Source organism: Neophocaena asiaeorientalis, unplaced genomic scaffold (genome assembly GCF_003031525.2).
Source record: "Neophocaena asiaeorientalis asiaeorientalis breed wild unplaced genomic scaffold, Neophocaena_asiaeorientalis_V1.1 scaffold126, whole genome shotgun sequence".
Taxonomy (NCBI): domain Eukaryota; kingdom Metazoa; phylum Chordata; class Mammalia; order Artiodactyla; family Phocoenidae; genus Neophocaena; species Neophocaena asiaeorientalis.
The window spans coordinates 930,561-993,743 of record NW_020174565.1 but is presented as its reverse complement, the minus strand read 5'-3'; the positions used below and the strand labels follow the sequence as shown (position 1 = coordinate 993,743).

Sequence of the window (63,183 nt, the reverse complement as noted above, 5' to 3'; positions counted from 1 at the left end):
CCAACAAACAAAAGCCCAGGACCAGATGGCTTCACAGGCAAATTCTATCAAACATTTAGAGAAGAGCTAACACCTATCCCTCTCAAACTCTTCCAAAAGATAGAAGAGGGAGGAACACTCCCAAAACTCATTTCACGAGGCCACCATCACCCTGATACCAAAACCAGACAAAGATGTCACAAAAAAGAAAACTACAAGCCAGTATCACTGATGAAAATAGATGCAAAGATGCTGAAGAGAATACTAGCAAACAGAATCCAACAGCACATTAAAAGGATCATACAGCATGATCATGTGGGGTTTATCCCAGAAATGCAAGGATTCAATATACACAAATCAATCAATGTGATACACCATATTAACAAACTGAAGGAGAAAAACCATATGATCATTGGAGAGATATGCTATGTTCTTGGATTGGAAGAATCAACATTGTGAAAATGACTATACTACCCAATGCAATCTAAAGATGCAATGCAATCCCTGTCAAACTACCACTGGCATTCTTCACAGAACTAGAACAAAAAATTCCACAATTTATATGGAAACACAAAACACCCTGAATAGCCAAAGCAGCCCTGAGAAAGAAAAACAGATCTGGAGGAATCAGGCTCCCTGACTTCAGACTGTACTACAAAGCTACAGTAATCAAGATAGTATGGTACTGGCACAAAAACAGAAATATAGATCAATGGAACAGGAAGAAAGTGCAGAGATAAATGCACGCACATATGGCCACCTTTTCTTTCATAAAGGAGGGAAGAATATACAATGGAGAAAAGACACCTTCTTCAATAAGTGGTGCTGGGAAAACTGCACAGCTACATGTAAAAGAATGAAATTAGAAAACTTCCTAACACCATACACAAAAATAAACTCAAAATGGATTAAAGACCTAAATGTAAGGCCAGACACTATAAAAGTCTTAGAGGGAAACACAGGCAGAACAATCTATGACATAATTCTCCAATGAAGATGTTTAAAAAAAAACAGACAGAGGATCTGAATATATATTTTTTCAAAGAAGACATCCAGACGGCCAAGGGACACATTAAAAGATGCTCAACATCACTATCAGGGAAATGAAAATGAAAAGACATATGAATTATCACCTCAAAACTGTTAGAATGGCTATGATCAAAAAGACAAGAAACAACAAGTGTTGGAGAGGATGTGGAGAAAAGGAAATACTTGTTCACTGTTGGTGGGAATTTTAAATTGGTGCAGCCAATCTGGAAGACAGTATGGAGGTTCCTCAAAAAATTAAGTATAACACTGCCAGACTTCCCTGGTGGCACAATGGTTAAGAATCCACCTGCCAATGCAGGGGACATGGGTTCGAGCCCTGGTCCGGGAAGATTCCACATATCGTGGAGCAACTAAGCCCGTGCGCCACAACTACTGAGCCTGTGCTTCTAGAGCCCGTGAGCCACAACTGCTGAAGGCCACGTGTCTTGAGCCCATGCTCAGCAACAAGTGAAACCACCGCAATGAGAAGCCCATGCACCGCAATGAAGAGTAGCCCCCACTCGCTGCAACTGGAGAAAGCCCACACGCAGTAACGAAGACCCAATGCAGCCAAAAAGAAAGAGAGAGAGAGAGAAAGAGAGGAAAGAAAGAAAGAAGGAAAGAAAAAAAGAAAGGAAGGAAGGAAGGAAGAAAGAAAGACACTGTCATATGATCCAGCTATTCAACTTCTGGGTATTTATCTGAAGAATATGAAAACAAATTAAAAAGATACATGCAACCCTAGCTGCAAATTCTCTTTCTCACAATTATATTAGCAGTTTGTTTCACCATCATATCCCACTCGCTGCAACTGGAGAAAGCCCACACGCAGTAACGAAGACCCAATGAAGCCAAAAAGAAAGAGAGAGAGAGAGAGAGAGAGAGAGAGAGAGAGAGAGAAAGGGAGAGGGAGAGGGAGAGGGAGTGAGGGAGGGACGGAGGGAGGGGGAGAGAGAGAGAGAAAGAGAGGAAAGAAAGAAAGAAGGAAAGAAAAAAAGAAAGGAAGGAAGGAAGGAAGAAAGAAAGACACTGTCATATGATCCAGCTATTCAACTTCTGGGTATTTATCTGAAGAATATGAAAACAAATTAAAAAGATACATGCAACCCTAGCTGCAAATTCTCTTTCTCACAATTATATTAGCAGTTTGTTTCACCATCATAATATTCATTTGTGTTATAGCTATTTAAATACATATTTTATTTTCCTTAAGAGGTTCTAGTTCCTTGAATAAAGTGACATGCCTTATTCAAAAAAAAAAAGATATATGCACCTCTATGTTCATTTCCGTAAATAATATTCAGCATTATTTACTATAGCCAAGATATCAAAACAACCCAAGTGTCCATCAATAAGTGAACAGATGAAGAAGATGTGTTACATACATGCAATGGAATACTGGCCATAAAAGACATGGCATCTAAGACATGGATGGACCTTGAGGGTATTTTGTTAAGTGAAAGTCAAATACCATGTGTTTTCACTTATATGTGGAATCTAAAAAACAAAACAAGCAAAACAAAAACTCATAGATACAGAGAACAGATTGGTGCTTAACAGAAGACAACGGGATTGGGGGGGAGGGCAAAATGGGTTAAAGGGGATCAACTGTATGGTGATGAATGGTAATTAGACTTATGGTGGTGATTACTTTTGTAGCGTATACAAATATCAATTTACAACGTTGTACACCTGAGATTTATATGGTGTTATATACCAATCTTACCTCAATAAATAAAAAAGTACCATACTTTTTGCAGAAGCTGATGAATAAATCCTAAAATCTACATGGAAATGCAAAAGACCTGTAACAACCAAAACAGTTTTGACAAAGAACAAAGTTGAAGGACTTTCTTATGGATTCCAATACTCACCATAAAGTTACAATTATCAAGACAGTGTAGTATTGGCACAAGGACAGATAGAGATGAATAGAACAGAATTCAGAGTCCTAAAATAAATCCTTTTACTATGGTCAACAGATTGTTATCAAAGGTGCCAATGCAATTCTTTGGGGAAAGGCAAGCCAGGTGCTGGATATCTACATGCAACCACTACACTTCATACCATACACAAATTAAACTTAAGCAGATCATAGACTTAAATGGAAGAGAAAAAACGATAAAACGTAAAATGTAGAAAATACAACACCTTAGGTTAGGCAAAGATTTCTTAGATAAGACACCAAAAGCACAGTCCCATGAAAGGAAAAAAAAAAAAGATAAAATGGACCTCATCAAAATTCAAAACTTTTGTACTTTACACGACACCATTAAGAAAATACTAAGAATGTGCTAAAACAAAACATATTCTGTACCAAAAGGATGGTATATGATCCCTGGGGAAGGGGAAATGGTTTCTGAATGTGAACACCTCCAACGGTCTGTGAGGTCAAAAATATTTTCATAAAAATACTAAGACATTTTTACTTACCCTTACCATGTTATTTGCAGTGTTGGTGTCTTCGCATGAATCAAGGCAGTGAGTGGCACCAAACATACCAGTATTTATATCATGCACTCAAGTGCCAGAGGGGAGAAAACAGCTTTACCCGTTGATCAGTGAAATCTTTAATTGTATTAAAATTTAATCCTTAAGTACAAGTCTTTTTGATATTCTGTATAATGATATGAGAAATAACACACAAAGCACTTATAAGGTGCAACGGTTGTCTCAAGGAAATATACTTGTGCAACTCTAAGTTTTGAGCTCAATCAGCTGTTTGCTTTTTATTGCACTGCCATTTTTGCTTGAAAGAACAACTGATGAACCATGTTTATTCAGACTTACTTCAAGGAAACAACCAACTATTTGTTGCAATAATAAAATCTGAGGTCTTAAGCAAAAATTAGAATTTTGAGAAAGCTGTGATCTTCTCAATCAACGGTCATATTAACAAATATGATTGATATATTTTTTAAATGTGTCAACATTTGGAACATCTACATAACTCATGCTACCATTTTCCAAATGACCATTAAACAATGTTACAAAATCGTGCATGGGTAAAAGATCCATTCAAAGTGGAAGACAGACAAATGGGATTTTATAGTTACAGTGCATGAAAAGTCTGACATGGTTTCAGACGGCAGATTACCATTTGCCGAGTTTGGTGTATTATCAAAGAATATCCACAAATATCTTTTTTTTTTTGAGGTTACTAATATTCCCTTTTCCAACTACACTATGTGAAACTAGATTGCCTTCATATCCTTTAACCAAAACAACCTATCACAACAGATTGAAGGCAGATGCAGTTCTAAGAACCCAGCGGTCAACCATTAAGCCAGTATTAAAGAGATCTGTAAGGATGCCAAACAGTGCCACTAACCTCGCTGAAACATTTATTTTCCACTAAAATTATTATTAATGTAATGAGTTTAATATTCTATCTGGAAACATAAAAAGTTGGTATAGAGTAATACTAAACAAACATTCATCAACTTTTCAAAAAGGTCAGAAAAACGATTTAAAACCTTAAAGGTCTGAAAGACTACCCAATAACCTAGGTAATCATATACAAGTTACTCAAGTGATTTACGAATATTACAAATATTGTAAGTTCTCTTCTAAACAGAAGGATGATCATCAGCTGATTATTCTTTGTAAGCATTATTTTAAAAGGTACTCTTTATTTAGAATTTCTCATTGTCTGTAGTATTTGTACTTCTTGGAGACAATGTCTTAGATGTTCCTACAAAACTTGAGGCTAGCGAAGACATAATAACCCTTTAGGTTCTAAATTCTAAAAGGAGGAGAAAAAAATTATTCCAGATTTTCCCAACAAAATTTTATACAGACTGAAGAGACCTGCCAGATGTAAACATAATTGGTACGTTTGTACTGAATACACAGTAATAGTAAAGGTAACAGGCTCTGTCCCCAGAACTTTGTGTATTAATGCTTAATCTTCACAATCCATAGATGAGAGGCTACATAATTTGTCCAAAACCATGTAAGTATTAAATGGCAGAATCATCAAAACCAGGCTACCTAGCCAAAGAAACTAGGCTTGGTTGTTTTAAATGCTTTTAGTATCCTAGGGAAGATGCATTTACCCCCTTCTTCTGTATCCACTGCAGGAGCCCTTTAAGCTTCCACTGGTAGCATTACACAATACTGCCAGAAAATATAGTCCTTACATACTTATTAAAATCTTGTTCCTAATGGTAAGACAGGAATAAAGACACAGACCTACTAGAGAATGGACTTGAGGATATGGGGAGGGGGAAGGGTAAGCTGTGACAAAGCGAGAGAGGCATGGACATATATACACTACCAAACGTAAAATAGATAGCTAGTGGGAAGCAGCCGCATAGCACAGGGAGATCAGCTTGGTGCTTTGTGACCGCCTGGAGGAGAGGGATAGGGAGGGTGGGAGGGAGGGAGACGCAAGAGGGAAGAGATATGGGAACATATGTATATATATAACTGATTCATTTTGTTGTAAAGCAGAAACTAACACACCATTGTAAAGCAATTATACTCCAATAAAGATGTTAAAAAATAAAATAAAATAAAATAAAATCTTGTTCCTACAAAATGCCCTGAAAACAGAACATCCTATATCTAGTTTATTAGAAAGGTCAGATTCTTACCTGGTTTCAGTGGAAAACCATTTGGTTACACTCTTCACCTGTTTTTCCTCAGTTATTACGAGGGGAAGACCAGTCAGTTTTCAGGTTTTATCTAGACATGGAACCACTAGGTGTCAACACGCATGGAGAAAGAACCATTTGCAATACACTTAACTTCCACATACAGATATTTAAAAGTAGCTTTAGAAGCTACTTTTTAGCTTTTCTGTTCTGGACAGAAAAGACAATTTACAAAACTGACCTAGATATTTCAAAACAATACTGAGCAAAAGTAGCCAGATATAATTTTTACTGAGTGCTTCCATTTGTAAGAGTATAAAAACAGACAATACAATCTGTGGTATTAGAAGTTGGTGGTGGGACTTCCCTGGTGGTCAGTGGTTAAGACTTTATGCTTCCAATGCAGGGGGCACAGGTTCAATCCCTGGTGGGGGAACTAAGATCCCACATGCTGCGCAGCATGGCCAGAAAAAAAAAAAAAAAAAAAGTTGGTAGTAGTGGCAAGTAGGAACAAGGGGACTTACGGGATTCTAGCAACTTTTCTTGATCTGTGCTCTGATTATTGTTCACAATTTCAGTGTCATGTACCGTTATTTTGCCCATTTAGACAGACATGCCATTTCCTCCCTCACATCTTGTGTATTTTCTTCCTCTCCATAACCTCCTTAGAATGGCTATAATTCATTAATGTCTCTCCTCCGTATTCACTCCCCTGCCTGTTCATCTTACATTCTGCAATGGTATATCCTTCACCAATCTATTAAGAATTCTTATTACACAGGAAATTGCATGGTATAGTGTAATGCAAGTTTGTCAGTCAAGTACCTAATAAAATACACACATTTATCTTCCTCATTTCGGGGTGAGAGTGCAGTCACTCCCATTTCTCAGCCTCAGGATTGGACAATCGCTGTTGGGGTGATGCAGGCTGTAACACACATTTTCAGGTCTCTGTATCTTCTTTTAATCTCTTGATATAATTCATTTCCATTCCCCATCTTTTTTCAGAACTGTACTGCCTAATTAGAAAATTATATTCCATATTAAGTGGTAATGTGGAATGAGTACTTTATTCATATTTCTATTAGTTTTACAGTACATGTATTCTGGGCCACACCTTTTCTACAAACATCACAACCTCCATAGAGGGTTTATTCTTTGAGTAGCAGCCCTAAAGGGTTCCTATAAAGTTATGATTCACTGAAGATTGTAATTAATACTTGCTAAACATGCAAAAAGTATGTGACATGGTATTTGGCAATATATTCTTAGAACCCTGATACCTTATTTAAGGGTAACTTTTCCATTTAAAAATGTCTGTTAACCAGTTAACTAGCTTTCTGTCTGGTTGCTAGCATGGTCTGAAAATCCTGCTGTGTGAACACTTGATAAAATAGCTTTATAAGTTGATTAACATTTGAAAATAAAGATAAAATAGGTTTGTAAAGTTAAACCCAAAATATAGTATCAGCATGTGGTATCTTTCTCCTATCCACTTTTTTAAGTGCAAAATAATGGGTCATCTCCTACATGTCTTCCAGGGTGAGTTATGAGAGTTAAATGTTATCATGTTTGCCTCTAGACAAAAATTTAATTAGACACACAAGTAGGAGAAAACCACGTTTAATTGAAAAATAAAGCAATACATCTCAAATAAGACTGTTTAACAACATAAACTGTAATTTGTTGAGGCCTGTAAGTGGTATTCTGAAATTTAGGTAGAGTATCAATACAGTTTCCTCCCTTATTCTGACTCAGCTATATGCACATTAAAAACAAGGACTGTCTCATGAATTTAAACTGTGTATCTGTAAAGCCAATCCCTATTCCTAATCCACTGACAAAAGGATGGGAGGTTTTAAACAAACATTTCCATACTGAGGAGCTCCCAGATAAAAGCAAATAAAGTCAATATTTTCCTTACGAAAAAAACTTATGTGAAAGACACACCAGACTATAAATGATATTTAACTAACCCACAAACTTCAAAACACAATTTCATCAAGATGATCTCTACAATTTTCCTTTACAGAAGTTCTCAAATCTCAGAATGGTTTAACTTGACATACTGGAAGTACTAAATTTTGAAAGAAAGTACTAAAGTTATTGCTTAAACTGGAAAAACCCATGGTCAAAAGTCTTTTTAAAAAAGAGTTTGTTAAACAGCTATTCTTACAATTACACTCATGTAACCGCAGAGAAATGTTCAAGCACATAGTAAACATCACTCTTTAGAATGACACAACCAAGGCATATGTTAACATGTATGGCTTTTTTGGTGATTGTTATTATTACCCATAAATTACTGTTTGACTGAAAAAGGTTTTTACAAAACTCCACTTCCAAAATTAACATTTTTATTAAATCAAGTTAAAAAAATGTTCACTGTAGAAAAGTCAACAAGGATTTTAACAAAATCAAAATATACCTTTTTATACAATATATGTATATATTAGCAGCAAACTACTTCTGAGACTTTCTTTTATGTTCTTTTGAGTTATTTATTTTAAAGAAAGCATCAACAATGTATTAGTATGGAATGTCAGCTAATCCACTCTTCATCTTTTATTCTGTGATTTGGGCCCTCTAGTACAAGTTATTTTATGATTCTCATTAATGAATACTAAGAACAAACCCAGTTTTTGACTAAAATGTAGGGAAACAGAGTGGCTGGTAGAATCCACCTCACTACTATAGTCCCACATTACCTTAAGATAACAAATGAGCACCATATAAACAGGTAATTGTGTAGGTGTGTAAACTCATTTTTAAGGTGTAATAGTAGCCAAGTAGATAACTTACCATTTGACTGTTACTTTAAAAATTTGGTGACATATAAAATTTTAATCAAATCAGATAAATACTTTGATCCCATATTGCTTGTGCATTTTAAAAATCTTAATAGAAATTCTGTATATAACCTGACAAACTGTATGCATATATGTGTATATACACATACAAAAGTGTATGTATATATGCATATACATCTTTAGATTTGAACAAATTTCTAAACTGAGATGAAGTCAAACCTCTCATTTAAATATATATATAGAATGTAATATCACCAACTGAAAGTTTCTAATAAAAGTTTCATCTTAGCTAATCAGCAATTCTGCTATTGAAAATTCTGAGGCCAAAGAGCTGTAATTCAGCTTACTGTACTTTAGGCTTACAAATTAGTCAACCAAACAAACAAGATATGAAATTACCAACTGCCCACCAAAGAAATAAAATTTTCTCTTGATATTTCCTTCTAACAGCAAAAAGGAAATATCTATACAATGAGCTTTCACTTTTTAAAGAGTCAAAATTAGTAAAGAAATCTCACTAGTCTTCAAAAATACTAAACGTTATATAAATACAATTTTCTTATAATAGTTGAATTCCTCTGCTAGAATCTGTATTTAAAAAAGTTTCCTTTGGATTGTTTCATTTAGCACTTCAAGTCTCCATTCTGCAACTCAAATAACTGGCTCAGATTTGTTAGGTTTATATCAATCTCATCTTTCACAATATGGTACTCTGTTACCTGTGTACAATAATGTCAATGGGAGGAACTGCACCAAATTTCAAAAGCAAGGAAAAATTAAATATGTAATATAAAAAGATAAGTACAACAGGGATTCCCTTTTCACCATTACATTAATGAAATATAATCATTTTAATGCTTTTAAAGATAATGTCCTAACTTTTATCTTTTAACTTATCAAGAGAATGAAGTTTTTAGATGGCCCACCTTTATTTTTCAATTAAAAACTAAATCAATAGACTGAATTACTTTTATTAATATGCACATCAAGTTATTGAAACGGTGACTTCGTGTAGTTTTCTCCTTAAAGATGGCACTTGCAGGTACAAAGATGCAGAGATGTCTACAGCCTTCAGATGTTTACCTGAAAAGATTCTTCAACAGCAGTTTGATATTGGGTTTCCTCATCTAGCTGAAGATTCTAAAAACAGTAACATTAACATGTCAATAGGAAAAACATACTCAATACTTAGTCCAATACATTACACATCTTGATACACATACATACTTGAAACAGTTTGTTACACCATATACTTCTTTAAAATATAAGCACTAAATACCTAAACTTTTAATTTAAAAAATTCAGTTATAATTATTTAGGAATAATTGATAAATAACAGATGATCAGCAGACAATGAAATTTGTGAATTACAGTGTTTTATGATAAGTTATTAATTGAAAGTAGTATAGTTAAGGGTAACCCACAATCATAAATTTTCTGTCATCTCTAGAAGAGAATGCCAATGTTGGAACGTATATTCATTTTAAAGAAAATAAGCACTTATTACATTAAGATAGTTGAATTAACATCATCTTAATCATAACATAAAGGTAAAAACTACAGTTCACTCAAACTGATTATACTACTACTCCTTAACTTGAAAAATTCTATTTCCTTTCAATTATGGTCCATGGATTTGCTTTAAAATAGGCCTCCATTCGACAATCTCAAATCATTAAAATTACATGTTCTTCTGTGGCAAGGGAAAACAGTCTGACAATTAGATCAAAAGCAGTTCACAAAATAAATTTTTGTTTTTCCAAACACATAGCTCTCCAGATGCAGTAACCTTTCTTACACTGAGAATTTAAGAATAACCCATAATTACTTCATAAAACTACTAAAATTATCAGAGTACACTTGAATTTTACATATATTTAAAATATTATTACATACATATTTTTATACAGTATGACTAAAAAATGCAAATTACACAAAATAAAAAATATATATATCAAGAATGACATAATTTCAACACTGGAAGGCAGAAGAAATGGAAATTCTGTTCATGCCATTCTCAGAATTGCACATGTCTGTGCTTATTACATAAACTGGAAAACAAGTATGAACCATTCTTTGTCAGGCTGAATCTTGAATGAGATAAGGTTTTAATTCATTGAAGATGAATAAAATGCAATTTCACAATTAATAAAATGAAAGTCATCTAATTTTTTTTTGTAACTATCAAGACACATTTGGGAAGTAGAAATTAACCTCATGCTTTGCTCTGGGGATCCATTTTTATATTATATAACTTCCCTCATGCACTCTGTTAAAGCAGTGAACTAAGGCCAGAATCTGCCATTCAACCTGGCTTTACATAAATAAGCTCCCTCATTTTTAAAAAGAATGTGTCTCACGTGCAGATAAAAGAAATCTATTATGAGTTTAACAAGCTACTTACACTACATGAGAAATACATCCTCCATCTGTCATACCAATTTTACTTTTCTAGCAAGTATAATTTTCCTTAAATCTAGACAGTTTTCATATATATCATTATTTTGTTAATCTGGGGGTTTGCTCTTCCTCTATTAATTATCTCTCTAATATAGAAGGTGGACAGTAAATTCAACTTTCACCACTTCTACAAACCAAAATTCACCTATATTATCATAAAAACAACAGAACTTGCTCTATAACCATCCAGTATGATACATCTTGCCTCAAAACTCAAGTCTAGATTGAAGAAGTTAATTTAACTTCAATATTTAAATGGTATTTTCTTAATCTTGAAAAACTCACTTACCACAAATTCTCCATAATCAAACTGATGTCTTTGATTTAGATGACTAACGAAATTTCTAGTAATCTGGCTAGGATCTCCCCAAGGAAGAGACACACAAATAGGACATGTCTATAAGAAACACAGTATTTCAAATTTAAAAAAATGAAAATAACCAAACATCATTATTGAAAGTATTAAAACATGTTACAAAAAATTCTACATGAAAAGCATTTCTAAGGGCCAAATTTCATAACTAGATTATTTCTAGACCAAATTACCTTAGATAAATTACACTAATCCAACACAACACAATAAAAAGAGAGATCTAACATATTCTATTACTTAAATCTGATTATTCTGTTTTAACAGAAACACCATATCCAGCCTTAACCAATTGTAATAATAATTACCAGTAACCAGTATGTAATCTCATTAGAGCCACACAATAACTGTGACATAATTATTATTATTAGTTTAATTTCATTTATAAGATGAAAGCAAAGGAAGCCTTAAATTGTATCCTTAAGGTTTCAAATGAAGTAAGTACATCTTAAAAAGTGAATGGATTACAGACTGAAATGAAACAAAACAGAACTTTAGTAACTGGACTATAGCCAAAGTTTGTGCTATGTTGAATATAAGCAGAAACAAAAATTCACTAATGCAATATAAAACAAATGAAATCTCTTAAATATGAGATTTTCCCCAAGAGATGTCTTTGGCACTGTATCTGTTTACTTAACAGTAACAGACCCTCTCCTAATGAGCAAAGTAGGGGGGGTATCTCCCTTAGAACTACCCGAGACTTTAAGGGCATACTGGGGCATACTCTTCCACAACTTTTTGTAAAACTGCTAAGATGTATCCACAATCCTTATTTTACCTTTTGATACATTTTCCTTCTAATTTCTGAAGAAAATATTTACATATCAAAATGGGAAGTAGCTCTTCCAGCTCAGTTTCTCCTGTTTGACATACAGTTGAAATTGAAACTCATGCTCCAAATGTGGAGTTGTAGAACCACTAACACAATGTTGGAATCCTGCACTCTGCTCTATTCTCCTTCACTCATCAAAAAAGGTCTCACCACTCTCATACACACCCTCAAAATGGCATTGGCATCAAAAAGATATGTATGCATCACATGGAGGCTAAACAATACACTACTTAATAACAAAGTGATCACTGAAGAAATCAAAGAGGAAATAAAAAAATACCTAGAAACAAATGATAATGGAGACATGACGACCCAAAACATATGGAAGGCAGCAAAAGCAGTTCTAAGAGGGAAGTTTATAGAAGACAAACATTTCTGTCATACAGAGTGAAGTAAGTCAGAAAGAGAAAGACAAATACCGTATGCTAACACATATATATGGAATTTAAGAAAAAAAAATGTCATGAAGAACCTAGGGGTAAGACAGGAATAAAGACACAGACCTACTAGAGAATGGACTTGAGGATATGGGGAGGGGGAAGGGTAAGCTGTGACAAAGCGAGAGAGAGGCATGGACATATATACACTACCAATCGTAAAATAGATAGCTAGTGGGAAGCAGCCACATAGCACAGGGAGATCAGCTCGGTGCTTTGTGACCGCCTGGAGGGGAGGGATAGGGAGGGTGGGAGGGAGGGAGACACAAGAGGAAAGAGATATGGGAAAATATGTATATGTATAACTGATTCAGTTTGTTATAAAGCAGAAGTTAACACACCACTGTAAAGCAATTATACTCCAATAAAGATGTAAAAAAAAAAAAGATATGTATGCATCAGAAAGAAAGTATGATTCTTTTCCTTTCTTGCTTTATGCACTCATATACTACATTCTGCAAGGATACAATTTACAATGCTACTGCTTGGTAATGAGTCCTCAGTTCACCTTTCCTTATTTCACTCTTTTCCAGGCTATTTTTGTACTTTACCCTCACAATTAAGCATACATCTTTTTATAAGTTAGTTACTGGGATTTTAAATATCTCATTTTGCTTCACAGTCATCAATCCTTTGTTGACAAAATATACCTTACTGACAATGCCCCGCAAAATTTAAAGTAACCACTTTCCCTTGTACAAATGAAGTGAAATAAATGGGACAGCATACCTTAAACAGAAGACTGTCTTAAACATACATACTTACCACAGGAACTATCTGAAATAGGTGATTACTATTACAGTGATCCAGTAAACGCTGTCTGGTAAAATTTGATTCTTGACACAAGGGACACTTAAAGGTGGGATGCCCAGAAGAACTATAAAACAATTTTAAATGCAGCATACTGAATTTGAAATCGTAACGTAAAAATGATGAGCTCCTATTTTTTGACCAATTATTATTTCTTTAAAAGTTATAAGTATAGACTAATCAAAGATTGTCTCACTTTTAAAAAACTATGTTTTCAATAAATAATCTACAATAGATATTCCTAAACAATCTCAGTTTACAGTACACTTAGTGTCTAGGAAATTTTTTCATGGTGCCTCTACAAGAGGCCTAAACAAAATTAATAACAAACCTAGCTGTCTCATTTATTAAAGTAGTTAGATTCAAACAACTTAATTTAGTCATTCCTGTAACTAATAGATGTCACTGTATGTCCCCTGAAAATTCTAAATATCCCATGGTGTCCCAGTATGGAAACACCATATCTAGGAAATTAAAACTTTTAAAAGACTTACATCCATATGGTGTATCTTTAATTTATCCTAGTTCTAAGACTCTAACATACAAAATTCATAGGAAAAGAGAAAAACAAAAGCATCAGCCATGAGAATGATCAACATTTCAAAATATTTTGAGGATCAGGCATCACTGGGTTTTAATATCTCAATTTCAGCAAGGGACAGTTCAGTATTGACAACTCTGCCTAAATTATGCATGGAAGAAATCTGACCACAGTGAAAGAGGAGAGCTACACGCTTCTAATTTAATGTGACCTGTAAAAGCAACTGCATCATTTATTTCTAAACTGCTAACTTATGCATTATGTCTGATGATTTAACTGAATTTAAATTTTTTTAATTTAAAAATCCATTATTACAAAGTGATAGGTATTATTTACTAAAATAATAGAAATTCAAAAGCTTACCTTGTATTCTCTTGATACGTTTCTGTGTTATCAGATGTGGATGTTTCACTCCTATTACTTAAGAGGCATGGGGAGGAGGGGGAGAAGTTAATACTTCGAGTAATAAAGCACAACACAGATTCATTAACTGCTAATGAAGACAACCAGTCTGAATTTGTTTGAAAAGCCTGAACTTCAAATAGTTCTGAACTATGACATAATTATGGCATTAATTACTTTTCAAATAAATTCTGATAAGAAGACTGCTTATGAGGTCCTTTAAAAATTAATTTAGGCATAGTTACAAAAGTATAGAGAATATAGTATTTTGCAGAATTGTCTTAAATCCATAGCATGAACATTTCCCCAGGTCCTTTAGACTTTCAAATTAAGAGACACCCCTACCTCTACCTGGACTAGTTAGTTTTTGAATGCTGGGGTAGAATCAAGAATTTGTGAACTTCTTGACTTGTAACTAGGATATAGTTTAAGGCTGTAGCATCCAAAATGATGCTACAACTCCTAAATGGAGTAGGTTAAGAAAAAATATTTGAATGTTCATTATGTTTATATTTTCCAAAAAGGAACTAGGCTTTCCAACATTTAATATACAGAATAACTTGATGTCCTCACTGGGACCCCATGCCAGAGTCATGTGTCTTATGCAGTATCAGAGAAATCCTGAGAGAAAAGTGGGCATTCCATATGAGGATTGTCAGTCATGCATTACAGAATTTCATCAATGTAGTCAATTTTATAAAAACAAGGCCTTTCAATAGCAGAAACATTAAAATAAAAATGAGATAGGTAGTGGACAAAAAAACTGTTGTGAAACTTAGAAAACTGACTTTTCATTTTTCTTTTACAAAAGGACAAGCAATACTGTATCATCTACCTAACAGATGTTCTCCAATGACAGTCATTTCCCTTCTGTGAAAATACTGTTGTGTCTCCACACACATTCTCTGCAAGAAAGCTTCCCTGCCCAAATAGGAGACTATTAAACCACTATTTTGCATCTTTTTAGCAGTTATTAATCTGTCTCTGCAGATTCTAACAATGTGGAGACTAAAAACTGCTTTTCAAAATAAATTCAAACTACGGAGAGTGCATGTGTTAAAGGGATGTTATGACTTTACCAAAAACAGTATGTCACCTATTTTTTTAAAATCTCATAACTATACATTTAAACTTGGTAACAGATTTTTCTAAACTGTTTTTAAATCTTCCAAATAAAGATAATCATTGGGTTTTGAACATGCCCTAATAAAATAAAAAAACTTCCGATTCGTTTGTAAGAACAACTATAACATAATCAGAGACTATGGAAAATTTCAACAAAAGCCCTTTTAATATTTACCAAATGGGACGGAAAAATATAGGAGTCTCAACCTATGACATACTCTTCCATTTGGATCTGTATTGTGTGTTGTAGGTATCTTTTCAGCCATGATAGTCATCAAGACCAAGTATCAAAGTAAAGTGAATTTAATCGAAATCTTTAAATTACTGTCACTGTATTAAACCAAGATTATAAGAAATTTTAGAAATCATAGTCAACCATATTGTTTTCAATAAAAACAGTAATAAAACTTTAAGAATGAAAATATTTTATACCATTAAATAAAGCAAACTTATTTTTAAAGTAACTTTTTCATCTTTATCTCACTTAAATTTTGCATGTGTTATGCATAAAGTATCAGTACTATAAAACACATGCATAGTTTTAAAATAAACACACACATACTCAGAGTACATGCTCAATTTTTTTCACTGGTGGGGTATGCAATCACAAAACTCCTGATTTAAAGCATTTTAATATCAAAGTTAATGCCCTTTTTAAATGTTTTCTACTTTCCACCTACTTTTACAATTCTCTATTTTCCATTATTATTGTTATCATCATTCTAGTCCTTCCTGATCATCCTGTATCATGCCCAGGGCTATTACTGGGAGCCTACTCATTTATTCTAGAAATGTATGAATGAGTTCAACAATAGAAAATCTATTACTGACAACCATACTATCAATTTAAAAAACATATGATCATTTATTTCATCTGATGTAGAAATCATTCACTAAAATTCAACCTCCAGAATGGAAACAAAAACAAAAAAACCTCTGATCACCCACAATGCTTGTAAAAGTACAAATCCCTAAACTCTAGATAGCAGAGTATCTGGGAATGAAGTCAGATGTATACATTTTTTTAACTGCATACAAGATTCTGATTTGAGTAAGAACCATTCAACGGAGAAATCTTAAATTCAGGATGATAGCATTATAGAACAGATAAAGAATATGTTAAAAAACTGTAGTGAACACCATCCATAATAATAAAATTTTAGATGCATTCCCACTAAAATCAAGGAAAAACAGGTGCCTTCTATTTAATACTGGATAGAGGCCCTAGTTGATGCAATAAATCAAGTACAAAATGAAGCAGTAAGAGACAAAATTGCATTGACAAACCAAATAATTTTCTACGTAATAAATCCAAAAGAATCTACAGGTAAATTATTTAGAACTATTAGAACTAATAAATCAGCAAAGCTGCTAAATCAAAGATTAACATAAAAATCCTTAATATTCCTACTCACTAGTAATAACCACTTAGATTATAAAACAGGAAAAAAGATCCATTTGTACAGCAACAAAAACTGTAAGGTTTTAGGGGCTTCCCTGGTGGCACAGTAGTTGAGAGTCTGCCTGTCGCTGCTGGGGACACGGGTTCGTGCCCCGGTCCGGGAAGAACCCACATGCTGCGGAGCAGCTGGGCCCGTGAGCCATGGCCGCTGGGCCTGCACGTCCGGAGCCTGTGCTCCGCAACGGGAGAGGCCACAACAGTGTGAGGCCCACGTACCGAAAAAAAAAAAAAACTGTAAGGTTTTACTAGGAAAAGATATACTAGAACATATTTATGTGTGCTCTAAATGGACTTCTTTTACTGCATTTTTTTTTTAAATGGAAGAGATAAACAGGTGGGAAACTGGGTGGGAAAAATGAGTATCATATGATGTCAATTCTCTCCAAATTAATCTATGATTTCAATAAATTCAACCTTTATAATGCTTCCGATCAAAATCTCTACAGGAATTTTTAGAAAACTCAAGTCTGATCCTAAAATTCATATGGAATAGCAAAGGACCAAGAATAACAGAAACAATTTTCTAGGTAAAACAAAAGGGAGAACTTTCCCTACATGATCTTAAGACCTATTGTTAAAGCCACAGTAATTAAGATAGCATGGTATTAGAGGAATAAACAAAGCAACAGAACAGAATAGAGATGTGTAGGACCAAAATGGCATTATAAATCAGTGGGGAAAGAATGGACTCCTCAATGAATGGTACTAGGACAAATGGTTATCACTTGGGGAAAATTTTTCCTACCTCATGTTATACATCCAAAATAAATGTGAAAAGCACAGCTTTAAAATGTTAAAGAAGAAAATATCTTCTATAACTTTATGATGTGGGAAAGGATTTCTCAAGCATGACACAAAAAGCAAAAAACATAAAGAAAATAAATATAATATATATAAAAGTATAAATATAATACTTATGTATGTCAAAAGACACAATAAGACTAGCCAAAGACTGATCAAAAATATTTGCAAGCCATAACAGACAAGTGGGACTGCATTAAACTAAAAAGCTTCTGCACAGCAAAGGAAACAACAGAGTGAAAGGCAACATATGTAATGGGAGAAAGTATCTCGAAACCACGTATCTGACAGAGGGTTAATCTCCAAAATACATAAGGAACTCCTACAACTCAACAGCAAAGAAACTAATGACCCAATTACAGAATGGGCTAAAAATACGAATAGATATTTCTCCAAAGATGACATACAAATGGCCAAAACGTATATGAAAAGATTCTCAATGCCACTAATCATAAGGGAAATACAAATCAAAACCACAATGAAATATTACCTCATAGCTGTTATGATAGCTATTATCAAAAAGACAACAAGTGTTGGTGAGGATGTGGAGAAACTGGAACCTTTGTACACTGTTGGTGAGAATGCAAAATGGTGCAGCTGCTATGGAAAACAGTTACAGTGAAGTTCCTCAAAAAAATAAAAAGTAGAACTACCATATGATCCAGCAATCCCACTTCAGGGTATTTATCAAAAAGAACTGGAATCAGAATCTTGAAGAAACAGCACTCCCAAGTTCACTGCAGCGCTATTCACAATAGCCAAGATATAGAAACAATCTTGTGAATGGATAAAGAAAAAAAGATATGAATGGATAAAGAAAATGCGGCATATACATGCAACGGAATATTATTCAATTTTAAAAGAAAAGAAAGTCCTGCAACTGTGACAACATAAATAAACCTTGAGACCATTATGCTAAGTTAAACAAGCCAGTCACAGGACAAATACTGCATGATTCCACTTATATGAGGTATCTAAAATACTCAAACTCAAAGAAGCCAAGAATAGAATGGTGGCTAACAGGAGCTACAGGACGGGGATATGAGAGTTTCTAATCAACATGTACAAATTTCAGTTATGCAAGGTAAGTTCTAGAGATCTGCTGTACAACACTGTGCCTATACTGTATATAACAATACTATACTGTACACTTAAAAATCTGTTAAGAGAGTAGACCTCATGTAAAATATTCTTATCATAATAAAAAAAGGGGTGAGAAAAAAACCCAAAAAAACCTATGCATGACTATGCCATTTTATGCTAAATTAAATTGTGTTATTACCTAAGGCAGTTTTCAAAATACTAGAGTACCTCATTTCCAGTCTTTAAAATGTGAAGAAAAATCTCCAGTTCTATGCTTACACGTTTCAGAAAACAGCAAAAAAAATTTTTTTAATTCTTTGGAAAAAATGTAAATATATTTGTATTGCATGTAATAAAGAATTATTATCCAGAATATATCATGAATGCCTATAAATAAGGAAAAGGAAATTTTATCTCATACTTGTACCAGATTCCTTAATAGTTACTTAGCTACTGAAAATGTTCAACACCTTGGAGAGAAATCTGTTATAAACATAAAATTGTTTGCAAATTTCATTCTTTCAGTCTTTGTGAAGTGTGGTATTTGGACTAAACTGTTATAGGTTTACTGACATCCAGTTATTAATGTTTACAAAGAGTTAAGATTAGTTGGAAAAACCTGCAAACAGACCAAATAAATCCAAGGAAGATAAAACAGAAATGTGTGCTGGCATCTAATGATTACATGCATCCTCCCTCTCTCCTTTCTAGTAGCTAAAGAAAACAGAAAGATACAGTCCTACATGTTAAAAACAGAATTTTATGTTATGAACTAGAAATGGCGTTAGTAAAATAACTAGCACTGCTACATAATTATAAGAAACTACCCCATACGAATGCAATAATTTTGTTAAACATTCACCAACATTTATTACTTTATGGTAAATAGTTTTACCCTGACTGATCTGGCTGAAACGTGTGTTGGTTTATTTTGGATGACTCGACTGGAAGTTATACTGCTTACACAGATGGAAAGGCAGATTATGTCTGTTTTATCCATCCCTGCATATTCAATAACATGTAGTGTGCCCAGTAGTTCAGAAGGTACAATAAATGTATGCTGAATTGATTAAATGATCTAAGGGTTTATTTTGAATATTTTTTAAACTATGTTAGTTTCTTCTTTTGAGGACCTATGGGCAAAGCACTTCAGTATAATCTCTTTTATTATCAGGAAAAGCTGTCTTTCTCATTAAGAACTATTTGGTTTACAATATCATAGACATTTTTTTATGAAACCTTTATTTTTTTATTTATTTTTTATACAGCAGTTCTTATTAGTCATCCATTTTATACACATCAGTGTACACATGTCAATCCCAATCACCCAATTCATCACACCCCCACCCCCACCCCCCTGCCGCTTTCAGCCCTTGGTGTCGATACATTTGTTCTCTATATCTGTGTCTCAATTTCTGTGATATCAGTGATGTCGGTCTGTAATTTTCTTTGTAGTATCTTTGTCTGGTTTTGGTATCAGGGTGATGGTGGTCTCATACAATGAGTTTGGGAGTGTTCCTTCCTCTGTAATTTTTTGGAAGAGCTTGAGAAGGATGCGTGTTAGCTCTTCTCTAAATGTTTGATAGAATTCACCTGTGAAGCCATCTGGTCCTGGCCTTTTGTTTGTTGGAAGATTTTTAATCACAGTTTCAATTTCGTTACTTGTGATTGGTCTGTTCATATTTTCTATTTCATCCTGGTTCAGTCTTGGAAGGTTATACCTCTCAAAGAATTTGTCCATTTCTTCCAGGTTGTCCATTTTATTGGCATAGAGTTGCTTGTAGTAGTCTCTTAGGATGCATTGCATTTCTGTCGTGTCTGTTGTAACTTCTCCTTTTTCATTTCTAATTTTGAGTCCTCTCCCTCTTTTTCTTGATGAGTCTGGCTAATGCTTATCAATTTTGTTTATCTTCTCAAAGAACCAGCTTTTAGCTTTATTGATCTTTGCTACTGTTTTGTTTCTATTTCATTCATTTCTGATCTGATCTTTATGGTTTCTTTCCTTCTGCTAACTTTGGGTTTTGGTTGTTCTTCTTTCTCTAGTTCCTTTAGGTGTAAGGTTAGATTATTTATTTGAGATTTTTATTGTTTATTGAGGTAGGCTTGTATTGGATCGTCGTCTTTTCACTGTCATTTGTCTCTAGGTATTTTTTGATTTCCTCTTTCATTTCTTTAGTGATCTCTTGGTTATTTAGTAACGTATCGTTTAGCCTCCATGTGTTTGTGTTTTTTACGTTTTTTTCCCTGTAATTGATTTCTAATCTCATGGCGTTGTTGTCGGAAAAGATGTTTGATATGATTTCAATCTTCTTAAATTTACTGAGGCTTAAATTTACTGACCCAAGATGTGATCTATCCTGCAGAATGTTCCGTGAGCACTTGAGAAGTGTAATCTGCTATTTTTGGATGGAATGTCCTATAAATATCAATTAAATCTATCTGGTCGATTGTGTCCTTTAAAGCTTGTGTTTCCTTATTAATTTTCTCTTTGGATGATCTGTCCATTGGTGTAAGTGAGGTGTTAAAGTCCCCCACTATTATTGTCTTACTGTCGATTTCCTCTTTTAGAGCTGTTAGCAGTTCCCTTATGTATCGAGGTGCTCCTATGTTGGGTGCATATATAATTGTTATACCTTCTTCTTGGATTGATCCCTTGATCATTATGTAGTGTCCTTCCTTGTCTCTTGTAACATTCTTTATTTTAGTCTATTTTAGCTTATATGAGTATTGCTACTCCAGCTTTCTTTTGATTTCCCTTTGCATGGAATATCTTTTTCCATCCCCTCACTCTCAGTCTGTATGTGTCCCTAGGTCTGAAGTGGGTCTCTTGAAGACAGCATATACATGGGTCTTGTTTTTGTATCCATTCAGCAAGCCTGTGTCTTTTGGTTGGAGCATTTAATCCATTCACGTTTAAGGTAATTATTGATATGTATGTTCCTATTACCATTTTTCTTAATTGCTTTGGGTTCGTTTTTGTAGGTCCTTTTCTTCTCTTGTGTTTCCCACTTAGAGAAGTTCCTTTAGCATTTGTTGTAGAGCTGGTTTGGTTGTGCTGAATTCTCTTAGCTTCTGCTTGTCTGTAGAGCTTCTGATTTCTCCATCGAATCTGAATGAGATCCTTGCTGGGTAGAGTAATCTTGGTTGTAGGTTCTTCCCTTTCATTACTTTAAGTATATCATGCCACTCCCTTCTGGCTTGTACAGTTTTTGCTGAGAAATCAGCTGTCAACCTTATGGGAGTTCCCTTGTATGTTATTTGTCATTTTTCCCTTACTGCTTTCAATAATTTTTCTTTGCCTTTAATTTTTGCCAATTTGATTACTATGTGTCTTGGCGTGTTTCTCCTTGGGTTTATCCTGTATGGGACTCTCTGCGCGTCCTGGTCTTGGGTGGCTATTTCCTTTCCCATGTTAGGGAAGTTTTTGACTATAATCTCTTCAAATATTTTCTCAGGTCCTTTCTCTCTCTCTTCTCCTTCTGGGACCCCTATAATGTGAATGTTGTTGCGTATAATGTTGTCCCAGAGGTCTCAGGATGTCTTCATTTCTTTTCATTCTTTTTTCTTTATTCTGTTCTGCAGCAGTGAATTCCACCATTCTGTCCTCCAGGCCACTTACCTGTTCTTCTGCCTCAGTTATTCTGCTGTTGATTCCTTCTAGTGTATTTTTCATTTCAGTTATTGTACTGTTCATCTCTGTTTGTTCTTTAGTTCTTCTAGATCTTTGTTAAACATTTCTTTCATCTTCTCGATCTTTGCCTCCGTTGTTTATCCGAGGTCCTGGATCATCTTCACTATCATTATTCTGAATTCTTTTTCTGGAAGGTTGCCTATCTCCACTTCATTTAGTTGTTTTTCTGGGGCTTTACCTTGTTCCTTCATCTGGTACATAGCCCTCTGCCTTTGCATCTTGTCTATCTTTCTGTGAATGTCTCCAATATCATAGACACTATTAATAACATAGTGGATGTTTTCCTCTTTGTACTACTTGGAAGCTGTGAAGCACAGTGTACAGAGTATTACAATATGTTCGGCTAATAACTGAAATCCTATGTGCTGGGTATATTTTTTGCCCCTCTAGATCTTCTCTCCTCCATTTTTCACCATGCTCTTTGTACTGAGAAACTAACCTGCATTAACAGGTTCCCTTCTCTGCTTCCCAAATGGGTTCAGCCCAGCAGGAGATTTGGAGGAAGAACAAGAGGAAGGTTAGGATACCTATTTCCCAGACTCCTTCCCAGCAAAACTGCCTTGACTGGTTGCATCCCTCTCCAACTGCCCTCTCCACATAGCTTTCTTTCTCCAATTCTGGTGTCTACTTTCTCCCCTCCCCTGCTTTCAGTAGACCCAGAGTACATGACTATTCCTTGTGACTTCCTATACCCTGCTTACATAGTGCACCCAATACTCTACTCCTTACAAATAGTCCCTTCACACACAAAAATAAAAAATTAAAGAATAGTCCTTCACTAAATTCCCCTCAAATTATCTAATTTGAGTATAATTATCTGTTTCATCCCAGGACCCTGACTATACATTCTGGCTTCTTATATTTCCTACCATTTTTTAAAAAATCTTTTCCTTCCTTCAACAATTTCCTTACTAGAAATTCATATACAAACTGAATTTTTCCATTGCAACTAGAATTTTGCATAGGATATTAACATGAATAAGACTAGGAAGCCCATCTACTAGATAAAAAAAAAGACAAGTAAACAGGAAAAACTTCAGAGTATCTAACACTCGGTCTAAGTCTTCAAAGAGAAGAAAAAGTCCACTGGCTGGCAAAGTGTGGGTTAGAATGGTGGGGAAAGTATGGAGGTGAGGGAGTGATGGTGATGATGATGATAATTAAAAACTAACATTTAGGAAATTCCCTGGCGGTCCAGCGGTTAGGACTCTGTGCTTTCACTGCCGAGGGCATGGGTTCAGTCCCTGGTCAGGAAACTAAGATTCCGCAAGATGCGCTGCACAGCCGGAAAAAAAAAAAAAAAACCAACAAAGCAAACAAAAAATCCCCAAACATTCACCAAGTAAGGTGCTATTCGATATGTTTTACTTCTATTAACCTACTTATTGACTCCCACCAATGAGGTGTTTAATAGTATCACCATTACCTTTTTAAACAGATGAGAAAACTGAGGTACAGTTTCTTGCCAAAGTCATACAATTAGTAAATGACAGAGCCTCGTACGCAGCAGTCTGGTTCCAAGCCTTCATGTTTAATGACTAAGTTATATTGCTTCTCAAGGATGGCCAGGATACAGTGGGAATAATTCAACATGGCTAAGGCATATTATGCAATACGGGTAGCCAAGAAAGACAAAGGCTAAACGGAAAGTTAAGTGCCAGATCAGAAAGGGCTTTAGAATAGGGATTTTGTCTTATTAAGCTAGTTGTTGAATTAGATCATGGAACCCCTTGAGAATCTTGACATTCTCTCTCCAGAAAAATGCACACATAGTACACACAAAAAATTGGCAGTTTAAGCAGTTCACAGAGCCCTGACTGGCCCATGGAACCCAGGAGAAGAAACACAGCTATGGGACCACAGGAAGTCACTGACAAGGTACAGAAGTGTAGGTACAAGGACAAGGAGAAAGAGGTCAGAGTTGCACTTCTGAAATATCACTTTGGCAATCGTATACAGGACAGATTAAAGGAGGACCACCAACTAAAAGAATACTACAACAGTTCAAGTGAGAGATGATGGGGACTTGAGCTATGGAAGTGACAACAGGGGCAGAAGAAAAGCACAGATGAGGAATACTGCTATTAGAAATCAATAGTACCTATGACCAATTAGATCTGGGGGGTAAGAGGGAAGAAGGCATGTCTCATGAGAAGAAAACTGAGTCATTTAACAAGCAGTGACTGTGCAAATCATATATACTAGGAACTTTGCTAAGAACTAGAGACACATTGTTGAACAAGACAAACACCATCCCTGCACTTAAGAATAATCTACTGGGTTAATAACAAATTGTTGAGTAATTTCAATACAGCAGAAGTACAGAAATAAAAAAACCAAAAAGGATGAACCGAAGGGGATTTTTTTAAAAATCACAAAATAAGAGTGACCAATTTCATCCAATGACACTGAGTCAAATAAAACGAGAACCTAAAAGAGCAGGAAATAAGAAAATTACTAAAGACCTTTACCTGAACAGTTTCAACTAAGGAGTTGAGAAGAAGCCTTACTACAGTATAAGTGCTTCTAAGAGTGGTTAAATTACTGAAAATTAGCAACATGTGAAATGAAATGCTACTAAAATAAAATCTTAAAGACTCTGCTTAACATATCGCCTCCTGGGAGCCTTTCTATAATGCTGCCAATACTGCCTTTCTTTACAGAATGGTGTGTGCTTGCTACTGAGCTTTTAAAAATTAAGCACTTCATTGTTTAGAGATACATGCGTGGGTGGTAATACTATAAAGAAAAGCAAAAGAATGAACAACCCAAAAAAGAGGATAGTGGTTACCTCTGGGAGTATGGGGTTCAAATTGGCATGGGCTCACAAGGAGATTCTAAGGTCTAGAGCTTCCCTAGTGGCACAGTGGTTGAGAATCCGCCTGACAATGCAGGGGACATGGGTTCGATCCCTGGTCTGGGAAGATTCCATAGGCCACAGAGCAACCAAGTCCATGCACCACAACTACTGAGCCTGTGCTCTAGAGCCTGTGAGCCACAACTACTGAGCCTGCGTGCCGCAACTACTGAAGCCCACGCGCCTAGAGCCCGTGCTCCACAACGAAAGAAGCCACCACAATGAGAAGCCTACGCACTGCAACAAACAGCAGCCCCCACTCACAGCAACTAGAGAAAGCCCGCGTGCAGCAACGAACACAGCCAAAAATAAATAAATTAAATAAACTTATTTAAAAAAAAATAAGGTCCTGAAAAATGTTATAATTTTTGACCCGGCTTAGGTATTTGTTTTGTCACTATTTTTTAAACCACACGTGTGCATTCTGGCCATTCTTATTCATAAAATACATTTCATAAAAATGTTTAATGTACATAAACCTGAGACAATAAGATATAAATCAAGCCAAAACCTAGCTTTAAAAGAATTGAGACTAAAATAGAACTACAAATTTAATCGTACCAAATCTCACTTTTACATGACATTTTATCAAAATAAAAAATTCAAACAATTCTATTCTTAGAGAGTAAAAGGATTCTAGTTTGCAAATACATTACTGAAAGGGATTTTCTCTAGCTTTCAAGTAATTTCAGTTGCAAAAGAAAACATTCAATTCACAGATGTACTTTTTATTCAGACATGTAAAGTTTCTTAGAATGATTTTTACATAACATAAGCTTAAGTCTAGCATAAAGTCAATCTCCCAGATGTCATTTTACATGCATCAGACAAACTTATGAGGACAAAGGCAATTTACTTTAAAAACACAAACACCCACACATACACAAAAACACTTTATACAGTCTCTGCAAAATTTCCATTTTAACTATAAAAATAAAAACTTTAAGAATAAATATTGCTTACCTGTTCCCTACTGAATCTTGAGAGATCTGAAAGTTTGGAATGACAGAAGAAACACCATATTCATCTTGGTACTTCTTACAAGATTTGTAATGATGTCTCATGCGATAGAATTTAATCTGTAAATTATTGATTAAATGTAATGTAACTTTCAAAAGAACAAATATAACGTGATTCCATTTATATGAGGTAGAACAGAATTCAGAGATAAAGTAGAATACAGGTTAGTAGAGGGGTCGGGGTGGGGGTGGGGGAACGGCAAGTTACAATTTAACAGGTACAGAGCTTCTGTTTGGGATGATGAAAAAATTCTGGAAATAGATAGTGGTGATTGCTATACAATGTTATGAATGTACTTAATACCACTGTATTGTACACTTAAAAATGGTACGTTTTCTACCTTACCATTCTTGATACTGCACTCTAATTGCTCATTTGATGCCTCATACAGATTGTGTGTATGTATATACATATCATGTTTTCTTACCAAATGGACATTTATTGTATAAAAAAAGTTTACCACAATCTTTCACTTATAAAAAAAAATAAAATAAAACTAAAAAAACGGTACGGGGCTTCCCTGGTGGCGCAGTGGTTGAGAGTCCGCCTGCTGATGCAGAGGACACGGGTTCGTGCCCCGGTCCGGGAAGATCCCACATGCTGCGGAGCGGCTGGGCCCGTGAGCCATGGCCGCTGAGCCTGCGTGTCCGGAGCCTGTGCTCCGCAACGGGAGAGGCCACAACAGTGAGAGGCCCGTGTACCGCAAAAAAAAAAAAGGTACGTTTTACATTATATATTTTACCATAATAAAACATTTAAAAAATGTTTAATGTAATGTGACTTTCAATATAAAAAGGAACTCATAAGACTTGAGATATTGCCAACAAGAAGGAAAAAAACAAGGCAGAAATAGATAACAAAATATTCCATTTAAACAAGAGGTCTTTGTTTTTTTTTTAAGTAAATGATTTAATTCTTAAGTAGGAGCTGAAAATAAGCAGTAAGTTTCTCTCCATTAGATTCAGAGACAATGGAGATGAGTCCAACTGTCTGTAAACTCAACCATAAAAATTAACAAATAATTTTACACCTGAAAAAAAATACCACTAATAGACAAAAAATAATATTAAAAGTATTAAGAGGTTGCCTCATAGTACTGGACATCTTTTTATTTCTTTAACTACTGCAACCTGGCAGAGTTAGAAAGTGCTTTAAAAAACTAAGTTCCCAAGTTAACACTTGGAACATTTTTCAGTTTCTCTCTGAGTAGAGCCAGAAATCTCTCAAGTGTATTTTCCAGCTTCACTTCATTGCCCTGTCAGTTAACACCTCCCTCAAAGACATGGGAAAGCAGGTATGTCTTGTGTGAATGCATGAAACAGCAACTGGTTTTTTTGCTCACTGACTTTATTAGCTGTTTGAAAAAGTGGTTGTGATAAATCCATAATAAACGAATATACTAAAAGCCTAACCACCTCTCACCATTTCAATCCCTCTCCCAACGGTAGAAAAAAATCCAGACTGGAGAATTAATGCCAGTTATTCGCCAATACCTGATGTTTTACACCTGTTCCTTAAAAGGCAAAGTCTTCTGCCAAGTATTTTGTGATTTCTTAGATAAACACATAAACATCCAAGTACAGTGGGCAGCTAGAGAGTTCCCCCTTGACTACATAAATCCATTTGGCCCATTTCTACCTGCAAAATTGCAATAATGATACTACCACCAGAAAAACTATTCAAGGGCTGAATCTGTACCAGAATGAGGCTTCAATGAGTTAAATGCCAGTCTGTTCATTCAGTTCATTTAGCAGGTAATCAACGAGTGTTTATTTTGAAAAAATAAAATTACTAAAAATTACGGCTAAAAATTACGGCAAATTCAGAGACCGTATCTATCTTTCGGTCTCCGTTCTCAGTAAGTTTATAATCTAGTAAGATCTACACCCACAGCTTTTCTGGCCTTTTCTACCCAATTCTCAACCTAAATAATTTCTCTTCAAAACAGTACCCACCAAGACAAGTCAAACAGAAATTTCAGAGTAGAAACTTGACTTTCAAAGAACTATGTCACATTTACTCTACCTGTTTTGCACAGCATCTGCAGCTACCAGAAAACCTCCTCATGATATTTTCAAGGTCTAAGGCCCGTTCAGGACATGCTCTTTCTCTTCTAGTCACATTTCCACGACACAGGGGACAATGTATTCCGCTTTCTCTCATTGCAGTCAGGAAACATTTTCTACAGAAACTAAACCAAACATTTGTGACAGGTTAACTACAGAAAAAAGTACTCTTTCCATTTCGATAATTAAACACAGCAGTTATGGGTATGTAATCATGCTAGGCTATTTGTATGTACATAAATCTAGAATTTTTTAAAACGGTATATGAATTTCTCAGTGTAAGACTAATGTCTGGACTAGATGGGAATACTAAAGAAACTACTTTTAACATAATACAGGAAAAATAAATATTATATAACATTATCAGGGGAAGCATGGTACAAAGGAAAACTGCATCTTATCCTGTGTTGTTTAGCAGCTGTGTGATTTTCAGGCAACACACTTAACCACAATGGATCTCCATTTCCTCCCCTTACAAAATGAGAGAATGGGCCACACATCAGCTTTGTCTCAAACTGATGTACTTCAAGATGTTGTTCTACAAGATATGAATAGGTCTCCTACAGAAACCGATTTCGGAAATTCAAGGATTATTCAAAGTTATTAAGGTTTCTCTGCTAAGGAAACCAAGTGTTGCCCAAACTTCTGTGGTCAGGATATATGAAAATTCCCACAACAGTGTGCAATGGAACATAATTTGAGAAATACTTAAGAATCCTGGGCTTCCCTGGTGGCGCAGTGGCTGCGAGTCCGCCTGCCGATGCAGGGGACACGGGTTCGTGCCCCGGTCCGGGAAGATGCCGCGGAGCAGCTGGGCCCATAAGCCATGGCTGCTGAGCCTGCGCATCCGGAGCCTGTGCTCCGCAACGGGAGAGGCCACAACAGTGAGAGGCCCACGTACCGCAAAAAAATCGAAAAAAAAAAAAAAAAAAAAAAATCACAGCCATCTGTACCTGGGCTCTAGAATAATTATACATTTAATTCAACCCCCTATAAATACAAATATACTAATCTTCCACATCTATACTAACAAAAAAGTTGCAAGGTTATAGTGTGATAACAGATCACACTGAGTTTACTAACCATGCGCTGAGCAAGTCACTCTTCTTTAAAATCAGTTTCCTCACACATACAGTAAGCATCTACATTTGATAGGGTTGTTCACAGGATTAAGATAGGTAATGTAATAAAATGCTCAAGACAGTTATTTTTGAGTCAGCAAAGTGCTTGATAAATAGTAGCTAATATCACTAAGGTAGCATTAGAAGTGATCACCAATACCTTAAAACATGGAAAATATTCATCATAACCAGGAGTCAAAGAAATGCAAAGTAAACAAGACAAAAATACATTTTTCAGTTGTCAAAACACTAGTTTAAAAAAATAATAATATCCAGTGTTAAAGGAGACATAAAGAAATGAGTGCTCCACATTTCTTTTTTTTTTTTAATTAATTTATTTATTTTGGGCAGTGCTGGGTCTTCATTTCTGTGCGAGGGCCTTCTCCAGTTGTGGCAAGCGGGGGCCACTCTTCATTGCGGTGCGTGGGCCTCTCACTATAGCAGCCTCTCTTGTTGTGGAGCACAGGCTCCAGATGCGCAGGCTCAGTAGTTGTGGTCCACGGGCCCCGCCACTCTGTGGCATGTGGGCTCCTCCCAGACCAGGGCTCGAACCCGCGTTCCCTGCATTAGCAGGCAGACTCTCAACCACTGCACCACCAGGGAAGCCCCGTGCTCTACATTTCTGAATAGCAATTTGTCAATACTTAACAAAATCCTTAGTGAGGGTGTCCCAAAACTCTGAATGCCATTTTGAGCTTTAATAACTTCACAAGTATAAATAGCACAAAGTTACAAAGACCATCATTTTTAAGTTTAATTGTTTAAATTAAAAACTGAAATTCTGTTTATATGTTTTGTAAATTTTGTGTAATACATTTTTAATTTAAATTATTTGTTTCACTCAGTGTTTGCATTCTTTAATCAGGGGGACTGTAAAAAGGAAAAAAAGAAGAAAGGAGAGTCAGACAACAAAACCCACAAGACTAACTGGAACAATAGTCTAGATCATGATACGGTCTACATTCAGGCAGGAGTAGGAAGGAGGGACAGAGGGTCTCTATTTTAGAGACATAGTTCTCAATGTCTATGACTGTGTATGAAGGGGGCATCCTAGGTTAAAAAATAAAATATAATTTTTTGACAATTACTTGTGAGAGAATGAGAAAGAAAAGCATTGCTAATTTAGAAGACTGAGTAAAAGGTGACTGTATTAACCAAACTGAAAAATACTAGAAGAGTTGGTTTGACAGAAAAACGCAAGTTTAAAGTACCTACAGGGCTTCCGTTCTGGCGCAGTGGTTAAGAATCTGCCTGCCAATGCAGGGGACACAGGTTCAAGCCCTGGTCTGGGAGGATCCCACATGCCGAGGAGCAGCTAGGCACATGTGCCACAACTACTGAAGCCTGTGCGCCTGGAGCCTGTGCTCCGCAACGGGAGAAGCCTGCGCACCACAACAAGGACTGGCCCCCGCTCGCCACAACTAGGGAAAGCCCAAGCGCAGCAACAATGACCCAACACAGCCATCAATCAATCAATCAATCAATCAATCAATAAATGTATTAAAAAAATAAAGTACCTACAAAAAGCTCAATGCGTGTTATCCAGCAAACAAGTGGAAAAATGGATCTGAAAATTGGGGGGAAGAATATGGAGAGCAGATAAGGTAAGAAGAACACTAAAGAAACAATCTAGAGAGATATAAACATTAAAGGAAGGTTCAAAGAAACAGAAGAACCAAGAGTAAATAATGTTATAGAAGCCAAATCTAATAAACTACCAAAGAGAAAACAGTAATTAAAGAGATAAAGGTAAAACTATCACCAAACTATTAAGCTAAACCTTCCTCTTTAAATAAAAATTGAAACTGTCAACAAAGTTCACACCAACAAAATTCATTACACAGAGATAACCATGCATAAAATTGATGGAGCTTGAGTGAACGAAATGAAGCAGGTTAGTAACTATTAGCAGGTAAATTAGTCAATATGCTGGCTAATTTAACAATTACAAGTAAAATATAAACACAGAATATTAAAAGATTTTTTGAAACCTGGGTGTACAAACATAAGCTGTATTTACGGGGGGTGGATAAAATAAACCAAAATTTCAAAGCCCACTTATTCAATACCTAAAATAGTATATGATAACACTACATACCCACCAGAATGACCAAAATGAAAAAGGTGGAAAATACCAAGTGTTGAGGAGGATGTGAAACCAACCTAAACTTGCATTCAATGCTATAAAAGTGTAAACTGATACAACCATTTTGAAAATTAATACAACCATCTGGCAGTAGCTAATATAGCCCAGTAATTCCACTCCAAAGTATATACCCAACTGACTTGCATATCTCATCAGAAGAAATTTCCTAGAAAGTTCACTGCCACACTATTTGTAATAGCTGAAAGCTGAAAACCATACAAATGTCCATCAACAGAAAAATGCATAAACAATGACAGCATATCCACAAAATTAAAACTATAGTATACCGTAATAAGAATGAATTTGGATATATAATGTTAAGCTTTGGAAGCCAAACGCAAAAGACTACAAGCTGCGTGATTCTTTTTTTTTTTACATCTTTATTGGAGTATAATTGCCCTACAATGGTGTATGATTCTATTTTTATAAAGATCAAAGAGCAGGTAAAACTATATTGTTAAAAGTCAAAATAGTGGTGTCCTGGAAGAAGTAGGATACACTCCTTGGAGAATTGAGAGGTTTCTGAAATGCTGGTAATGGAGTTCTGGAGTTCTATTGCTTGGTATGGGTGTTGAACACATAGGTGTGCTCAGTTTGAAAAAAATTCACTGAGCTGACTTTTATGATGGGGCACTTTTCTGTTAGGAATACTACACTTAATTTTTTTCAATTAGGAGTAAAAACAAGGGTAAATATGTTTAAACTGTTATAAAAATAGCTAAATTAATCTTCTAACTGGGCTTAAAAACAAACCAGAAAAAAAAAACCGCTAGGAAATTTCCAGAGCTAAAAAAATACGTCTGCAAAATAAGAGACAACCAAATGACCAGTACAATGAACTTCTGAAAGATTTTCATCCGGATCACTAGAAAATCTTAAATAATTATTTTTTCAACTTCTAATAGAGAGAGGGAATAAAAAACAGATCATGTACTAAGGAAAGAGAATCAGATTAGCTTCAAACTCATCAGCAATAACAAACAGATGACAAAACAATAGAATGATGTGTTCAAAGTTCTGAGGGAAAGTGACTTATAACCTAGAATTTCATCTTCTGGCTACTAAACTATTTGCTTTTTGAACCCTAGGCATTTCTGATAATGCAATAAATACAATACTGAGAAACGACACATTCTGCAAAACTGCACACTAAAACTTACAGGGCTTGTAGGGGAAAAATGGTTGGGGTAGACTAACTACCCGTAGAACACTGTCACCAGAGAACTAACAAAAACCCAAACAGGGCTTCCCTGGTGGCGCAGTGGTTGAGAGTACGCCTGCTGATGCAGGGGACACGGGTTCGTGCCCCGGTCCGGGAAGATCCCACATGCCACAGAGCAGCTAGACCCGTGATGGCCGCTGAGCCTGCGCGTCCTGAGCCTGTGGTCCGCAGCGGGAGAGGCCACGACAAGTGAGAGGCCCGCTTACCACAAAAAAAAAAAAAAAACCAAACAACCCTAATAAAAATACTAACACATTTTAAAAGACATTTAAGTTCTTAATAAACATTTTACTCTAAAGCTTAAAAAAAAGAGGTGAGGGGTTAGAAAGGAGTGATTAAAGCTGATAAATTCCAGAGAGATCTCATGGCCAAACCGAACCAAGAAAAAAATGTAGGTTGTGCGTTTCGTACAGTAGTGTACAATTCTGTGGCTTGTTATATTCAACTGAGTTTTAGTGTACTTCTCTTCAGCTAATGTAACCATTTGCTAATGGCTCAAAACATCAATGTGCAGGGGAAAAAAATACATATAAACCAATCCGTTCTGAAATAATCTTGTATAACAACAGAATGTTATCACTGTTGAGTCTGTTATCACTTGTTTCTAACCTTGTTTGTGGTCTTTTGATATGGAAAATTTTTAATTTTTAATATAGTCTAAATTCATCACCTTTTCCTAAAATTACGGTTTGTGCTCATAGTCTTAAGCCTTCCCCTTCTCAAGATCAGGGATATTTCCCTACATTGCCTTCTAAGAAGTTTAAGTTTTGCTTATCACATTTAAGTTTTTAATTCACCTAAAAATACCTCTATGTACAGTAAACAATAGAGATTTCATATGCAAAGCCATTATCCAAATACCATTCTACTGAATAAGCCATCTTTTCCCCATTGATTTGCCATGTCATATCTATCAGAGTTCTAATACATGTATGGAACTATTTCTGGGCTCTCTAGTATATGTCCTACTGATCATTTATCTACTGCTGAATTAATACCATACCATTTTAATTACTATAACTTCATAATACTACGTCACGGTATCTAGCAGGGTTGGTTCTATCTCTACGTTCTACTTTTTCCAAATTTTCTCAGTTATTCATGGTCATTAACACATCATTATGACTTTTTAATCAGTTTTTCAAGTTCTACCAAAACAATGATGTTGAGACTTTATTGGAATTGCATTAGCTTTTTTAGAATCATCTGAGGGAGAACTGGCATCTTAATTTTATTGAATGGTTCTACCCATAAACATGTCATGTCTCTCCACCTATTCAGATTTCTTATGCTTTTCAGTAGTTTTTCAACTTTCCCTACAGAAGTCTTGACATTTTTACTAGATTATAATAAATAGTCTAATTATTTATAAACTATTTATAGTTTTTGTTGCATTATAAATAGGATTCTTTCTATTACTTTTTTATCTGATTACTGTTGGTATAAAAAAATGTTACTGACTTTTGTCTGTTGTTCTTATATCCAGAAACCTCTCTGTGCATTCTTATTAGTTCTAATCATTTGTTAGTTGTTTCTCTTAGGTTTTAGATGTAGTTTTATCATCTACAAATTATGACAATTTTATCTCTTTTTCCATCTTTGTATACCTTATTTCTTCTTTTCTCACTGAATTGCCTAAAGCCTGAAATACAATGTTAAATGGTAGGGAGGATATAAATACCCTTGTCTAGTTCTTGACTAGAAAAGCACATAGGGTCTACTATTCAGTACATTTACTATAGATTTTAGAGAAGCTACCCTTAATTAGAATAAAAGTAAGTTCCATCCTATTCCTAATTTGCTATGACATTTTATAATGAAAGGCTGAACTCTATTAAATGCTTTTAGCATCTATTGAAATGATCATGTGCTTTCAACATCCAAATTCTCTTCCTATTTTAAAGGTGTTCTTCATTATGTGATTTTCAGTGAAAATCAGTTCCTCCTGAAAGGACAAAAAACTGTGGGTCTGTCAATTCCTCCCGACAATTCTGTCAGTTTTCATCTAAAGTTATGCTGGTAGCTGCAAAAAAGTTCATGATTATTCCTTTTATCCACATGAAATGACTTTCTTTTTTGTAATGCTATCTGAATTAAATGGTCTGATATTAATATTTCTATACCAGCTTTCTTTTAGCTGACATAGAAATATAAGGACTCAGAAAAGCTCTCTGAAAGACTCAGTTCTGCTGTAAAGTGTCACACACATTCCTAGAAGTCACTGCACTATGCAAAATCATCCAATAAAAACCACAGAGCTCATGGGAAAAACAGGGTTGGGGCACAACACTCAAATGTACACATCCCAAAGAATACTCTATATAGATTACAGACGCATTCACGTTTAAAAGTTTTAACTTAGCCTGAAAAAAATACACACTACTCATTACAATAATTGTTAAAAATATTTTAGCTTTATTTATGTTTTATATTCCCTAAGGGAAATACTTTAAGCAAATATGAATACAATTTATATATATACTATGCTACCATTTCTGTTAAAAAAAAAAAAGGCAGAGGGGGCTTCCCTGGTGGCGCAGTGGATGAGAGTCCGCCTGCCAATGCAGGGGACACAGGTTCGTGCCCCGGTCCAGGAAGATCCCACATGCCACAGAGCAGCTAGGCCCGTGAGCCATGGCCGCTGAGCCTGCGCGTCCGGAGCCTGTGCTCCGCAACAGGAGAGGCCACAGCAGTGAGAGGCCCACGTACCGTAAAAAAAAAAAAAAAAATTAACTCAAAACAGATCAGACTATAGTAAACTGGGTAATGGCCATCCAAAGATACATTCACTTCCTAATTCCCAGAACAAGTTAATATCACCTCATATTGTAACAGATCTGATTATTGTTAAAGATTTGGGGATGAGGAAATTAGCTGGAATTATCCAGGTGGGTCCTAAATGTCACCACAAGTGTCTTTATAAGAGAGGCAAAGGGAGATCTGACAAAAACACACAGGAGAAGCCATATTGAGATGGAGGCAAAGACTGGAGTGATGTGCCCCCAGCTCCTCGAGGCCCTGCCAACACCTTGATTTTGGTCCACTGAAATTGATTTCAAACTTCTAGCCTCTAGAACTGTGAAAAGATTAATTTATGTTGTTTTAAGCCACCAAGTTTGTGGTAATTTGTTACAGTGGCCCTAGGAAACCAATATGCAGAGTTAAATGTGAAACATTAAACTATAAGCTTTGAGAAAAAAATAGAAAATATTCACAATACAGAGCTACACAGAGTTCTTAGACTTAATGTTAAAAACACATTCCATAAAAGGAAAAACTGACAAAGTGGACTTCATAAAAATTTTTAAATGTTTGCTGGGCAAAAAAGATTGTTAAGTAGATAAAAAGACAATCCAAAGACTGGAAAAAAGAGCTTCCCTGGTGGCGAAGTGGTTGGGAGTCCGCCTGCCGATGCAGGGGACACGGGTTCGTGCCCCGGTCCGGGAAGATCCCACATGCCGCAGAGCGGCTGGGCCTGCACGTCCAGAGCCTGTGCTCCGCAACGGGAGAGGCCAGAACAGTGAGAGGCCCGCATACCGCAAAAAATCAAAACAAAACAAAACAAAGACCCGAAAAAAATATTTGTAAATCATATACCTAACAAAGGAGTAGTATCTAGAATGCATAAAGAAGTCTCAAAGCTCAAAAGTTAGAAAGCAAATGATCCAATTAAAACATAGGCAAAAGACACTGAAGAGACATGATTTTAACCTAAGATATACAGGTAGTAGACATGCACATGAAAAGATGTTCAACATCATTAGCCATTAGTAAAATACAAATTAAAATCATGAGGTATCACCACACAGATTGAAATGGCTTAAAATTTAAAACAATGACAGGGACTTCCCTGGTGGCACAGTGGTTAAGAATGTGCCTGCCAGTGCAGGGGACATGGGTTCGAGCCCTGGTCTGGGAAGATCCCACATGCTGTGGATCAACTAGTGCCACAGCTACTGAGCCTGTGCTCTAGAGCCCGTGGGCCACAACTACTGAGCCCACACATCACAATTACTGAAGCCCATGAGCCTAGAGCCCATGCTCCGCAACAAGAAAAGCCACCGCAATGAGAACCCCATGTGCCCCAACGAACAGTAGCCCCCGCTCGCCGCAACTAGAGAAAGCCCACGCACAGCAATGAAAACCCAACGCAGCCAAAAATAAATAAATAAATTTATTAAAAAAATAATAAAAAATAAAACAATGACAACATGAAACACTGGCGAGGATGCAAAGAAACCGGATCACTCATACACTGCTGGTGGGAATATAAAATGGTATAGATACTGTGGAAAATAGCTTGGCATTTTCTTAAAAGACAAAACATGCAACCACCATATGACCCAATAATTGCATTCATTGCATTCTTGGGCATTTATCCTAGAGGAATGAAGGCTTATGTTCACACAAAAACCTGTACATGAATATTTATAGCAGCTGTATCTGTAATAGTCAAAAACTGGCTATTCCAGATTTCCTTCAGTGAATGAATGTTTAACCAAAATGTGGTACATCCATACCACGTATGGATGCATATTCACCAATAAAAGGAACTAATGAAAACACACAACAACCTGAATCTCCAGAGAATTATGCTGAGTGAAAAAAGAAATTCCAAAAAGTTACATATTGTTTGATGCCATTTATATAACATTACTTAACATTCTTTTTTTGCTAACAGCTCTATTGAGATTTAAGTCACATACCATACCCCATACCCCATTCACCCATTTAAAGTGGGTTTTTTACTGTTATTTACAGAATTGTGCAATATTTAAGATTCTTGAAATGTCAAAATTATGGAAATAGGTAACATGGGACTTCCTCGGCGGTCCAGTGGTAACAAATTTGCCTTCCAATGCAGGGGACACAGGTTTGATCCCTGGTCGGGGAACTAAGATCCCACTTGTTGTGGGGCAACTAAGCCCATGCAACACAACTACTGAGCCCACGCACCTCAACCAGAGAGCCCTCATGCCGCAAACTACAAAGCCCACACCCCACAAGTAGAGAGAGAAAACCCACACGCCTCAATGGGCGATCCTGCATGCCGCAACGAAGATCCTATGTGTTGCAGCAAAGACCCAACGCAACCAAAAATAAAAAATAAAAAGTAAATAAAATTAAAATAAAAAAAAAACGAATATAGAACATGTGAACATTAGTGCTTGCCAAGGGTTAAGGAGGCACAGGGTGGGATCAAGAGGAAAGTGGGTGTGGCTATAAATGAGCTATGTGAAGGATCTTTGTGGTGATGGACACTTTCTTTACCTTTACTCTATTAAGAAGGAAGATATCCTGGTTTTATTTACAAAACATTACCATTAGGAGAAATTGGGCCAGGGTACACAATTTCTGTATTATTTTACAACTACATGTGAATCTACAGTGGTCTCAAAATAAACAGTTTAACTTATCCGTATATTATAATGCATATTCACTTAATAAATACGTATTAAATACTTACTACATAACAGAACTAGGGACATATCAGGGGACAAAAGTGATGAAAATCCCTACCCTGATGGGACTTACAGCATTGTGTGCATGCAGGTACTTGTGGCAAGTTTGTGTATATATACTACTATATCCAAAAACATTTTAACAAGTCATATTATACTGTGCTAAAAATAGTAAAAGTAATTAATGAAAGTGAAGAATCCCAAAGAATCACATTATTTTAAGAATTCAAATATACTAAAAAGATTTTTAAAAGAATGGAAAAGGAATGCCCTCTAAGAAATACTGATGTCAACTAAATAAGACAGGCAAATTAATAAAGATTCAAAAGCACACATCATGTATCTTAGTAGATTCCAGGTAAGTCCAAAAATGGACAATTTTTTAAAAAGATTCAAGAAACAGAAAAAATGGAATAGCATTATAACTTTAGATAAAGAGAATCAAGTATCTCAAATCTGAATGTATAAGAAAATGTAATAATATACCAAAAACAAAGCAACTGACAGGAAAATAATGTAAAATAAGTAATAAATTACAATAGATTATTATTAAATCATAGTCACAGAAATGATCACAAATGTACCTACACACTCTGAACAGTAAAATTATAAATTAGTATATAAAAATTTAATATGGAAAAATGCACATAGCCATATGTTGCTAGCAACTAAAGAAACAAATTTTAAAACGACTTCTAGACACCATTATGAACTGCATCAAACTAACAAAATATTGCTTAAAAAAAAAATGCTCAACGTAGCGAATATCCTGCTCGGGCTGCGCTCTGGGCCACGGCGCAAGCACCAGAAGATGGGGCCGCCCGCCCATCCGCCCAGTGCCCCGGGTCCCCGCCCGCCGGCCACCCCGGCGTCCCCCGCGAGGCCCCAGAGTTGAGGGCCAAGCGGCCGCGGACGGCAGCGTAGAAGGCGAGAGGTAGAGATGATCTTCAAAATGAAGTCTCTTGAAAATGTTCAGTTCTCTGCAGGAACTACAAAAATGGAAGGAAAGAACATTTTCAAAACGAAATTGTTGCCACCGCAATGAAGAGTAGCCCCCTCTCGCCGCAACTAGAGAAAGCCCGGGCACAGCAGCGAGCCCGTGCCCAGCAACGACGACCCAACGCAGCCAAAATAAATAAAATAAATTTTTTTAAAAAAAATTTCTTTCTAAAAAAAAAAACGGAATTGTTGTGAAAGTGTGTTTACAACGAACTGATACTATTGACAGGTTTTTTTTTTTCTTTTTAGCTAATAAAACACTTTAACAAGATTGTATTTATGGTCAAAGGAAACTGGACTAACCATGCGGCCGAAGACTTTTCCTGCCACGACCTACTCTGGGAACAGCCCGCAGCGGCTGCAGGAGATCTGTGAGGGGCTTGAAGCAGCCGCCCAAGACCCCCGCCCCAGGGCCGCCAGCAGGGCCGAGCAGTGACGCCCCGCTGGACGCCAAGGCCCTGGGGGGCCAGGCAGCAGCAGCAGCAGCAGACGAGGACAGACACGAAGTTCGCCTTACCAGAAAGCCCTGAGAGAAATCAGATACTCCTTGCTGCCCTTTGCTAATGAATTGGGCCCTTCAGCCGCCGCAGAAGTAAACCAACAAATGCTGCAGTAACTGGTGGACGTGGGCTGTGACCAGATGGGTGGACGCTCCCAGGAGGCTGCCCATCTGGGGTGCAAAGGAGACCAGCAGAGGTCCCTGCAGAGGGGTTTCTAGGCTACAAACCCAAGGCCCTTTCTGTGTCCCATTGCACTGTTTTCCACCTCCTCTCCAAAACCATCTTGTTAGCTGCTTTCCTTTTCAGGCAAGATCCAGAGATTTCTCAGCTCTCCTGAAATTGTGTCACATGCACTTTCTGTCCTGTCCCTGTGATGATGGGAAGGCTTTCCCACGTAGCGTTTTCCTTGGGGTTTATTGGCTTATTCTGAGCTGTCATGGGGAAGAGACTGGCTTCCTTTGACCTGTGTTTGGTTTGTGCATTTTTTAACTCAGCTAAGGGTAAGGTTGGTTAACGTGAGTTGGCTCTTTGCCTCTTTTTTCTCCTGTTTTAAAAGATAGCCATCTATGCTGTTAGAGGAGACGTAACTACATTAAGGGAATGAGAAAGACTAGAAAATAAAAAGCTTGAGAAATTAAAAAAAAAATGCTGGCAAAGATGATGGAATACAGATATACTTTAATAGTCTTAATGGCACTGCGTAAATTAGCCCAATTTTGTGGAAAGCAACATGACACCTATACAAACAGCAGTAACTATTGAGTGAGCACTTAGGCAGGGCTCCAGAAACTTTACATAATCTTGAATTCTTAAGAATAAATAAATGTTTTAAAAGTTCCTTTATTTTACAAACAAGGAAACTAAGACTTTCAAAATAAATAAACCTATATGAGACTGAAGGCAAGATGCTACTTCATTGAAAACAAGGCCCTGCACGTTCCTTCTACCTCAGGGTCTTTGCCCAGAATGTTCCCTCACCCCAAAATACTCTATACACAAACACAGCCCTCCACAAATTAACACCTACACATCACAAATCTCAGCAACAATTTCACTTCCTCAAGAAAGGTCTTTATTACGTACCCATCCACCCACCAACCCACCTAGATCTGGTCCCCTTCTTATACTCTCTAAACCTATGAGTTTGTAACTGCACATGTATCTGAGTGTTTATTTCAATTAAAATGTGTCTCACCAATGCCAGTTCTGAAGGCAGGGATCATATCTAACCGTATACCACTGTAGGTATAACACAGAGCTGGGCACCTAGTAGGAATTCATTAATATTTGTTAAAGCAATGAATGCTAATTTACCTTAATCTAATCCAAAATTTTACTTAACCCAAGATATAATCCACAGTCCTCAAATCAAAACCATAAGCACTTTCCATGTACAAAACACTTCAACAGAACTATAATCATCCTTGTGTGACACAGCTGACAAATTCCCTTGTATTTACCCTCTGACCCAGCAATTCCACTTGAGAAAATTTATCTTACAGGAAAAACTCTCATATGTGAAATTGTATTCATACAAGTTTAATCAATGTGCCATTATTTGTAACAGCAAAAGATTGCAAACAACCTAAGTGTCCATAGATAAGAGATTGGATAAATAAATAAATAATTTAATAATTAAAAAAATAATCAAACATGGGGCTTCCCTGGTGGCGCAGTGGTTGAGAGTCCGCCTGCCGATGCAGGGGACAAAGGTTCGTGCCCCGGGTCCGGGAGGATCCCACATGCCGTGGAGCGGCTGGGCCCGTGAGCCACGGCCGCTTGAAACCCGCGTACCGAAAAAAAAAAAAAAAAAAAAAAAAGTCAAACAATGGAACACTAGAACACTAAATATGTTCCATGGGGTCAGGAATTTTTGTCTGGCTTGTTGAACCCTAGAATCTACATTAGTATTGTTGGCACATAATGGACACTCAGTGTTGGCTTACTGAATGAATGAAAACTCTACAATCTCCCCCCCCCCACCAAAAAAAAAGAGTAAGAAGGCCCTTTACCTACTGATATAGAATGACCTCCAATGCAGTAACATGAAAACAGCAAGGTACAAAAGAATGCATACAGTATGCTGTTCTCTGAAGAATAGATAAGGTAACAGTGATCGTGAGAGACAATCATATTATTTCCTTTTGTACCTTTAAAGCTGTGAATTACAATATTCTCCATTCACAATAATACCTTCGATATTAAATATCTGGACCAAAAAACTTGAAACAGCCTCCTTTCTGTTTACAATAATAATCTAGCTTTTTGTGTTAGATGCTATAGTTATTAAACTAAACATAATTTTATATTTTTATGGGTTTTGAAAACTATAAAACACACATATTATCATTCGCAAACATTATCTCATTTGGCCCTTGCAACAACCCTGTGAAACAGGTTGTTTCTACCCCTGTTTTATGGAGAAGAAAACAGGCTGAAAGGAGTTAAATGACTTGACCAAGTGATACAGCTAGTAAGCTGTGGTCTCCCAACACAAACCCACCATTCATACATTTATTCAATACCAAATACATACAGTAGGCTCAGGTAAGTACAAGTAGACCTGGGTTGCTGCCTTTTAAGAGCTTACAGTCTAGAAGGAGTGTGCTTTCCAATGCAGGGGATGTGGGTTCGATCTCCCTGATCGGGGAACTAAGATCCCACATGCCACAGGGCAACTAAGCCTGTGCGCTGCAACTACTAAGCCCGTGCCACAACTAGAGAGAAGCCCGCGTGTCGCAATGTAGAGCCCGTGTGCTGCAACGAAAGATCCCATGTGCCGCAGCTAAGACCCGATGCAGCCAAAAATAAATAGATAAATATTTTTAAAACTTGTTAAAAAGAGCTTCCAGTCTAACTGGTGAGAATGGCATCAGTCAAATCGTCTGATCCCAAAAATATTATGATTATGAACTGTGATAAGAAATAAAAAGAGGGATTTCCCTAGTGGCGCAGAGGTTAAGAATCCGCCTGCCAATGCAGGGGACATGGGTTCGAGCCCTGGTCCAGGAAGATCCCACATGCCTCAGAGCAACTAAGCCCGTGAGCCACAACTACTGAGCCTGCACTCTAGAGCCCACGAGCCACAACTGCTGAGCCTGTGTGCCACAACGACTGAAGCCCACATGCCTAGAGTCTGTGCTTCACAACAAGAAAAGCCACCGCAATGAGAAGCCCGCGCACCGCAAGGAAGAGTAGCCCCCATTCACCACAACTCCCACGCGCAGCAACGAAGACCCAACACAGCCAAAAATAAATAAATAAATTTATTTTTAAAAAAAGATGGCCTAGAGCAGCAATTATTATATCAGCAAGAAACCATATAAGCCTGGCTTTCAGATTTATAACAAGTACGTAGGAAAGAAGATATTTTGAAAATATGTATTTAGAGCATGACTGTCCAAACAGGATACCAATAAAGGTGTTCAAATTGTAAGAATATTAAGTGAAAATTCAGGGACTGGATAATCCAAAGCAGGTCAATAAAGAATCATACAAATCTGTGCTTAATGAGAAGTGGAGGCTGATTTATATTAGCTCATTTTCAAAGATGCTTCCTGGGACTTCCCTGGTGGTCCAGTGGATAAGACCCTGGGCTCCCAATGCAGGGAGCACAGGTTCCATCCCTGGTTGGGGAACTAAGATCCCGAACACTACCTGGAGTGGCCAAAAAACAAAATAAAAATAAAATAGGCCCCGAAGCAAACAGATTAGATTTCCATTTTTAAGAATCTGGCAAGGCATCAACTTGTTATTATATGTAATTTTCATTGTGATAGAGCTTACTTCTAACTGTACAGAGTTATTTCTTTAACCATTCAAAACAGAGAAGGGAGGTTTGGTTCAAAGAGTCTTTGAAGATTACAAAGGGAAAAAAAAACAAGAGATAAATACCTTACCACTATGCCAGTCTGTACCTTCTGAAACATACCTGCTCAACTTTCATATTCTTAATTCATCTTTACATGTTTTTCAAAACATCTGACCACTCTAAGGCATCTGACACTGCTGACTACCTTTCCTTAAAATTCTTCTCGGTTTCCTGTCACACTCTATCTTGGTTTTCTTCCTATTCTTGTCCATTCCTTCTCAGGCTGTTCTTTTCTCCACTCTACATTTAAATATATATTCTCCAGCACTTTGTTCTATCTAGATCTCTGTTATCTTTCAATTTATACTCCTCCTCCAGGGGCTACATCCATACTCACAGCTTTAGTTCCATGTATTCCAGATCTACGTACATACACTTAACTACTGGACATACAATCATCAAATCTTACACAATCTCCTTAAAATGTCAGGAATCTCTTCTCTCCATTCCCTCTATCATTACCTTGGTTCAGGTTCTAATTGTTTCTCTCTGACAGCAATGAATGACCTCTTCACTAGTCTCACCAGTACCAAGCTAGACAAGGCTAGTAATTAGTAAGCATTCTAAAATTTAAATGTGATCATGCTGCTCCCCTGCCAGAATTATTCAGTAGGTCCCTATGGCTTTCAGGAAGAAGTTCAAATTGGCTTACACAGTAAATTCCTGCCAATGTCACTAAGCTCTATCTCTACCACACTCAATCTTTTGGCCAAACTTTGTAATCGGGATACAGTTTGTATCTGTAACCCCTCCTCACCTCTGCATATGCTGTAAACCTAATCAGGGTATTCCCCAACAATCGCTGAATACCAATTCTGACCTAAAGTATAACTTCATCCAGGAAATCTCTCCTAAACTCATAGGCTAATTTAGATACCTGCTCTCAAGGCTCACATAAATTCTCCTCCTCAGTTTCTTCCATACCAATCACATTCATGTATAGGTCTTCTCCATTAGACTATTACCATTCTCCAGAGAAAGAGCACTTTGTTTTTTGTTTTGGCCTCACGACATGTGCGACCTTAGTTCCCCAACCAGGGATCGGACCAGGGATCAGACCAGGGATCGAACCAGTGCGGAGTCTTAACCACTGGACAGCCAGGGAAGTCCCACAGAAAGAGCACTTTGTATTCCCTGTACCTGACACACAGAAGGCATCTGACAATTGCTGTTTGAAGGAATGAATGAGGATTAAATGAGAATTTCTATTTTGGTAAAGTTATTCTAGTGATAATGAACTTGCTCCTTTTACTAGAATGGGCAAATCCTTCACTGCAGTTGAAATGGCACAGGGGCTGAAAGCTCTTATCACCTCATCTCTCACTATTCATGAACAAAAAATTAATTTTGTAGCTAAATATAAATTTGTTTAAAGGCACAGGTTTGTCCTCTGTGAAAAGGGAAAAGCAAATGACATTCTAAACTAGGTTATTTAAAACAGAATTCTATTTCCCCACCAAACTCCTCCCAATCAATACCCTGTTCCACCATTACCACCCTTTCCAAAGAAAACTTTTTCTTCCTCCACCTTAATTAACTGTTTAGCCAGAACCTTAGAGCAACTGTGTGTTCATTTGAGAGGGGACAATGCTGGTAAAGGAGGGGATGAAGGAGGGTGAGTAGTAAGTGTCCAGTTCTCTTAAGAAAACTTACTCCATGTTTTCTTTTCACATCCCAGCCCAGGGAGGTGATTTAAGAAAAGCCCTCAATAATCATCTTCACTCTCTCTTCCACAGCCTTGAGGTCAAGCCAAAACTACAGTTTGATTTAATAAAATGTCTCACAAGGGAAGTGAACTAGAGCGAACTGCATGGAATTTTGAGGGGGACTAGAGATTACAATGAGTTCTATGAGGTCAATCACCCAACAGGTAATTGAAATGATTCTGTCCAGAAAAGACCTACTGCCTCACTGTACCCTCCCTTCCCTCCCTTTCTTCCACCCACTGCCAGCCCAAGCACAGAAAAGGCATCAAGTCATAATAAACACTAACCGATTAAAGACTAAAAGTATACACTGCTCCCTAAACATCTCAAGATATTTTTCTAACAATCTGCATTTGTTGCACCAAATGATAAAGGAATAAGATTGTCATTCATCTCCCGCAAGCGGCAAAAATATAACTGGCATAACTGCTAGGTGAAAGTCACATACTCTTGGGCTCACACAACCACTACCATTAGGAATAAGGTAGACAACAGTGCAGGGAAGACTGGGGATCGGAGTGAAAAGAGTGGGTCTCAAGAAACTGTAAGGAAGTTTGTGATTAAGAGCCCCAAATCCGAGCTTCCCTGATGGCGCAGTGGATTAGAGTCCGCCTACTGATGCAGGGGACACGGGTTCGTGCCCCGGTCCGGGAAGATCCTACATGCCGCGGAGCGGCTGGGCCCATGAGCCATGGCCGCTGAGCCTGCGCATCCGGAGCCTGTGCTCCGCAACGGGAGAGGCCACGGCAGTGAGAGGCCCGCGTACCGCAAAAAAAAAAAAAAAAGAACCCCAAATTCAACAATCCATTCTTTACAAAATTATAGAACACCCCCCCAAAAAAAAGGTCGAAGGAGAAATCGATTTAGAAACTTGTTCGACTCTTTTCAGCTATTTGTAAGCACACAGAACTTTCAAGCCTGGGTGTACTTTTTCAAATAAAGATTTCCAAGCCTCACCTGCCAGAAATTCTTTATAAGTTTGTAATGGAGCCTGGGAATTGGCATGTTTACTTAAAAAGCTCCCCAGGGACTCTGATCAACAGCTAGGTGTGTCAGAAATGCTATACACCTTTACCAGAAGGGCTCCTTCTAACCCTTACGGACACCCTACGAGTCTATATTAATTATCGAAGTTCTTCCTAACAGCTCCAGGCCACCTCATCGAATCCCTCTGTGTTCTCCATCACCCCTAGGATTACTGCCTTAATTTCAGTTCATTCCTCACAACAGCGGTCTATCTTTCTCATCTCCACCCTTGTAGTAATCAAGTAATAAGCAGAAGAGTAAAACAAAGGGAAACTATCACTTCAATACCCGGAAATCCTGTCAGTTCTAACATACGAGGGAAGCAAACCCATTCTAGGCATTCCAACCTGCACTGAATTTTGAACGCATCGAAACACTTTCAAAGGTGGTCTGTGAAGCGGGTCTGAAAGGTTAAGTTAGAAGAGAGCTCCTCGATCTGTAAAGGATGGGCCAAGATTCTGAAAGGAAAAGGGAGACCTGAAAGCGGGGCGGGTCGGGGAGCCGGGCGAGCGGGCCGTGCGGGCACCTCCGGCCGGTTCTGACACTCGACACCCCAGCCTTCACTCAGGTTGCTAGGAAACAAAAAGGCTCCACGTTCCCGGCAATTCCTCCCGGGCCTGCAGGAGAAGACAGGGCCCTCGGGGCCCGAGGACGCCACGGGGACAGGCCTTGGCACTGCCCCGGGCACTGCCCCGGGGGCGCGGCAACGAGGCAGCTCCGGGGCCCGGGAGCTCCGGCTGAGGGGCCAGGCGCAGGGAGCGGGCCGGGAGTTAGCGGGGAGGGCGGGCTGGCCTCCGACCGGCCGCGAACGGGCCCTCGGCGCCGAGCGGCGCCCGGGGAGGCCGTGGCGGGCTCGGCTCCCGTCAGGCCGCAGCCCAGGGTCCGGGGCGGGGTGAGGGCCCTAAACGACCCCCCGGCTCCGCGCGGGGGAGGGGGCGTCTACTCACACGTGCTGACTCGGGGTGGGATGGGGAGGCGGCGCTGGGCGGGAGGCAGCGGCCGAAAGAGCGACCCCGCCCGAGGCCACTCCCTTACCTGGCTTCGCAAGGCAGACTCCACTCAGCCCTCTTCTGCGCCGCCGGCGTCATTTTCCCCGGCCTTTCGGCTCCTTTTCCCCACCCCCTCCTCGAGCCCCCCGCCCGCGCAGCCGGCTTTCGGCCGCAACCTACGGTTTCCCGCGGCTCCCCGCCCCGCCCCTACACTCCGCTTGCGTAGACGCTCACTTAGGTGAGCCAGCTTCACGGGCTAGCGTTGGTAGAGAAGCCGGGAGCCGTCCTCGGGCTTCTTGTCCAGCCGCTGCCGTCTTCGCCGCCGAGGCCGGGAGCGGAGTGGCCGGCGGAGTGTGCTGGGCTCACCGACCTTGAACAGGGCCGGGACCGAGGCTCATGGTGCACGTGGATCCCACAGCCCCCTCCAACTGCTGTCTCGTGGCATCGCGCTGCCTGCAGCCTGCCCCGCAGGTCACCGAACATAAGGCGGCGAGCGCGGGGCCGATGAGGGGGTGGAGGGCGGCCTCCATGGCAAACGGCCTGTGATGTATGCAGCAGCTTGTCACGTCAACAGCTGGGTGTTCACTGTACCCCCGGCTTCCCTACAGCAGGGCTCCCCTTTCGAGCCACTCCTATCAGATACATTGGGGTTTTCAGGAATTTTTCCTCAAAAAATAGCATTACATGATATTAAGTATTTGATCCTTATTGTTGCCCTTGTCAGAATATTTGATTCATGTCAAGGTGTGTTATGTAATAATCCGTTATGGGATTTTAATCCTTCGGAGAGGAAAAATTAAAGCCCCCTTGAAAGGGTTTCAGCTTTAGACCTTAACACAGTGTGAGTGACAAGTTACAGTCGCAGATGCGGTTTTTCACCAACACCTTTGTTTTGTTGACAGCTTTGAAGAAGAATGAGGTGGAAGCGTGAACCTAGGCATTTCACCGTTATTCAATAATTTAAATGCTTTTTTGTTTGTTTGTTTTGGTTTGGTTTTGGCCATGGTGCATGTGGGAATCTTAGTTCCGGACCAGGGATTGAACCTGTGCCCCCTGCAGTGGAAGTGTGGAGTCTTAATCACTGGACTGCCAGGGAAGTCCCAAATGTTTCTTTTTTTTTTTTCTAATGGGCCCTTAATTCCGAGATATATCCACACAACTGATAGATCTATAAGGTGAGGTCACAACCACATGAATGGAGCTAAAGAAATCTAGAACATTATAAAGCATCCTCAATTTGCTTCAGAAAAGAAAAAGGTTTCATTACCATGCTTTGTTAAAGCTTTCCGCTATGAACAAAATGAATCATAAATAGAAGCCATTGAAAGGCCTAGTTAATTCAATTCTGTCGTTTATTTTCTACGGTGTCCTTGGCACTGTGTTAGATGTTATGCAGGTGTCATGAGCTTTGCTCTCAATTCATTTATACTCTTGGATATCTATCAAAATGAAAAGACAAAAAATGGTATTTGCCAAAGTATTAAATTTTTCATTAACAGTGACTATAATGAGGCTAGGAAGAAGAACGATTGGATTTGTATGGACTTAGAGAAAACCTCATGGAGGAAATGGGTCTTAATGTTCATCTTTAAATGACAGTTCCTAGAGTAATACTCACTGAATTATTTGTCCAATGAACAGCGAATTCCCTCCACCACCAAAGTACCTTTTGTATTTTTTTTTTCTTCCTTTCCTCCATAACAAGGTAGAGCAAGAAGGCTAATTTTAACTTCAGATTTCTTGGGAGGAGGAGGAGTACTTGATGTGGGGGCGGGTACTTAATCGCAGTAGTCCAGGTGCTTTTCAAATTCTCTTATAAAATGATTCTTGGATTCCAAATTTCACATTTTCAATAATATATTCCCAATCATATTTTACTTATTTTGACCACCTTAGGAAGTGGTATTTTCTGCTTACTAGAATGTTTCCCTTTACTCATTAAGAATCCTTAACCAGAACATTAATTTTGTGACTTATAATTTTACTTGCTTCATTCTTTCTCTGATGGCAGCCTTACTCATGCCCTAATCCAAACATGTTTGTATTACTTCTCATATACTCTGAGACTCAAATAAGCAGTTGACATACATGTAAGCATATAGTTGGCCATATGTGGAAATACATCAAAAATGTGGGTATAAGGAAAATGTAGTAACCCACTGAGAGTTAAGCTTAGAAAAATAAACCATAAATGCCAAAAGACACAATCTTCTGTCTTGGCAGCATTTCATACAAAAAACTACTTGATATTTTTATGGCAGCATCACAGATTTACTCCAATTACGTTCAGCTGTGTAAATAAAACCTCCTCAGTTTGGGGGCATAGGGGGAAAACCCTAAATGTTAGACCAGCTTTATAAACTTTGTTGAAATAATTTAAACATTTCCTTTAAGTTTAGGTTAAAACACTCAATCTGTTAATAGTCCATTTCCCTCGGTTGGCTCCCCTCAAAATGGCATCTGGAATAAGAGGAAGGACAAAGGGTAGCTGACATGAGTTTGAGACACAACTGGGGAATCTTGGTCCTGCAGGTCTCCTTTGAATTCTTGCTGGACTTTTCTGCAGAGAAGATAATTTTGGCTGCTCTCTAAAATGCAATGAGTCCTGGGCATTGTGCTGCTGGTACCTGCTGGTCAGGGCTACTCTGGCCTGTCTTGCCCGGTTCAAGGCCTTGTCCCCAGCGCTCATCTCTCCTCTCAACCTAACACACCTTTCTTCAACTTTTTGTTCCAACCATAATCCTGTTGATGAAAATTAATCAGTCGATCTAAGAAAGAAATGGAAAATTTTATTCGAGCCAAATTTGAGCATTATGACCTGGGAAGAGTATCTCAAAAAGCTTTGAGAACTGTTCTGCCTATTAGAAGTCAAGGCACAGTTTTATAAGTTTTTTGAGACAGAGGACAGTACATCAAATGACATTATTGACAGTTTACATAATCCAGATCTAAGTGTCATGTCATCATGGTGGGTCACGTGACCCCTTACAAGCTCAAGGAGTAACGTTATCTTTTAAAGAGTTGTCTCGTTGATGCTAAGGAGAACATCACTCTTTATGGTTCAACAGGTATTCCTGCTGATGGGGGAGGTTTGGTCGATGCATAATGCAGATACATGATGCACAGTGGTAGGAGAGAGGAAGCCAAAGGTCAGAGAAGAATTTTTTATGTTTACATTTTTGTCTTGCCATAAAATATGAATTTTATTTCACAATCCCTTGGACTGGAAAGAATGGACCTTTCCCCTTGCTGTTTATGGCTGATTGGGTTGATTGGGTGCTGCTCCCATATGTAAAACTCTTCAGTCAAGTCTACTAAGCCAGGTAATTAACATACTAAAGGGGGAGATAAGTGAATTTAGAAAATTAATTACTTTCTTTACAAAGCCTGGATTTGTCTTGTTATAAAACCTTCAAAGTTTTGCTGGTAAAAGTGACTGCCTTTGAAGAAGTGAACGGGGAAGCTGGGAGATGGAATAGAAGAGAGGCTTATCTTTCACTGTCTACCCTTCTGTATCTTTTTAAATTAGTACCATGTGCGGTGCTGACCTTCAGCTGCTTGGCAGCCGTGCAGGTGCAGCTCTTCTAGTCCTTTTCAGCCTGGCCCCTGATTGGTCAATAGTCTGTTCTGAATGGCCAGTGCCCATCTGGTTCCAGTTGTTAAATATTTTCTTTTTCTTTTAATTTTTTTTTTAAATTTTATTTATTTATTTATTTATGGCTGTCTTTACTTTGATTTTGGCTGTCTTTGTTGCTGTGCGCGGGCTTTCTCTAGTTGCGGCGAACGGGGCCTTCTCACTGCAGTGGCTTCTCTTGTGGAGCACGGGCTCTAGACGCACAGGATTTAGTAGTTGTGGTACACGGACTACAGTAGTTGTGGCTTGCAGGCCCTAGAGTGCAGACTCAATAGTTGTGGCTAGTGGGCTCAGTAGTTGTGGTGCACAGGCTTAGTTGCTCTGCGGCATGTGGGATCTTCCTGGACCAGGGCTCAAACCTGTGTCCCCTGCACTGGCAGGCAGATTCTTAACCACTGTGCCACCAGGGAAGTCCAAATATTTTCAATATTACTCCTGATCATGTACATAAATAACCTATTCACTGAAGGCATATAATTTAATTGTTTAAGCTTGTTTTGGAAATGTTCTTATTTTCCAAAAAAAAAAAAGCAAAGTTCTTTACATTCCTGTTAAATTAATACTAATTTCTTCTTTTCCCCTCTTCACCCCAGCACGTGCGCGCGCGCGCGCACGCGCACGCACACACACACACACACACAGGCAGATGGATGCCTCAGGCTAAGTAAGAAGGAGTTCAAGTGAATAAAAATGTGAAAGGGAAACCATAATAGGCACCATGTTCCTATCAACAAGCATTTTTTTTTTTTTGGCCTCACTGCACAGCTTGCAGGATCTTAGTTCCCCAACCAGGGATTGAACCCACACCCTCAGCAGTGAAAGCACAGAGTCCCAACCACTGGACCACCAGGGAATTCCCAACAAGCATTCATAAATCCTACTTCCATCCCCCACTCTAACAAATCATGATTTTTGTTTAGGTAGCTTCTATTTTTCTCCCAGCTCTATCTTTTAGGAGGTAACCCTTATTCTCAGCTCAAGGGGGAAACCCATGATTGAGATGAGCCAATCTGGATGGGTTATTTCTTCTTACACATTTAGGCCTGGGCCTGTGACTCAATTATGATCAAGGAGGTGTGACAGGAATTCTTCTGAGGGGCTTCAGCAAGTGCTTTCCTTTGCTGATCAAAAAACAAATAGGAATAAACAATTCCATGCTACTTCTGGATGTTTTTCTGTCTATCTACGCTGCCTGAAACTCTGCAACCATCATGAAACCATGAAAAGAACAAGCCAGAGGATAAGCCAAAGGACTGAATATGTCAGAGCTGAAAGATTGAAGAACGGAGGTCCTTGATGTAATTGACCATTAATCTCATCAGCCCTGAAACCGCCCTACAGTGAAGTCTTCACCACTGGACTGCCGGGGAATTCCCTACCCTACCTCCTGTTAAACCTTTCTAATAGTTTAAGCCATTCTCAGTTGGCTCTTTTGTTATTTGTAGCTCAGAGTATCTGACCTAGGTATTTGCTTAATGACTACCAGATCTGTTCCCCCTGCACTGCCCCCCTCAGTCCTCTATTCTGCTCTGTACTGCTGGAGTTAACCCTTGCAAACTGTATCCCATTTTCCCTTACCAACTGACTTCTTGCTATATTCAGCCAGTGGGAGGCATTGAAGAGAAACTGGAAGGGAGAAGTCAAGGTATTTCTCCCTCTGTGATATTGTGATTTATAATAAGAAATATATATTTGGTCTTTGTTCCTGTTTTGGGCACAGAGCTCTCCTAAAAACCTTTTGAATTTCCTAATTGATAAGAACAGTAAAGGTATCTTTTTTTATGTTACTAAGGTGACTTTGGGAAAGCCCCAGAGGTTGGAGGTTGGTCTCCAGAGGAACCAACCAAGTGCTTAAAGGGTTGGAACTTTTAGTACCATACCCAGACCTCCAGGGAGAGAGGGGCTGGAGTTTGAGTTCCCTCACCAATGGTTAATGATTTACTCAATGATGCCTCTGTAATGAAGCCTACGTAACAACCCCAAAGGACAGGGTTTAGAGAGCTTCTGACTTGGTGAACACATGGAAACTGAGGAAAGTGGCCTGGTTAGAGAGCATGGAAGCTCTGCATCCTTTCCCCCATCCTTAGCCCTACACATCGCTTCATCTGGTTGTTCCTGAGTTGTACATATCCTTTTATAATAAACCAGTAATCTAGTGAGTAAACTGCTTTCCTGAGTTCTGTAAGCCACTCTAGCAAATTAATCAAACCCAAGTAAGGAGTAGTGGGAACCTCTGATTTATAGCTAATGGGTCAGAAGCACAGGTGACAACCTGGACTTTTGATTTGGTGTCTGAAGTGGGCAGGGGGATGGGCAGTCTTGTAGGACTGAGCCCTTAACCTGTGGGATCTGGCACTATATTCAGGTAGGTATCAGAATTGAGTTGAATTGTAGGACTCTCAGCTGATATCTGAGACTTGTTTAGCATATGGGAAACACCCCCCTACACACACGCATTGCAATTGGGTGACAGAATTTAACACTCTCTTTGCTTCTGGCAGTGGCCTCATTTCTTCCATGTTTCTGAAACTGTGGACCTCAGATTGGGACTTGAACCCACCATCTTTTCATCGAGATCACACACGTGGTCTCAGGTCTTAATGAAGCTCAGGTTCTTTTTTGTTTAAATTTATTTATTTATTTAGGCTGCTCTGGGTCTTAGTTGCAGCATGGGGACTTCTTAGTCATGGCATGCAGGCTTCTTGGTTGCGGCATGCATACGGGATCTAGTTCCCCGACCAGGGATGAATCTGGACCCCCGGCATCGGGAGTGAGGAGTCTTAACCACTGGATGGCTAGGGAAGTCCGAAGCTCAGGTTCTTGATGTCTCATCACAGAAAGAATCCAGTGACAGACAAAGTGATAGGTAAGAAGTGGATGTATTTAGAGAGAAACACGCTCCACAGACAGAGTGTAGGCCATCTCAGAAGGCGAGAGGCACAGAAATATGGCATGGTTAGTTTTTATGGGCTGGATAATTTCATAGGCTAATGAGGGGGAGGATTATTCCAACTATTTTGGGGAAGGGGTGGAGATTTCCAGGAATTGGGCCACCCCCCACTTTTTGATCTTTGATGGTTGGCCTCAGAACTGTCATGGTGCTGGTCTCTCTCTCTCTCTCTCTCTCTCTCTCTCTCTCTTAGCTTATGCTAATGTATTACAATGAGCATATAATGAGGCTCAAAGTCCAATGGAATTCAAATCTTCTGCCATCTTGGATCTAGTTAGTTCTAACCAGTTTTTGTCATGTCCTATGGCTATATCCTTCTTTTAAAGGTTGTCCCCTGCCTCCTTCCCTCCTGTTTCAGTTCCAGCTTCTGGGAGACCACCCTTCCTTCTATGATCCTGGTTCCTGCTGGACAGTCCCTGCCTTTTCTCAGTGGCTTCTGTGTTTGCCTTGCTATCACACTTGGTCTTTCAGCAATTCTGACATCTTTGTAATTAATTTTCTGTATTAAACATTTTCTTTTGAACTACTTATTGAGAGCTTTCTTTCCTGACTGGACCCTGACCCATTTCCTAACTGAATCAACACTTTAGAAGGACAAGGGGAAGGTAAAGGAGAAAAAAACACTGCAAAAGTGGTTCTACTTCCCAGAACAGAAGGGACTGAGTTACTTTCCATTGCAAGTTTAAATTCCCTCCTCACAGCTCTGCAAATTAGCACAAATGGAAACTCAAAAGTGAGATCTAATTAAACATAGAAAATAAAGGAATTCACCTTTTTAGTCTACCCTGGTTTGGGACAGTTAAATTTCAACTCCTTCATAAATGTCATTATAAATATGCATTTTCATGCTATTTACCTTACATTTAATTCCATATCAGCAGCATTTTTATGTACTATTATACAGCTGTCGTTTTAAATAATATTCCTATTAGTAACCCCATTGGGCCTATGTATCCTGTGAAGTAAAACCTCCATGTTACAGATCGATTAACATAGAGGTGTGTATAGTCCCAACTTGAGACTGTCACAGTTTCAAGAATATGGAATTGAGATCCCTATATTCTAGTCAGTCTCCATTAAGTGCATTAATGTTGCCTGAAAACTGGGTTCGCCTCTTGGTGGATATCTAGCCAATAGACACAACCAAGCCAAAGGTTGGGAGAAGGAAGGACTTATTACTTGCAACAAGTAAGGAGAACACCAGGGATCTCTCCTAAAGCACTGTCTACCTGAACAGCAAAATTGGGGAAGTTTTAAGCTAAGGGTACATGCATATTCGTGAAGGGGCTTGAGCAGAGGAGAATTCAGCATAGAATTGGGGCAAAGGTTGACAGAGTCCAAGATTTAGTTGATTGAAGTCAAGAGGGTCAACATCACATTTCTTCCATCCTGCACCTGGTCAGGGCGGGGCAGGGTGGGGGTGCTTAGTTCCTGCAGCACTGAAAGATATATTATTATGTATATCCCTTGAGGAGGAACTAGGACTCTGTTTTATCACTGTGCTTTTCTCTCTTCCTGAATTCCTTTGTTCCCTTATGATCATTAATACTGAGACCTGTTCAAGGGCAAGCTTTGTGGCCAGGCTCAGATCACAAAATGTCTGAGACCAAAATGGCTTCTCTTATGTCAAGAAAGCAGTTCCTGGTTCTCTTTCTCCGGAGACGCCCTTATTTATCTGCTTACATTAACTTGGAAGGTATGTTAACAGGAGCTGTGGGGCAGCCACCTCCTTCCTTCCCCAGGCGTAGAAAGCCAATCTGTAGAGAGCAAACCAGCAGTGAAAAACATATTCTGAATGCAGCTAAAGTTGTTTCACTGGATAGACTATGTTGTCCTCAGAGGCAGAGCTATAGATTAGACCAGAAATGGCAAGAGATTTCAACAAATCAACTCACATTCCAAATTTTCTTTGACGATGTTTGGGAGAAAGTTATAGAAGAAAAAGATTCCTCTCCCGGTCCTTTGTCCTCCTCCCCACCTCCTCCCTTCCTCCTCCTCCCTTTTTCTTTTTCCTTTTTTGCTTTCATTTACTTCACACATTTATTGACATCTTCTGTGCATTGTTCGGTTCTGGGCTCACAGCCAGGACAAAGGCAACTATTACAAGATTAGTTCTAGTATAACAGTGGAGGCAAAAGCTTCACACCAGTTTTTAAAAGCAAACAAAGCCTAATTTTTAGGGAACTAGAAGAACAGTTCAGAACATAACCACTCTTCTTTCTGTTCTTAAAGTTAATTATTCCAGCCATTTCCCCCTCAATACATATGCATTTGTACTTCCTCAAAAGGAGACAATCTAAAGCCCCTTCCAGCTGTGCTTCTAGAGGCAATGTCACAAGACTACTATATTTTCCAGTGCAATATCTCTTACTTCTTCCTTTAGTTGAGTCTTAATCTAGTCCAGTTTTGTTTGTTTGCTTTTGTTTGTTTGTTTTGGCCGTGCCCCACGGCTTGTGGGATTTTAGTTCCTCCACCAGGGATTGAACTCGTGCGCTTGGCAGTGAAAGCTCAGAGTCCCAACCACTGGATGGCCACGGAATTCCCCTGGTCCAGTTTTAATATCTCATCATCCTGCAGTGTTGTTTTTTTTAAAATTAATATTTTGCCACATTTGCTTTCTCACTCTCTGCATACGGTAATGAATTTTTTAAAATATTTATTTATTTAGGTTGTGCCAAGTTTTAGTTGAGGCATGCACGTGGGATCTAGTTCCCCAACCAGGGATCGAACCTGGGTCCCCTGCATTGGGAGTTTGGAGTCTTACCCACTGGACCACCAGGGAAGTCCCATCCTGCAGTCTTAGGCTAAATCATAAATGTAATCCCTATCAACCACCTCTCATGTGCCACAATGCAAAACAAATACAACTACAATAAGAATTTCCATTTAGAACGTGGAGAAAGGAGAAGGAACCATAGAATATGTACCGTCTGCTGTTGGACAGAGTTAATGAAGCAAAGCAGAGAACAACTGAGTCTCATGGTTGACTTGAGAGTGGTGAGAATCCCGTTGTCAATGAATCTGGCTCTCTGATATTACCTGCTGGGATAATTACTGTTGCCAGGGGAACACCTAAAAGGACATTAGCATAGACTAGCCTGTCTAAGGAGAAGGAAGGCGTCTATCTCATTTGCAATTCATTTTTTTGTTAAAGGTATTGGGGTACCAAAATGAGACTCTTCTTGAGACTCTAAGGAATTAGGACATTCTGCCTTATTGATTTTATTTTTATTTATTTTTAAAAATCAGCTTTATTGAAGTATTATTTATGTATGATAAAATGCACCTACTTTGATGAATTTTGGTAAATGCTGCCCTGTTGATTTTAATGAATCACAGGCCTGTCACAGGTTGGGTTTCTGCTGGTGCTACATTTCTGATAAAACTGCAGTCATCTGTTTATCAGTTTCATTTTAGGGGAACTTCCTCACAGTAAACACCAAAAAATGTGTCAGGTCATGGGGCTGCTAAATTGAAGACAAGACTGGGCGACCCTCAGATTTTCTATTTGTTAGCAGCAACTTTGGGGATAACACATATCCAGGGCACTCTGTTTGACAAACTTTGTCTTAGGACAGTGTAGATGGAGAAACTGGCTGGGCTGGCAGAGAACTCTTGCTCTCTGTCTTCTAGAATATCACTCTACCCCCCAGACTGAATTCCAGTCCAATATGCTTTGCCATGGCATTGCCATCCTGTTTGTCAGGAGGGGAGCCAGTGTGTGGCACTGTGGTACAGCTCAGCAAGGCAGGGTACCCCAAATCCTCCATTCATTCCTCCCCCGTGGCCAGGATCTCACCCTTTCTCAGTCAACGCTGTAATCTTATGCACAGAAAGGGAAGTGAATCAGGGAACTCGAGCTCTTCACTTTGGTCCAGCAGATGATTACTTTCTTGAGTTGGACCTCAGCATTCTCACTTTCCAATTCTTCTTTTTCTCTACCTGCATCCAGGAAAGTCTCAATGAGAGCATGCAAATTTCTTGTTGTACTTTATTGAAGGTACTCAGGAAAATGTAACAGTATCTGATTTTCAGTCTGGGTCCAATCAGGAAAGAGATTTGAACCAACAATTATTTGAACAGAGAAAGTTTAATATGAAGAATTTTTAACTCTACTAGGGGATTAACATGAGAAGTAAAGGGGGAGGGGATAAATTGGGAGATCGGGATTGACATATACACACTACTATAGGTAAAATAGAAAACTAATAAGGACCTGCTGTATAGCACAGGGAACTCTACTCAATACTCTGTAATGGTCTATATGGGAAAAGAAGCTAAAAAAGAGTGGACATATGTATATGTATAACTGATTCTCTTTACTGTACCCCTGAAACTAACACCACATGCTAAATCAACTATACTCCAACAAAAATTAAAGTAAAAACAGAGAACTCTAAAGAATATAGAGTTGAGTGCTCGCTTCAGCAGCACATGTACTAAAATCAGAACAATACAGAGAAGATTAGCATGGCCCCTGTGCAAGGATGACACTCGAATTCATGATGCATTCCGCATTTAAAAGAAAAAAATAATAATACAGGGTTGAGATAGAGTACCCAAAGAAGGACTCTACCTCCACCCCCAGACCTTTGTCCAGACCTTGCTGGAGAAGGGCCCAGCTGTGGCTCGCAGGATGGCAGAGAAGTCACTGTGGTGCCATGCTGTTGGAACTTGCTGGAAGTCTGTCCTCTAGTTTGCTTCAGGCAAACTCTTCCCTCCTGGCGGTCCCCAAAGGCGAAATTATTTAAGCTCAGGATATTTAGTGTGAAAAACAACAACAGTGTTGTCAAACCCAAATTCCTGTGCCTGGTGCACAGTGAGACCAAACAAGCAAAAACATCAGAGTTTGGAGCAGAGAAAGGTTTGTTGCAGAGCCAAGCAAGGAGACGGACAGCTCGAGCTCAAAAAGCCCAAACTCCCTTATGGTTTTCGGGGAAGAGTTTTTATTGGCAAAATTTGGGGGGAGGGCTGCAGGGTGTATGACTTTCTTCTGATTGGTTGGTGGTAAGGTAACAGGGTGGCGTTCCAGGAATCCCAATTATCAGCCTTCTGGCTCCAGTCATTCTGGTGTCCACATGCTTGTGCCCAGCCTGAAGTTACCATCCTCCACACTGAATGGGGGCCTTAGTTTCTGTAGAAGAGCTCAGAGATATATACCAGACTGCTATGCATATCCCCCCCTAGGAGGAACCAGAACTCTGCCCCATCGCTGCACTATTCTTTCTGACTGCTTTTCCTTTGTTTCTGCATTCCCTCATTTCCCTGATTAGTAACAGTTTGAATCTGCCCTTTGGAACTCAAAGCAGGTCTAAGAGGCTGAAGTCTTTTTCCTACAAACAAGACATGGGGAGACACAGAAAGGCTATTGTACCTGGGAGGGTCCCACAGGATCCTGCTCGGTTTCAACAGTACCCATAACAAAAACAAGAACTGCCGTCTCATCTTAAGAGTTCCATCAATATTCCTATAAAGAAGTGATGCTAACTCAGACTGGCAACTCAAATCAGTAAATATCTAAGAGAATGTACAACTGCAAATGGGGGAAAAAACAAACAAAGCTGTGTGCTCTAAGATTCATCAGAAGTCTGGAGAGAGACCTGGGGGTGGGGAAACAAAAGCAACAGGGAGAAGCATTGTTCAGTCTCTATACTTACATACTTTATTTTTGAAACCTCAAGGGCTTCACCAGTGACATGATACTTCTTTCCTAAATTTCACCAACAATTGTAATTTCCCAAACTGGGAGGCATGGAACTATATATTTGGCATATAAATTGGTATTTGGTTTACCCACATACCAATTTTGTTTGTTTGTTTGTTTACTGTGGTTAAAGAAAAGAAGCATAAAATTTTCCATTTTGGGCTTCCCTGGTGGCGCAGTGGGTAAGAACCCGCCTGCCAATGCAGGAGACATGGGTTTGAGACCTGCTCCAGGAAGATCCCACGTGCCATGGAGCAACTAAGCCCGTGCACCACAGCTACCGAGCCCGTGTGCTACAACTACTGAAACCCACGTGCCTAGAGCCCATGCTCCACAACAAGAGAAGCCACCACAATGAGAAGACTGCAGTGCAACGAAGAGTAGCCCCCACTTGCCGCAACTAGAGAAAGCCCGCGTGCAGCAACGAAGACCCTATGCAGCCAAAAATAAATAAATAAAATAATTTTTAAAAAAATTTAAAAAATTTTCCATTTTAACCATTTTTTAACTGTACGATTCAGTAGTGTTAACTATATGTACCTTGTTATGCTGTGCAACAGGTCTCTAGAACTTTTTCATCTTGCAAAACTGAAACTCTATATCCATTGAATAATTCCTCTTTTCACCCTCCCTCTGCCCCCTGGCAACAACCATTCTATTTTCTTTAGGAAAAAAAATTTCGTTACAAATTTTTGGCCGTGCCACGTGGCTTGCAGTTTCTTAATTCCCCAACCAGGGATTGAACCCGTGCCCCCTGCAACGGAAGTGCAGAGTCTTAACCACTGAACCGCTAGGGAATCCCCCTAAGGTAGTTTTAAAATCAAAAAGCCTTGAGACTGAAAGTTCTGGAGAACACGCTCTTGAAATACTGTCAAAGCATAGTATGGTTTTATATATAAGACTTTGACCTTCTTGCATGTATTAAGGATGTGTCAAGGGGACAAGGTGAAATACATTTAGAGGCATATCAAAATATAGTAGATATAAGAACTAAACATTTCCTTCATTTTATCTGATTACCTGGGTTTTATTTAGTTGTCTACAGTAACTCTGCAGCAAATTACTACACTGTATAATCTGGAGCAAGTTAAACTCAGCAACTGTAAAATACAATGTACAGTTGTCCTTCAGAATTAGTGCAATACCTCTAATATCACCGAATGAACGTGAAATAATACTGCTTGTCCTGTAGGAGCTATGTTACTGGACTGCTCACTGCTTTAAAACTCTGTCTAGGAGAGAAGCTGCCTAGTAGTTTGGCTCACTTGACAAGTCTATCTCTAAAAAGAAGAGCTGCATCTGGCTTGAAGACTTTATTCGTTAAGAACGTCTTGCCTATGTTTCTCAAACTACAATTTATTCACTAATTTATTCATCAGATATTTATTGAGTGCCCATAGATGCACTGTGCTAAGTTCTGGGGAAATAGTAACGAGCAAATTCAGACATAAAGTTGCTCTTTTTACTATAATTTTGCTCCCCATATAGACTTTATTAGTGAGGAAAGGATATACTGAGGAGCTAACATGAGTGTTCTGATCCACTTGTCAACCACTCATTTTTCCGTTCAACAAACATATTGTTATGGCCTGATTTTCTGTCCCGCTCAAATGCATATGTTGAAACACTAATCCCCAATGTAATGGTATTTGTAGACAGGACATTTCGGAGGTAATGAGGGTTAGATGAGGTCATGAAGGTGGTGCTCTCATGACGGGATTGGTGCCTTTATAAGAAGAGACACTAGAATGCTTGATCTCTTGCTCACTCTCTCTGCCATGTGAGGACACAGTGAGAATGTGACTGTCTGTAAGCCAGGAAGAGAGCTGTCACCAGAAACTGAACCCTGAAGGTCCTTGATGGCAGACTTTCCAGCCTCCAGAACTGTGAGAAAATAAATTTCTGTTTAAGCCACCCAGTGTATGGTGTTATGTTATGACAGCCCTAGCAAACTAAGACACATGTACTGAGTTTCTAGTAAGGTCCTGTAAATGTAACCCTCGCCCTTAAGGAATGCCCAATCTCATGAGTATCAGTCATATAAACAAAGAAATATAATGTGGTATCTATAGCAATGGAGGTGTGGTCCAGAGATAGTGTGGTCTAGTGATATAAAGGATGGTGTGATTGACTCTGCTTGGATAGCTCAAAGAAGTCTTCTCAGAGAAATTATGAAATTTATTATAAGGAGAGGTAAGATGCCACTACCAAATTGCTTTGTAATGTGTAAATTCTACCACTAACACCATCCCAGTGTGCCAGTTCCTCCACATCTTCTTTGCATGGGGGACCATCAGTTGAGAAATTTGCTCATAGACTGATTCAAAAAATATTTACTGAGAGCTTACACTATGTCAGACATTGTGTTAAGATAGAAAAATAATACATCGCTATAGAGTTCAAATTAATAGCTTTAATTACTGTATTTGCGTGTTTATATGTGTGTTTTACTAGCTATTTCTCTCTATTCTTATTTATATTTATATTATTGCATACTTATTGTTATGGGCTGAATGTTTGTGTCCCCAGAAATTCATGCTGAAGCCCTGACCCCTTATGTGATGGTATTTGGAGGTGGATCTTTGAGGGTAATTAGGTTTAGATGGGGTCCTGAGCAGATTAGTACTGTTATAAGAAGAGGAAGAGACCAGAGCTCACCGTCTCTGCCATGAGGATTCAGCAAGAAGGTGGCCATCAACAAGTCAGAAAGAGGGCCCTCACCCATAACAAAATCTGCTGACACCTAGATTTTGGACTTCCCAGCCTCCAGAACTGTGAGAAATAAATGTCTATTGTTTAAGCCACCCAGTCTATGGTATTTTTTTTGTTTCTTTTCTTTTTTGGCCACATCCTGCGGCTTGTGGGATCTTAGTTCCCTGAGCAGGGATTGAACCACACTCTCAGCAGTGAAAGCTTGGGAGTCCTAGCCACTGGACCACCAGGGAACTCCCATATGGTATTTTTTTTTTAATTGAAGTATAGTTGATTTACAATGTTGTTAGTTTCTGGTGTACAGCAAACTGATTCAGCTATACAGTAGGACCTTGTTGTTTCTCTATTTTATATATAATAGTTTGTATCTGCTAATCCCGAACTCCAAATTTATCCCTCCTCCACCCGCTTTCCCCTTTGGCAACTTTAAGTTTGTTTTCTATGTCTGTGAATCTATTTCTGTTTTGTAAATAAGTTCATTTGTGTCATATTTTAGATTCCACATATAAGTGATATCATATGGTACTTGTCTTTCTCTGTCTGACTTCACTTAGCATGATAATCTCTAGGTCCATCCATGTTGCTGCAAATGGCATTATTTCAATCTTTTTTATCAGCCTATGGTATTTTTTTATAGTCTGCTAAGCTGACTATAAAAAATATTGAGGTATTCTTACTAACGAATTAATTTACACTTCTTGGTTTCATGAAGACTTTGAGCTAGATTACCAGGGTTTTAATATTTTTTATCACTCTTGTGAACTC

The 63,183-nt window shown here is 38.4% G+C and overlaps 1 protein-coding gene and 1 non-coding gene across 2 annotated transcripts; one reads left to right on the top strand and one right to left on the bottom strand.

Moving 5' to 3' along the window:
* Positions 1–7,213: 7,213 nt before the first annotated feature.
* Positions 7,214–43,772, bottom strand: RNF138 (ring finger protein 138). Its single transcript, XM_024757944.1, has 8 exons — positions 43,758–43,772; positions 39,630–39,838; positions 28,336–28,501; positions 26,254–26,369; positions 14,233–14,289; positions 13,284–13,395; positions 11,166–11,273; positions 7,214–9,556 (listed from the first exon to the last, which is right to left on the bottom strand). The coding sequence occupies exons 1-8, from the start codon at positions 43,770–43,772 to the stop codon at positions 9,488–9,490; spliced, it is 852 nt and encodes a 283-aa protein (XP_024613712.1). The 3' UTR covers positions 7,214–9,487.
* Positions 43,773–58,417: 14,645 nt separating this feature from the next.
* LOC112408366 (U6 spliceosomal RNA) lies at positions 58,418–58,524 on the top strand. Its single transcript, XR_003004936.1, has one exon. It is a non-coding gene; the product is annotated as a U6 spliceosomal RNA (small nuclear RNA).
* The last annotated feature ends 4,659 nt before the right edge of the window (positions 58,525–63,183 follow it).

Excerpts from the sequence above, each read along its gene's own strand:
- RNF138 (XM_024757944.1), bottom strand. Across the intron at positions 28,502-39,629 it reads GAAAAGTCTTCGGCCGCATG|TTTCTGTAGAAAATGTTTCC; the intron begins GTTAGTCCAGTT and ends TGTTTGGTTTAG. Across the intron at positions 13,396-14,232 it reads ACGTATCAAGAGAATACAAG|TTCTTCTGGGCATCCCACCT; the intron begins GTAAGCTTTTGA and ends ATTGTTTTATAG.